General features: G+C 36.2%; 5 protein-coding genes and 1 pseudogene across 31 annotated transcripts in view; 1 reads left to right on the top strand and 5 right to left on the bottom strand.

Moving 5' to 3' along the window:
• The window catches only part of LOC126709854 (uncharacterized), a 5115-nt gene extending 3723 nt beyond the window's left edge, over positions 1–1392 (top strand). For 23 of the 24 annotated variants that reach the window (XR_007649510.1, XR_007649503.1, XR_007649499.1 and 20 more), the window contains 2 exons: positions 680–785; positions 1092–1392. Coding sequence is in view for 3 of the 24 variants with exons in the window: in XM_050410225.1 (XP_050266182.1) it covers positions 680–779 (100 nt within the window). In the remaining 21 variants the exon portion in view is untranslated. The remainder of the gene's footprint in view (positions 1–679; positions 786–1091) is intronic. The other variant, XR_007649498.1, reaches the window with a different exon arrangement.
• A 7772-nt stretch (positions 1393–9164) lies between these two features.
• LOC126709845 (putative receptor protein kinase ZmPK1) lies at positions 9165–11857 on the bottom strand. Of its 2 annotated transcripts, XM_050410207.1 has the most exons (2): positions 11422–11556; positions 9165–11002 (listed from the first exon to the last, which is right to left on the bottom strand). In XM_050410207.1, exons 1-2 carry the CDS (start codon positions 11429–11431, stop codon positions 9375–9377), a joined length of 1638 nt encoding a protein of 545 aa, XP_050266164.1. In that variant the 5' UTR covers positions 11432–11556; the 3' UTR covers positions 9165–9374. The 2 variants fall into 2 exon arrangements, with proteins under 2 accessions (XP_050266164.1, XP_050266154.1); XM_050410197.1 differs by having other exon boundaries at positions 9165–11857.
• Positions 11858–27202: 15345 nt separating this feature from the next.
• Positions 27203–31030, bottom strand: LOC126709826 (protein MRG2-like). The gene is made up of 5 exons (XM_050410174.1): positions 30926–31030; positions 30591–30695; positions 28797–28876; positions 27634–27812; positions 27203–27422 (listed from the first exon to the last, which is right to left on the bottom strand). Exons 2-4 carry the CDS (start codon positions 30684–30686, stop codon positions 27722–27724), a joined length of 267 nt encoding a protein of 88 aa, XP_050266131.1. The 5' UTR covers positions 30687–30695; positions 30926–31030; the 3' UTR covers positions 27203–27422; positions 27634–27721.
• A 7311-nt stretch (positions 31031–38341) lies between these two features.
• On the bottom strand, positions 38342–40821 carry LOC126709799 (putative receptor protein kinase ZmPK1; annotated as a pseudogene).
• Positions 40822–44748: 3927 nt separating this feature from the next.
• On the bottom strand, positions 44749–57149 carry LOC126709809 (protein MRG2-like). Of its 3 annotated transcripts, XR_007649489.1 has the most exons (11): positions 56840–57149; positions 56696–56749; positions 54132–54145; positions 53002–53147; positions 51727–51767; positions 51392–51496; positions 50438–50517; positions 49016–49185; positions 48643–48787; positions 45605–45689; positions 45128–45183 (listed from the first exon to the last, which is right to left on the bottom strand). XR_007649489.1 is itself a non-coding variant. In XM_050410161.1 (10 exons), the coding sequence occupies exons 1-10, from the start codon at positions 56996–56998 to the stop codon at positions 45102–45104; spliced, it is 933 nt and encodes a 310-aa protein (XP_050266118.1). In that variant the 5' UTR covers positions 56999–57148; the 3' UTR covers positions 44749–45101. The 3 variants fall into 3 exon arrangements, 2 of the variants coding, with proteins under 2 accessions (XP_050266118.1, XP_050266110.1); XM_050410161.1 differs by lacking the exon at positions 48643–48787 and having other exon boundaries at positions 44749–45183; positions 51727–51764; positions 56840–57148; XM_050410153.1 differs by lacking the exon at positions 48643–48787 and having other exon boundaries at positions 44749–45183; positions 56840–57146.
• Positions 57150–68741: 11592 nt separating this feature from the next.
• Positions 68742–70196, bottom strand: LOC126716188 (uncharacterized). Its single transcript, XM_050417217.1, has one exon. The coding sequence runs from the start codon at positions 70194–70196 to the stop codon at positions 68742–68744; it is 1455 nt and encodes a 484-aa protein (XP_050273174.1).
• Positions 70197–72089: the final 1893 nt, after the last annotated feature.

Raw genomic sequence — 72089 nt, 5'->3', positions numbered from 1 at the left:
ATGTTTGGTTATGATTAATTTGAATACTCATTTCCTCACCCAAAAAAAAAAAAAAAAAAAAAAAAACATGGAAGCAGTTCAACTGGGTTTTTAATAGATGAAAATGTTCTAGAAGTGTTTGGAATAATTCTTAGTTTATTAGATTAAAATATGTACTTGTAGTTGCTATTGATTGTCATTTGAAGGTGCATGATTCTTATGCATTATATATATATATATATATATTGGATATTGGGGGGGTGGGGGGGGGGGGGTTGTGGGGAGCATGTGATGTGGCTATATTAGAAAATCTAGACTTGATGGCTGGGTGACATTCTACTCTGAGTTATATCCCAATGATTCAAGGAAACGATTACTCATTTATAGTTCTTGTTAACCATATGTTAAAATGCTTTTTTTGTTTGTTTGTTTTTGGTGTTTGTTTCAAAAAGGAAATAGGTATGGTACTATGGTTGTAAGACATACTTAGGGTGCTTCTGCATCTATGTTTTGACCCTCAAAAACATATGTAACTTACCATTGTTATTTATCTAGTTTTCCTTTGAATTTTTTAAGTATTTATAAAAGTCTATATATATATATATATATAGATTTTTGGTGTTAAATTTTGGGTATAGGAGCTTTGGGATTTGTAAGGGTTTATATTGTGTTGTAACGTGTTTAATTTTGTTCAATATAGGCCGAAGGTTTCATCGGCACTTTTCTTCAATTACAACACCTTGATGGGACTGCCATATCGGGTTTTGGTAGATACTAACTTCATCAATTTCTCTATCTAGAATAAAGTGAGTGATTAGTAGTTTTATTCCATTTTATTTTAAATGGGTTTAGTTCAAAAAAATGCATAGTTTGAGAGAAATTTTTATTGTTCATGACTTATTGAATGTGTGTAATTACCAATTCAGAAGGAAAAAAAAAATTCTAAGAATGAGATAGAAATCCTTATTCAATTCTAGAGCTTGTTCTCTTCCCATTAATGCATTGAAGGATTTGTTCTGGAAGCATGGATAAAAATAATAACTTTATGTATTTTGACTTGGTAACTTTGCACTATAATCCTAACTTATGCAATTTCTTTCATTATTGTGTAGCTGGATTTGGAGAAGGGAATGATGGACTGCCTATATGCAAAATGTGAGTTTAGAATCACTGGTTTCTTCAATTTAATGTGAATATTAATTTGCTGCAAGAATTGTTGTGCCGTGTTGATGAGGTATCCTAAGTTCAACATAGTTGTTAATGTGGTTTTATAACAAGCATTGAGTGCCATGTATCATTGGCAAACACTTAAATATGTGTTGGTTGTTTAATGATATTTATCAAAATATTACTCTTGGTTGTGTGGATGTCCATGAGAATGCTTAAGGAATAAAATGAGAATCTTTTTTTAAATTATGATTTTATTGAATCTGCTATTGAATCCGCCTAGGATTGAAGGCACTCCTTGTATCATGCAATGTGTGATGGCACTCCTGTGTACAAATGACCACATCTTTTTTTTTTGTTAATTTTATGATGATGGTTATAGACAATGTTATGTATTTAATAATATATTTCTATGATAATATAATGTTAGTTTTGAGACAATTGTGGTGTTATCTGGTTAAATTTGTGGTATTGTCTTAGTGGGGCTAAAATCATTACAGGATTATTTGTAATAGGAATGTGGCTTTAAAACCCACAAGAAAGGAAAAAAAAAAAAAAAACCGCCGCTAAAGGCACACATTTTATGTTTAAATTATTCCTTATAGCGGCGCTTATCGCCCGCCGCTAAAGGATAAAACATATAGCGGCGTTTCTACCCGCCGCTACAAGTGCAATTAGTTTGTTTTGATTAATTGCCTATAGCGGCGCCGTATGCCCGCCGCTAAAGGTAGACACCAATAGCGGCGGGCATGACCCTGCCGCTAAAAGTCAATGCCATGAATTCTGAACAGGTATGGCGGCGGTTTTATGCCCGCCGCAATAAACCTTCACCCGCCGCTAAAAGGTACATCTATAGCGGCGCTTTTCGCGACCGCCGCAATAGACCTATAGCGGCACTGCAACACTGACGGGACGGCCCGCCGCAATAGCACCTGCCGCTATAGGTCAAATGTACCTTTAGCGGCGCTTTTTTGGGCTTTAGCGGCGGTTTTGGCCCGCCGCAGTAGCCCGTTTTTCTTGTAGTGAATCTCTCTCAGAATGAGTATAATAATGACAGAATGTCATTCTAGAAAATTTCAATAAAATGACATGTTTGAGGCAAGTTATCCAAACTTTTTTCCCCTAAACAAAGACCTAGAAGTATAAATAATGTACTTATCTAAAACTTGATAATTAATTAATGTTGCAGAAGCTTAAAGAAAGCACACACGACGCTCTACTTGATGGAACAGAAACTAAACTGTTAGTTTCTAGTAATAAACCTCGAATCCACGAGGGATTCAATAAGGTGATAGGTCTAGAATCCATCAGAGAAAAAAATAGACAAAGTCTGTATTTTATTACTGAAAACCAAATTGTCTTGGAGGCTACAATGCATTTTAATAGTAAAAAGAAACTTATGGTGGTTTTATTTTAAATAGTAAAAGGAAAACTTAGGGTGGATAAAAAACCTAAGATATAAAACCGTAATTTGACTAAACAACATTAAAAGCACCTAAAAACAAGAAAATAAATATCCTAAACTTAAAATAACGAAAATTACATAGAAAATACCATAATTAATAAATTACAAAAGTTAAATCGTAGATTCTATCCTACATCATTAATATTCTAATAATGATTATAAAAACATATGAGGCAATCAAAAAGGATTTGAGAATGCTAATGCCTACGTTACAAAGAGCAGAGGCAAACCAAATTTAATTATCATATTAGAACGTGACCATCAAAATTTTCTTGCATTCACAAATACAAGAATAAAACCAAACTTGACTTTTCGAATAAAAGGACAATAAATATGTCTATTCATTTTGTCAACAAAAGAAAACTAATAGAAATCTATATATCATAAATACTAGCTATAAAAAATAATAATTAAAAGGTTTTTGAAATTAAAAGCAAAATAAAAAATCTCACTTTTCCCATATTAAAAAAAAAAGACTCACTTTTTGTTCATGAAGTTATGCTTCATACTAATTTGGACATCTAAAAATTGCTAGAAATTAATAAATGGGTACTGAAAAGGCATCCTTCAATGCCAATTTTGGAAATTTTTAGCTTGGTATTAGACTCACTAGCATTGTTGTGTCTCTACTCTCTAGCTAGCTAGTTGCAGAAGAAGCTGACAAGGCTATGGGCTACGAGGTATTCTTCACTATCGTGAGATGAATAGTTTAAATAATTTGAACTATGTTTACTTCCTTGGGGTTCCGGGGGTTTAGGGAGAAAAATAAAGAAGGAAAAACATTTCCACACTATACATATTTTTCCTACAGTAATGCCACCAACACAACTTTTTTCATAATAAATTTGTAATTATTAAAGTGATTTATTGTGAATGGTGGACACAACTAACACTCATGAGATTTAACATGTTTTCTTGACCATTCACAATAGACTACTTCAGCCATTGTGAAATGTATTTTGAAAAATAGTTGAGTCCGTTGCATTATAACCATTGCTAAGGAATGCATGTGATTATAAGGAGGATGCGGTAGATGGCTGATGCAAGGCATCAATCAGTAATTTGGAATCCTTCAAATATCACAAAGTTTAGCTGCCTTTTGCTTCATAGCCATAGTCACTACTAGACGAGATGCATGGGCTTCTCAAAGTATAGGATCAAGTGAAAGATGGAATGAAAAATTATTTCACTTATATCATGTAACATCCCAGCCTAATTGCATGATTAATTTATGAAATTATATATTTGTTATTATTTTAATTACCTTAAGTGCATTAGACTTTGATATTGTGATATTATAAAAGATATATGCTCTTTTAATGTTATAAAAAGAAGTTTATAAAGGAAGGGGTATATGTGCAAAGTTATTTTATTATTTGGGCCTATCTAGAATATAAGATTATGGAGGGGTAGTAAGTAAATGTCAAAAGTTGTAAAGGTGAGTCATCAACTCACTTTTCTCTTAGCAATACACGTGCCCCACCCAAAACTTTCTCCCTAATCTTTTCTTTGTTGCTGCACCAAATTCATTCTTTTGTTTATCTGTTCTTCTTCCTTTGTTCCTACACGGTAGCACCAATTCCTTTCCACCAACAACCCTCCTTTTCCTTCACCGAAACTATATATCTCTCTTTAAAGAAGAAATTAAAAGCTTAACACTAAAATTTCAGCTTCAAAGTTTGTGGGTAAATAAATAAAACTATATCTTGTTTTCTTTAGTTTCCCTTCTATATTCTCTAATTTGATTGTTAAAAGCTAAAATTTGTAGTTTTGTGTTAGTAATTTAAAATATTGAAGATATTATGGTTAATTGGATGCCTATTAATGTATTCTAACATGTATAGTATATGTATAAAAATGCCCACACGAAATGAAGGCCAATTGCAATTAGCTGATGATTTTGTGAGAAAATATGTTAAAACTGTCACTGTGACAGATTCAGTGTTTACAACATGAAAAATCTGGATTAAATCATATTCTGTGAATTAGGATGCTAGGAGTAGTTCTTATGAATTCTAAGACACACATGTTTGTAATGGAAGTGGCCTCACAGCAATTAGATCAATATAAAAATAATGGTTTAATTTCTAAGTTGAATGAAATTCTATTAGGATAGATTTGAGTATGTTGTCTTGTATGATTTTTAGTAAATCATGGTTTTATGTTTTGACTTTGAACTTGATATGGTATCTACTAGACATCTAGAGGAGTGGCTCTGTAAAATTGCATGAAGATTGGATGTGAATAGATAGCCCATTTGTATTTTATAAATTGGGTATATGCTGCTGAAATAAGCATTGAACAATATATGGTATACCTGACTTTAAGGATTTAATTCTAAAGTTAGGGTGAATGTTTTGAGCTATAAATTAGTATGCTCATCTTTTGGTATGTTTGGATCATAGATAAATTTTTATGCCTTAGTTTCTCTATGGTTTGGTACATAATGTGTTTGATATATGTATCTTGTGCTATGGGAACCTTTGTGTGATGGGAATTAAGATTTTATTGAGTTTGAAAGTTAGGTTATGATTCATGTATTAGTTTAAATACTTAGGAAGAATTTGTCAATAATAAGTTTTGGTCTTTCATTTAGGTGATGAGAACGAGAACGTGAACACTTGAGCTTCTCTTGTACAAATCTCTCGTGTCTTTTGTTTTTAGGTAAGGAATATGTGGCATGTGCGTTTGATAAGTATAAGGATTGTTTAAAAAATTTATTATGCATCAAAACCTTTTAATTAGACCTATTACATATAAGTATGATTTAAGTTGTTAGGACATTTGTGGTTCACATGTTAAGAACATATGTCATACTTTTAAGTAATTGGCTAATCCTTTGACAAAACGCACTTTACTTGTATTTGGGTAGATTTACGATGTGTTTAAATACTTCAAAAAACCATGTTTCAAGATCAAGTGTTGAAGCCTTCAAGTTTGTCCAAGAAATCAAGCTGATAGTGCAAATTCATTAAAACTCGACAGCTAGCTCAACAGCTGTATCTATCGAGCTTAAGAAAGCTGTTCAAGCCCCGTGTGCTCGACACCTACTCGATAGCTGCTCGACACCTCCTATCTGTCGAGGTTTAAGAATTTCAGAATTCTGATATGATTTTCTTGGGATCCGTGAATATGTCTTTGGGTTTTCTTTTCTCCTAACCCTAGACATATAAAAGGATTGTTTTAAAGGCCTTCAAACAGTACACAAGTTGCACAAGCATTGAGCAAATTCTGTTCAAGCAAATTGTGACCAAAGACGAAGTTCTTGTCTTAGTTCATCTCTTTCTCTTGAAGAAGTTGTTGTGTATGTGCACCATAGGGTTTTGTGATCAAGCAACTTCTTGATCTTCATCGTGTGGATGAACTAAAGAACTTTGCAGCCAACAACCTTCTTAGTTGGTGATTGAAGTCGCATACTAGGATCTGCGCAATTGGTTAGTCACGTACTTGGGAGCCGTGCATTAAAAGGGAGAATTGTCACTATAGAACAAGTCCAATTGGGTATTGGGGTAAGGGTTCAATTGTAGGTTGGTAAGATACTTGGGATTCCTTTACTTGTAACCGCTTGTTGTAATGATAGTGGAGTTTCGGGAATGGTGACCTGAAAATCACCCGGTGGGGTTTTTGCCGTTAGGTTTCCCCATTCGTAAACAAATCACCATGTTATTTATTTTCCGCTGCATAATTAGTTTATCAGTGATTTGTTTGTGCTACCACGTGTTTGCATGATAAATTGATTAATTAATAATTTGGCTAATTAATTAATTAATTTCTATCACAATTAGTCATTCAGATTTTGGCTTATCATAAGTAAAGATATATGTTCGTGAATTGTTGAATCCTATATGTATGATAATTTTAGCATATTGATGCTATTACTTATATCACAAACGTAATATTTAAAGAATGAAGTGAATATACTACTGTTATGAAATATTTATGTAAAAGCATAATTATCAGAAAAATATAGTTTTCGAGTTATTTCATTGTTATGATTTGAATTTACCCAGTAGGAGTTATAATGCTGGCATTTCTATGAAAATTTTGATTGGCCATTATAAGTGGTGAGGACTCTACTGTAGCTGCCCTCGTTGGGAACGGCCAACTTGTGGAGGATGTCAACCGATCCCCATGGTTGATGATATGATCACACCGAAAGGGATGTAATACTTTCTGATATGATCCTGGGTTTTCTTAACATTGTGGGGAATGCTAAATGCCTAGCACTATGTGCTGAAAGCCTCACAAAGTTGTGACAGACTTATAATTGGACTGACTAATATGTGTCATGAATGAGCTATTAAACTATTTGGAATCTATAAGAAAAGTATGATGATGAGAAAAGTGTGTTGAATATTTTATAAGTCTGATGGAAAGTTTATGATAAAGTATTTTATAGTCTATTTAAAGATAAGGTTATTGAATTATGTTTAAGTTTCTTATTATGTCCTTTTATTATTATATGAAAGGAAAATGACGTATTTTCATCTGAAAGGTCATGAGTTATTTTAAGAATAGTATGAATAGTATGAAGACTAATTATCAAAGCTGGCATATTCATAAGGTATTTGATTTACATACATTCTTATTAAATGCTCATGGAACTTAAAACCTTACTGGGTTTCACAACTCATCCTATTATATTTCAATGCACTCTTTCCTAGAAGCAACAAGAGTATTAAAGATGACAAAGAATTTGTGATTCTAGTTTGTTAGAATGTATAGTTTTTTGTTGTATAGTAGTTTAGCTCTTTTGTTGTATAGGAGGAATCAAGATGTACTTGATCCTTTTGAACACAGATGTATTTTAGAACCTTAGTTTGTTTTGAACCCCAGTTTTATGTCTTTGGGGTTAGGCTTATAGATAAGATTTTTCCTAAATGTTTAGCTATGTAATATTTACATGAATACCTTAAGTTTCAGCTAAGTTGTAATCTTGCAAAGTTTGAATTAAAATGAAGTTTCAAAGTCTTTATCAATTTTGTAGATTATGTTTTTTATGCAAGGAAATAAAAAGGAATACAAGAAACGATATTTGATAAGCACCTTTAGCTTTAGTTGGTTTGTGTTAGTATTGAGGTAAACTTGATATTAACATGTCAGTCATGCTCTAAATTCTAAAGTACAGGTTTGGGTCATGACATATCATCTCTACAAACTGCAATTGCGCTAAGTTTTGTTTCGATCTTATGACAACATAAAAATTCACTTTGTACTAGCCAACTTGGGGTGGCACCCAATTTGGGGATTCTATAGAGTGTAAACTGTTGGGAAAATTCTATATTACTGTGAATAAATTTTAGCAAATACAGCGGAAGCACAATCACACAAAAATATAAAGATTTACGTGGAAACTCTTTCTTCTTGAAGGGAAAAAACCACAGGACAAATTCCAAATAATTTCACTATATAAAATAGAGATTACAATACTTAGAGATACAACTTGAATAAAAAAAACTCTCTTTTTCTTTTCACTCACTGCTCTCTTCCTCACTATGTATTTTCTCTTACTTTCTCTATTTTTCTCTTCTCTCTTGCTTGCTCTCACTCACGCAGCTCTCTCTTGCTTGCTCTCACTCACGCAGCTCTTCAAGACTGCACTAGTCCTCACACTTTGGGACTTTCACTTCTTTTCTTCACCTCTGCACTGGCCGAATGGCCTATCTATTTATTTCTTCATCTTTTCCTTCTTTTCTTCCTTTCACACTCTTCACATCAAGTCACAATAAGTGCAAGCCACTTACTTTGACTTTGCTTCAACCAAAATCTCTTTCTTTAGCTCTCATTGGCCGAATGGCCTTGCTTGTTTCTTTCCTTTTTCCTTTCAGATCTGCCATACCCGAATGCCCATGCCTTTTACTTCTTTCTTTTCTTTTCTTTCTTCCTTCCAACGTGTATGGCACAAGTTTAACATCACATAATCATTTATGTGGCTTGACTTTTATACATCCCTTCATAAATGTTGATGGACTTTTGTACATAATTATAGAGGAAAAGATGAACCCAATTTCTTCTCTTTCGGACAAGCTCCTCCAGCAAGTTCATTTTGCTTTGTTGACTTCTTGCCAATTTTTCTACAAGCTCATTTAATGAGCTAAGACAAAGTGTGGGCTGGAACATGGTGCAGTGCACCTAACATAAACTTCCCAAGAAGACATGATCTTGATAGTTTGTATGAATTTCAGTTGCAAATGGAGTGAATTTAGATCCATATTTTTCACTAAGATTGAAAGATTTTGTGGGAAAAAGCACTTGCTTTTTTGGTTACAAAGTGAACATTAAACGTTGCTACAAATTTGTGGCCACGTTTAGAATAATTTTTGTGCGAATAATATCCTAGGTTATTTTCTAGAGAAATTAATAATAAAATAATGAAAATTTTTAGTTTACACTATATTAGCAATGTAAATTTTATATTATAAACTAAACATTGTGATGTTGTACACAAAAAATGTACAATATTACAATGTAAATCTTGTATATCAAATACAATGTAAACCTATAATTACCCAATAAAATAAATAAATGCATTAATTATACATGTTGGTGGTAATGGCATTCAAACACAATTAAGGAAATATCTATTACAACATAGAAGAGTTGCATAAAACTTAGGGTTCCACAAAAGCTACATGGTGAAATAAAGAAGACAGCCCCACAAAACATACTATGTAGGCACCAAATAAGAGAACAAACTAACGAGAGAATCAGAAAAAGGCTGAACATGAGGAGACCCGCCATGCCATGTTAGAGAAGATCATTTTCAAGGTGAAGAAAGCTTCTCAACTACTTGTTTCATGGTGGGTCTTTCATCTTTGTCTTCCTCTAAGCACTGCAAAGCCATTTCAACTAAGATCTCCATCCTACCCTTGTCATATATGCCTTCCATTTTGGGGTCCATGATATCATCAATCCAAGAAGTGGTTGCAACTTCTCCATTCTTTTTCCCCTTAACCCAAGTGGCCAGCCTTTTGTTTTTAGTTTCAACTCCAACATTTGTAGTGTGGACACCCATTATTGTGTTCTTTCCAGTCACCATCTCCAGCACAACAATTCCATAGCTATAAACATCCACTTTGGAGGTGATAGGCAGATTGAAGACCCACTCTGGAGCCATGTAACCGCGAGTTCCTCTCATCCTTGAGAAGCTTGGATTGTTAAGAACACCTCTGTTTTGCAATTTAGATAGACCAAAATCTGCCACTTTTGGTTCATAATTCGAGTCTAGAAGTATATTCTGAGGCTTTATGTCACAATGTAAAACCCACTCCAAGCACTCTTCATGCAAATAAGCTAAACCTTTTGCAGTACCAAGAGCAATTTCAAACCTTTGCTTCCAATCAAGTGCATTAGAAGAGAGATTTTCTGCCAAAGACCCATGCATCATATACTCGTACACCAAAAGCCTGTGCTTCCCTTCAGCACAATAACCCCACATGTCTATCAAGTTCATGTGGTTAAGCCTCCCAATGATGCTTACTTCTGCTAGGAATTCGTCTTCTCCTTGGTTGGCTTCATTGAGACGCTTGATTGCTGCAACTCTACTGTCAGACAATACCCCTTTGTATACAACTCCCCATGCACCTATTCCGATCTCTTCAGTAAAACCATTTGTGGCCTTTTTTAGCTCAGCATAGGTAAATTTTCTGAATCTAGTGGCAGCAAGACCATACCCTTGGTTGTCTGCATCTGAGCTTTTCCTCGTTTTGATCAAAAGACACCACACCACAAAGATACAAGTGAGTTCAAGTCCTCCCACTCCACATGCAAACCAAAGCAGGAATTTCACAATCCCCTTTTCACGATTTTTAACGTATGTTCTGTCCAATTGTATTGTACCCTCCCTTGAGCAATCTAAACTAAATTCTTTTACAAGATTTTTGTTGGACTCAAAGCTTTTTGGGAGTCTCAAATAGGTATTTTTTCCTGAATCTGGGGAATGATATCCATTCAGCAATAGTGACTTACAGAAACAATCACCTGTTTCAAAGGCGTACTGGACTGCATTGCAATTGTGTAATTGCAAGCATGAATTTGTACAGTCATCAAAGCTGTAATTGGAGTAGTAACCAACATCATACCCGTAGAATTCAACATTGGATAGCAGGAGAAAGACAGACTCGTTTTTGTTGCGATGAGAGAGATCAAATTTGGGTTCACACCCATACGACCAGTCAACACTATCTTTCATCTTGTATCCTGGAGGGCAAGAGCATTTCCTCCCAGAACCAACAACATATTTGCACAGACTGTTGGCCCCACAAACCCCATTAATCCTGCAAGGTTTCTGATTGGCTTGCCATGAAACAACCCAAGTTTGCCTCTCCTTTTCCCAACTATACAATCGAATATTACCATCATAATCAAGTGTCAATCTTCTATGAAGCACTGCTCCATAGTCATTTGACAAAAAAGTAAAATCATCGGATGAACTAAAGTTTCCTAAGGAATTCAGCACTGCAATTCTACTATTGTTATACGTGGACCTTTTAGCCTCCCAGCTTACAAGCCACGGTTCAGGCCAGTAAATACTAGAAACCTCAGGACCATTAAAAAGAAGGCTGAGAACGTTATTATTGTAGAAGAAAAGCTCATAGAAACCAGAGGAATGGTTTGTCTGGCTTCTGGAGGAGACAAGTTTTGTGTTTCTACTGAGTAATTGTTGAGGAAGAAGTGTATTTGTAGGGAAGTCAAAGCTTTGCCACAAAATAACACTTTCTGTATTTTGTAGAACAAGATTACCGGCATTATAGAGAGATAATTGTACTACTAAGGAGAGTGAAAAAGTATTTGTGGCCCAAACAGTGAACTTACCCGCATCAGTTAAGATCAGATTGCCATTTTTGAGGAGTGAGAGCTTTGAGCGCTTTCCATTAACTGGCTGGTCACGGTTTGCCACCCAAACTATAGTGCTTGAGTTGCTAAACCATATGGCAAAGCAAAAAGCATTTTCACCAACGGAGTAAAAGCCTGCAGAGAAAACGTTATCTGGTGAAGTTAAAACATATGTTGGTTTCTCACTGACGAGAGATGAACCTTTGCTAAAAGTTGAAGATGAGAATGGAGCAAATAATGTCAAAGAGAGAAGCAACAAGATTATAGTAGTCATGAACAAGAGATGGTCATGGGAAACAAAGATGTGCTTCTCTTTATTTAAGGATCAAAGATACGTGTGAACGTATGTAAAAGCAAAGACTAGTTCCGTGCTAAAAGCAACACACTAGTTCCTGGCTTCTTTTACAATTTCTTAAGGTCGTAAATGAGTAGCCATGTCTCTTAAAGTTAGGGGCGGCTAAATGGATTCTGAGGCCCAAGGCGAAAAATAGACGGAGACCTTATATACTTAAATATAATTTTTTATATTAAATTTTTTTTAAAATCACATCAACTTTATTTTCTTGTTTTAAATGCAAAATTACTAATTAATATAAACCTTGTTGAATTTTTTTTTTTTTTTTTTTTTTTTGTTGAGAAAGTCTAAACACAAAAAATTTGACAAAACTTTTCACACTTGTTAATGTGACAGATTGATAATAATGATAAGTAAAAAAAAAAAAAAATGATGTTAGTGGTGAATCTAGATAATAACTTGTAAAAGTTTACCAACTCAACTGTTGAGAAAAATGTTGAGAAAATTTTTATATATTGCTTCTTTTTTTTAAGATTCTACATTTAAAATATTTTCACAACAAATTCTAGCTAGGTGTTAAGTTGTTATTTATTCTAATTTGAACCCACTACTTAAAGTATTTTTTTTGTCTACCAATAACAGTCAGTAACAACCTATTACTTAGAATTTATTGTGAAAAATGTTATGCACGTAGCATTTTTCAGTCTTTCTTTTTCATTTGATAAAATAATATTATTTTTTTATTGCTAATATTTAGGCTTAATTAATACTATTAACATTAAATAAATAAACCTATTAGTTAAAATTCTGAAGTCTTTTTCTACTTTGTGGCCTTAAGTCAGTTGCTTATACGGTAGAATCTTCAAACTTTTACTATGCATCAATTTATATATATATATATATATATATATATTGGAGGCTTCTTGTAAACTCTTATAAATCGATGATTCGATATAGAGATGGCCACATCATTCTTCACTGGAACGAAAGAATTTGTTCATAAGAAATGGAATGGTAGTTTTTTTTTTTTTTTTTTGTTGGGGGGGGGGGGGGGGGGGATTGAAATGAATTAGACGATATATAGAGGAATGATAGAATTTGACATGGAATTTTTTGGTTACATTATTTGCCAAATTAAAGCCAAGCAGAATCTAGATTTTTTGTGTCTAAGGACTGGTATTGACTGAGCCAACGAAAAAGAATAGGAAAAAGACAAGGAAAATCAACAACAAAAAAAGCATTCGTTTTTCAAGCAATAGGTTGTTATTTCTCTATGATCGTACTCATTTTCAACACATCCCATCCCAGCACACAGTAATACAATAAGTCAAAATGTACAACCAATTTTATAAGCTTATTACAATTGCTTAGGTGGTAAATTGTAATTGATATATATATTAAAAGTAATATATACTAACGATCAATCATCCTACATAAAAGTGATGTTGCGCACTAATCAAAATTTACCACCTCGAAAATTATGAAAAAAAAAATTGTGAAATTTGCTATTTATAGCATTAATTGTTGAAATGTCAATAAATAAAAGCCATTGGAGAGAGAGAGAGAGAGAGAGAGAGATGCAATTATATATAAAGTTGAAAAGTCCATGTGTGGTTATGAAATTTTGAGATTTTGTATAGGTTAAGAGTTTAATTTGTTACTTTTCAAAATCTCTGGGTTTACCTTGTTACTTTTGAGCTACAATTGTATTTTATATATATAAATATATATATATATATATATTTATATCTTTTATTTAAGGTTTATGGTTTAACTTGTTGCTTTTGAAATTATAAGGTTTAATTTTTTACTTTTGAAACTCCTTTGTCTAATTTGTTAGCCTATTCAAATTTTTTTTAATTATTATCATTCATAGCTTTGAGGACTTCATTGTTTCCTTTTTATTGGGTTAAAATAGATTGAGCTCGGTTAATTAATTCAATTACCCAAGTTGATTAATTATGTCAAATTACATACAAATCGTAGAGGTACCAACAAATTACCAAATAAACTAAATACAACAGAAAATAAATTAATATGGTGATTTGTTGACAAATGGGGAAAGCCTCTCGTAAGGCAAAAACACCACCAGGCGAATTTAAGGTCACCATTTCCAAGAATCCACTAATTAATAATCAAGTTGTTACAAGTATAAGGAATCTTACCACTCCCCTGGCCTATCCCAAAATACCAATCTATAATTGAACCTTTACTCCAATACTCAATTGAACTTGATCTTGTAGCAATCTTTTTGCTTTTGTTGCACAAATCTCTAATTTGTGACTAACTCCTTTGCACAGATTTCAGTATGTGACTAACTCCAACAACTTGATTGATTGTTGTTGGTTGCAAAGTTTCTCACTTCATAAATGATGAAGATCAAGAAGCACTTTGTTACAAAACCCTAAGGCTTCGCTTGGGAGTTTATAAAGGAATGGAATGGAATAGAATGGAATGATCATTAAAGGAATTGAATGGAATTGAATGGATTTAGTAGGGAAAGGAATGGAATGGAATGGAATGGAATGGAATGGAATGGAATGGAATTTAAAAATCTTGTTTGGATGTTATAAAATAAAGGAATGGAATGAAATGGAAAGTAAGTAATACCGTTTGGAAGTGACATTGGAAGGAATGGAATGGAATGGAATCATTTTATAATAATATTACTATTATACCCTTCATTTTAAAGAACATAAAAAATAATCAATGAGAATAAAAAGGGCTAAGATTCAAGGGGTAATTTAGGAATTTCAATAAAATTTTCATTAAACCTAAATCTATTCCCTCCTATTCCTCTCAATTTGGGAGAATAAAAATTTGAGATTTTGAGGGCTTAGGAGGGAATGAGTATTCCCTCTTAACCATTCCATTCCCTCCTACCTAAACTCGCAAACAAAGGAATGAACTTCCATTCCCTCCATTAAAACTCTCAAACAAGAGGGAGGGAAGAATATTCTAAAAATATTCTTTTTATTCCATTCCATTCTCTCCTCCCAAGCAAAGCCTAAGGCGCACAAACGCAATAGCTTCTCACAAAGTATATTAGTTCTAGGTCTCTGTTTTCGTACATTATGACTTTTAAAATAAGCCTTATATATGACTAAGATTGTAAGAAGAGAAACTCTAAATCATTCAAGTCATCATGGGCCGAATCTCAAATCTAAGATTTCTGAAATCGTAGTTTTCAATAGATTAAGCTTGTGTCGAGCTTCTCCATTAATCTCCAATGGCAACATCGGTTGAGCTTGTGTCGAGACCTAATGAAACAGTCTTTCTTCACTTATTTCTTGGATCGACGTTCATGTCTTTAATGATATTATTTGATATGTTTGAACAACATAAAAAATGCGTTTTATGATATTATTTGATACTCCTTGATACATTAAACCCAACTTAGATATATCCAATTACAAGTAAAGTGCGTTTTATCAAAGGATTAGTCAATTACATAAAAAATATGACCTTCATTCTTTTTTATCCAACAATAATGAATTGCAAATGCACATGAATATTGCTGGAAGATACAAACCGACCATTATAAGTAATACTATATTTTGTTTGTCATAGAGTTATATGAATACATCTAATTAGAGGGGGAGAAAAAGATGCAAAATTTTGTAATTATGATCAAAGAGGCAGATAATGTTATTAAAATCATGGAAATGTTAAGAAAAAAAAATCATGATTCATAAATCTATCATGATGTAAAATGATAAACAACTTATCTAAAACTCTATTCTTAATATCCTAATGATTTTCAAAATAAGGAAGCAATCATGTAGGATTTGAGTATGCCAAAGACTACATTAACAAAGAACAAAGACAAACCGAATTTATTTTTCATATTAGAATGTGACCATCAAATTTTCTTGCATTCACAAAAAACAAAGCGTAAAACCAAACTTGACTTTTCGAATAAAAGGAAAATAAAATATGCCTATTGACTTTGTCAACAAAAATATGAATCGATATAGCATAAATACTTGTTATAAAATGGTTTTTGAATTTCAAAAAGAGAGAGAGAGAGAAAAAAAAAAAAAAAAAAACTCTCACAAAAATATAAATCTTGATAGTTTTTAGACCCCTTAAAACCACAAACAGATTAACCTAGGTAATTAGCTAAGTGATTACTTAGTCAAATTAGTAAATCTAGATTAACACAAACAAACAATCATATCAATGTATAGCAACGGAAAATAAAAAACACAACGATATGATAACCTAGGAAAACCAAACCGGTAAAAAACCTGGGGAGTATTTAACCTAGCTATTCTCAAGGTAAAAAACAAATCCACTAGAAAGAATCGAAATTCATACAATAAGACTTATAAGCCCCCATGCTCAACTTTTTATTGCTACCCACCAGTAGAACTTACTGACACGACCACGTGCAAGCTCCGAATCCACGAACTCCTTCTTTCTGTAGCATTTGCAAAACACAAACACCCCCGTTTGTGACTTTGAGATCCCACTCAAAGGCTTAGCAACACAAACTCTCCTGTTTGTGAATCCAAGACCACCCTTAAAGGTTTAGATCATCAACAACTTTGATGGCAAGAGAAGGCAGCAACTTCTACAATACCGGATCTTGAGATTCTTCAAGGAATAATACCGGTAGAAGACATAAGAGAGCTTTTTAGGAACAAAACCCTAAATACAAAAGAGGCACACTCTTTTCTCTCTAAAAAGCCACATAAAAACGTGCTTAGGGTTTCCTTTATATACTGGGAGAAGTAGATTAGAAACTCTAATCCTTAATGGGCTTGAACTGCTGTTTGGGTTTAATTAAAATTCTGTAGATACGACTTTCGATCGATTGAGCCTGTCTTTCGATCAATCGAACCAGACAGACTATAAAATCTTCTTCCTGCAGCTTGTATGTTGTTAGGTTCTAAAGTTTAGGATTTTATGTATTTAGAACTCTAATGTGTATTGTTGGCAAACCATGATCAAAACAATATGTTTAGAAGTGTTTAAAGCTAGCTCAAAGTTGTATGTCAATGTAAAGTTGGAATCGAGTTTAAAGCAGGAAGCACTGTGGCTTTCGGCCTGGCTCGATCGATCGAAGCTTAGGCTCGACCGATCGAAGCTCGGGCAGATTGCTTTTCTGCAAATTCGTCCAACTCAGCCCTATTTGTTTTAAAACGTTTTTAGGGTTTCTTATTTGTCCTAAGTATAAAAGGCAAACCCTAGCCACGTTTTAGTGTTGCTCATTTTTGCGGTTTGTGTAAATCTCTTGTGAGATCTAGAGGAGCTTTCCTTTACACAAACTTAGGATTTTCAATGAGGAGATATTTTTTACACCTTGATGATCAATTCAGTTGCTGTCATTAAAGCTTAAAGACTACACAAGCGGGTGTGCTTGTAGCTGGTGGGAATCCAAGAAAGAAGGAGTCCGTGGATTCGGAGCTTGCACATGGTCGTGTCAGTAAGTTCTACTGATTGATAGCATTAGGAAGTCGAGCGGGGGTGCTTGTAAGTCCTTTTTTATGAACTTCAATTCTTTCAAGATAGTGGATTCAAGTTTACCTTGAGGATAGCTAGGTCAAATCCTCCCCAGGTTTTTACCGGTTTGGTTTCCTGGGTGATCATATCTTGTGTTATTTATTTTCCGCTGCTTTGCATGATTTGATCTTTTATTATTGTGATAACCTAGACTTGTTTAATTGGACTAAGTAACAACTTGGCTAATTACCTAGGTTTAATCAATTGTTTAAGGGGTCTAAAAACTGTCATGTGGTATCAGAGCGGGTAGCTCTTTTGTTGTTGATCATTTAATCACTGAGCTGATCCTTGACTCCTATTGTCATGGAACACAGACACTCTCTAGTTATTCCTCCTCACTTTGATGGGAATAATTATGCTTACTGGAAAGTAAGGATGAAAACTTTCCTGAAATCCATTGATGAGAGGGTGTGGAATTCCGTTGAATACGGATGGGAGAAGCCCACTACTCCTGTTAGTGAGTGGGAAACTTCTTAGAAAGAAGCAGCTTCGTTTAATAGCAAGGCTATGAATGCGATTTTTAACGCTGTTTCTATAGAGGAATTTAAGAGAATCTCGAATGTTAAGATCGCTCATACTGCTTGGAATATCCTCCAGACTGTGCATGAAGGTACAAAGGCTGTCAAAATAAATAAATTGCAGCAATTAACTTCTAAATTTGAAAGCAATTGACTTCAAAATAAATAAATTGTCTAATGATGAATCTTTTGATGAATTTTATGCTAAACTGAATGATATTGTTAATTCTGCTTTTAACTTGGGTGAAATCTATGATCAACCTAAGAAGATTCTTAGATCTTTGACTGAAGACTTTAGACCCAAGGTGACTGCCATTACTGAAAGTAAGGATGTGGACTCCATCCCTGTTGATGAGCTTGTAGGATCTCTTCAATCCTATGAGTTGGATCTACCCAAAACTACCAAATCCAAATCAATGGCTCTTAAGTCAGTTGATGATGTTGATAGTAGTGGATTTAATGATGAGCTCTCTGCTACAGAGATTGCCTATCTTACCAAGAACTTTAGAAATTTTCTCAGGAATAGCAATAGAAAGGCAAGAGGCACAAACACTGCTGAACCTAGAAATTTTAGGAAGCATGATCCCACTAAGGTTAACAACAATGATAAGCCTAGAGAAAGAGTAGGTCAAGCTTCTAATAATTCCTTGGGCTCTTAGTGTTTTGGGTGTCAAGGGTATGGACACATGAAATCTGAATGTCCAACCTATTTGAAGTCTAAGGGTAAGGCTATGGCTGTAACCCTTAGTGATGGTGAAGTTTCTGATCATGAGTCTGATTGTAATGAGGATGGAAACTTCATTGCTTTCACTGCTACTGCTGTAGTTGATGAGGGCATATCTGTTGAAGAGAACCCTTCTGATGGGGAACTCTCTGAAGATGCAGATCTTCAAGAGGCCTATAATAAACTTTGCAAAGTTACTGCAAAGGATGCTATGAATGTTGAACTTGGCCTAAAGAAAATTGAATCTCTTGAGCTTGAAAAGAAAATTTTGCTTGTTAAATTGTTTGATGCTAATGATCTTTTGAACAATGTGAAAACTGAAAACATGCTTTTGCTTGATAAAGTTAAATCTTTGGAACTTGATTTATCTGTTGCTAGATCTGCTAGTTCTAAACTTGATCAAATACTGAGTGTTCAAAAGTCGTCTTCTGACAAAACTGGTTTAGGTTATGTTGATAGCATCTGTGTGTCCGCTCCCCATTCCACTAAGTTTGTTCCTTCATCTTCTTCTTCTGAACCTTCAGTGAGTGAGATAGTGAGTGAAACTGTCAAACCCTCTGTGAGTGAGGTTGCTAAACCTTTAAAAGGTTCATCATCTAGGAAGAATAGGGTTTATCTGAAAGAATCTAAACCTAAGAAGCCTACCCTATCTAAGGACAAGACACATGATAAACCTGCATGGGTTTGTCACTTTTGTGGAAAGACTGGACACATACGTCCAAATTGCTACAAGCTGCAAGCTGCAAAGAAAGCAAACAAACCAAAAGTACCTGTGCCTCAAGCACTTGATCCTATGGTACTTATTGGTGATTTGGTAAAGGCTTTAAACCTTTATTCTACTCCTGGAGTTGGTAATCATTCTCAAGTGAATAAAAACTCCAATGCTCGTGGTGCATCTAAAAAGTTGTGGATGCAAAAGACTCGACCTAACTTAGTCTTTCTGACATGGTCCTTGTGCTTCATTGCTCTACCCTTTGTAACCATTGTTCTTTGGTTTTGTTTTTTTTTTGTGTCTCTAGGATTTGCATAGCATAACATTCATGCATTTCATTCTAGGTGTTTTTTTTATTTTTATTAAAATAAAATAAAAATAAAAATAAAAAAAAGGGAAAAGGAAGCGCATTTTGTTTTGCACTATTCTTCTTGGTTTTTGAGAACAAGGTTGGTCAATTTATTTTCACATAACATGTCTTTTGTACCTTTTTTAGCTTTGATGAGCTTATTTATTGCACTCTACTAGTTGAAGATTTGTAGTGCATGTTGTGTGAAAAAGATGTGTATGGTTTTTGATTACTATGTCTTAATCTTGAAGTCACATATTTTTAAATGTTGGACTTGAACTTTTAGAGAAAGGCATAAATAATCATCTCACCACTGTTCACTAGCCAATCATAAACACCTTAATGCATATCATAAGATTTTGTACTCGAGAAAGTGTAGCACATGCACAAAAAGAACATAAGGTGAAGCCTCGGTTAAAATGCTTAATTCTTAAAATCAAAATTGGTGTGTACTATTAGGCTTGATGCCAAACTCACATAACTTAAAATTGGAATGTATACTATGAGGCAAAAATACAAGAAACTTACATGATTGCAAGCTTATGATCTAGGAGATGTGGGAGTTATATGATGTAACTCTTTAGGTAATAGTCTCTTTTAAATTCTTTGTGATGAATTTTGTAAACTTTATGACTGATTGCTATTCACATATCACCTCACATGTATCTCAAGTTTTTGCTAGTCGCACACACTACACGAGTTACTCTTTGCTAAACATTGTACATGTTATTGTGTGTGTTGACCAACCAAGTTTTTGCAATTACCTTCAATTATGTGCAAACTAAATTTGTTGCTTGAAAATTTGTGGAGAATGCAAGAAATTTTGTTTTTGGGAATTTTGGGCTTAATATTCTTGTTGGAAAATCATATCATCTCATACTCATGCATTTTTGGTCTTAAATTTCAATGATTTGAGTTAAATCAACTTGTTTTTTCAAAAATTGTGTTTTTCCTCAAAAAATATGGTGAGCCTTTGCTTGATTCGATCAATCCATCCTATTTTTTGACCGATCGAAATTTTTAAAATTTTTAAAATTTGAGAGAGGGAGTCTCTGTCTGTTTCGACCGGTCGAGGCTGATTTTCGACCGATCGAAACTCGTGAATCAGGTTTTTCAAAAGGCAGAATTGTACTTTTTCAAACTTACTTTTCAAATAGTTCTTTTCTTTTCTCTCTCTCTGCGTTGGCTCTTGGCTCCACCATTCAATTTTTGTCGTTTTCCTTCAAGATTTTTGCAAGGTTTTTGTCCTTAGAAGCCGGTAAGTCCCTTTTGCCCTTCTTTTTCAAGTTTATTTCTTGATTTCATGCATTTTTCATGCATTATCATAGGTATTTTCGGCACTTTCATACATATTGGGGTTTTTGATGATTCGAACCTATTCTTGTGAAATTGATCAATGGATTTTTGTGCTATGATGTTATAATAATGTTCCCTATAGTTTACTTTGATCAATTTGTGGTTTTTGAAAAATTGAAAATTCTAGGGTTTTGAATTTGATCCGAATTGGGGATTTTATCAAATTGGCTTAAATTGATGAAATTGGCTTATCCAATTGATGTATTTGGTCATTATTTTTGTTATTATATCATGTGTAATGATCAATTCGTCAATATTTTTCAAATTAATCAAGTGATTTTCCAAATTTTGGGGTTTTTGTGTTAAAAACCTTAATGTTCAAGCCAATTTTGTAATTTGAACCTTTTGGACTTAATTCACTGCATTAGAACATGCATCATGACATTTAAACTTGTTCATGCATCATATAGATTTTGATTCTATATTTTTGTTTTTGTGCTAACTTGCAGTCTGCCCTTGGTTTTTGGTTTTGTGGTTTTTGTTCTTTCGCTCTGTGTTTTAATCCTTATTTTAGCACCATGCCTAGGAAAACTAGAGCTCATAGGACCACTTCCACTTCCTCTGAGTCTCCCACTAGAGTTGAGCTGTTTAAGAATGATAAGTGTAGAGAAGCCTATGACACTTTTAACTGTAAGCGTAAGATCTGGTCTGAGCAAGCTGTTGTGTTAGATGCGCTTGATCCGGCCATTAGGGCCAATTTTGAGTCTAGGGGTTGGTTGCCTCTCGTAGAGATAGATCATCCACCACCGACCGCCCTGATTAGAGAATTCTATTAGAACCTCTCTTGCCACATCTATGATTCCAACACCCTTGTTAGGAGTTGGATACGAGGTGTAGAGTTCACCATTACCCCTCGGGTAGTGGCTGAGGCTCTTGGGATGCCGGTTGTTCGGGATGCTGACTATCCCTATAATGAGTCACCCTCTTTAGACGTTGTCATGTCTTACATCACTGGGTCATCTATCCAGTGGGGTTCTGATCCTCGGATCACGTCCGCTGAGCTTACCGAGACAGTCTATCTCTTCTTTAGGATTGCGTGTCATTCCTTGTGGCCTATCTCTCACTTCCACACCATCCCTTTAGAGCGATGTGTGTTTTTGTACGCCTTTGCTTCTGGAGCGTCCATCAGTTTTCCTCACTTGTTCCTTCGTTTTTTGAAAGAGGTTCATAGGAGTTCTGTCGTAGGGCATGCGCTGATTCATCCTATTTTCATTCATAGGATTCTGCTCTACTTAGGTCTAGATGGTTTTCCGTCTGGTGAGCATGTTCATGTGATAGCTCCCATAGGTGTCACCTTTCTTCGTCAGAGGGCTGCTCAGTTGGGAGTTGCTCCTCCTCATACTAGAGGTGCGTCATCTAGTAGTATTCCCCCTCCTCCCTTTTCTACAGGTACAACTGCTGCTGAGACTTCAGGTACTGCTGCTGATGCTAATGCTGCTGTTCCTCCACTGACTGCTTCGGATGATTCAGACATTCATCGCACGTTGGATCATGTCTTGACCGTTCAGGTGGCTCAAGGACAGATTTTGGTGGACATACTTGATGAGATCTGTGCCTTGCGTGCGGAGTTGGCGCAGTTTAGACCACCTCCCTTTTGATGATGGATATCTTGTTTGCCCTTTGGCATTCCATCACAAAAAGGGGGAGTACTTGTAGGATTTTTGTTTTCAGGGGGAGATTATTTGTTTTTGGTTGGAGCTTGTGGAGTTTTAGATTATATCTAGGTGCTTCACTATGTACTTAACTTTTTTAGCTCTTACCTTGTTTTTTATGGGATATTCATGTTAGGGGGAGTTTTATGTTTTTGTTGGTACTTTATTTGTTTCTTGTTTCAAACTGCTTATTGATTTATATTTATGAGTTATTCATTGATATATGTCTTTATTGTGTGTTGTTTGAAATCAAGAAGTTATTTTGTTTACTTGTATTATTTCCACACATGCGGTTATGCATTTTGTTTAGTGTTTCAGGAAATATACAGGTTGATTCAATTGAGCTGCTGTCTACACTTGCAACTGATGGCTAGTAGTTAGGATTGAATTTGGTTTATGAGCATTATTTTGTAAAGGGCTTTTCATTTTGTAAACTTTGAGCTTCTAAGTTGTGTTTTGTCACGGATTGCCAAAGGGGGAGTTTGTTAGGTTCTAAAGTTTAGGATTTTATGTATTTAGAACTCTAATGTGTATTGTTAGCAAACCATGATCAAAACAATGTGTTTAGAACTGTTTAAAGCTAACTCAAAGTTGTATGTCAATGTAAAGTTGGAATTGAGTTTAAAGCAGGAAGCACTGTGGCTTTCGACCTGGCTCGATCGATCAAACTTAGGCTCGACCGATCGAAACTCGGGCAGATTGCTTTTCTGCAGATTCGTCCAACTCAGCCCTATTTGTTTTAAAACGTTTTTAGGGTTTCTTATTTGTCCTAAGTATAAAAGGCAAACCCTAGCCACGTTTTAGTGTTGCTCATTTTTGTGGTTTGTGTAAATCTCTTGTGAGATCTAGAGGAGCTTTCCTTTACACAAACTTAGAATTTTCAAGGAGGAGATATTTTCTACACCTTGATGATCAATTCAGTTGCTGCCATTAAAGCTTAAAGACTACACAAGCGGGTGTGCTTGTAGCTGGTGGGAATCCAAGAAAGAAGGAGTCCGTGGATTCGGAGCTTGCACGTGGTCGTGTCAGTAAGTTCTACTGGTTGGTAGCATTAGGAAGTCGAGCGGGGGTGCTTGTAAGTCCTTTTGTATGAACTTCGATTCTTTCAAGATAGTGGATTCAAGTTTACCTTGAGGATAGCCAGGTCAAATCCTTCCCAGGTTTTTACCGGTTTGGTTTCCTGGGTGATCATATCTCGTATTATTTATTTTCTGCTGCTTTGCATGATTTGATCTTTATTATTGTGATAACCTAAACTTGTTTAATTGGACTAAGTAACAACTTGGCTAATTACCCAGGTTTAATCAATTGTTTAAGGGTCTAAAAACTGTCATATGTTCTTAAATCTTGACTTGAATCACCTTGATTATTATCTAATAATACCTATAGACTCTAAGATCTATATCTAGACAAGTTTGTGTTCACAATTTGCCAATTGTTCTTAACATTTAGAACCTAACAAATCTATTTAGCATAAAGTTCTGCTTCATGATAATTTGGCAAATTTTGACAGTTAAATATATAGAAATCAACAAATGACTAAAAATATATGCTTCAAAATCAATTTTAGATATTTTCAGCTTTGTATTAAGACTCACTATTATTGTTGTGTCTAGTTGCAGAGGATGCTTAAGATATGCTTCACCATTGTGAGATGGGTGAAGTTTAAAGCCAAAAAAATAAAAATAAAAGAAGAAAAGGAGACGAGTTTAATGAAGCTGGACAAGTGCACGTCAAGCTAAAGTAGTAGCTTAATTATAAGCACACACCACCACCACACGTTACATATTTTTGCTGAGTGAAATGTGACTGAGATGAGAATGTGGGCTAATTGTCTAAAGGCTCTAAGATACCTTAGGGGTTAAAGTAGTCCTATCTAGGTAGATATGATCGGAAAGAGTCTTTTTTTTTTTTCTTTTTTTCTTTTTTTGGCTGAGAAAGAAAGAGTCTAGTTAGATTAGAGGATAGAAAATTTAAAATTATTTTAATTTTTCACCGTGAATATTTAGTATAAATGACGGAAAAGTAAAATGATGGATATTTATTTTTCCTAGTTGAGAATGAAAATATAAGAGAATAGAAAAGTTATTTTTTCTTAATTTACAATTATCTCTCTATAATACTGGTAATCTTGGTTTTCTTTTTCATTTTTCTTTTATTTTTTATGTTGGTACCATACAAAAATTTCCCACCATGCTTATAATTTATAGTTTCTAGAAGGAGTTTGTAGTCATCTTCCGCTTTTAAGATTAGTCCAAGAAAGTCTATTCAATTTTGGCAAAGAAAAAAGGCAGATTGTTCCAGTCAATAACACGAGAGATGCACATTGAAAACAAGAAATGGGCCTGTTACTAGGGTTGTTCAAGAATCCGCTCCACCCAATCAATAAAAATTGTCTATCCCACGCCGACTTTTCAGTTTTCTACTTTAGTCAAAGGATCGTGTTAATGAGCAAATAGTTAATAAATCATTTTTTAAAAATTTTAATATTATTTTTTATGAAAAATATAAAAATTTATATAAAAAAATTAATTATTTTGTTACCTTTCTCATAAAAAAGGTTTCTAAAAATATATCTCAAATCAATACTCTTAGAATATCTATTAATTTTACCATTAGTCAAAACATAAAATTATTTAAAAGTAAATAATAAAAATTTTATTAAATTTCTTGACTTCAATAACAGATTGAATTAATCTTTCAAATTTTTTGAAAATATTATTAATTAACCTATTAAAAAAGTGTACAAGAATGTAAGGTTACTTAATTCCATTTTATTCCATTCTTTTTTATTCATTTCTCATGTTTAAATACATTCTATTTTATTCCATTTCATTCTATTCTTTTCTGATGATTCCATTTCATTATCTTAAAAACTCCCCAACAAAGCCTAAAGTCTCCTCTACCAAGTCGCATGCCATCATTATATAGATGACCCCGGGACTGCCAAATTTGCTGTCTTTGACCCTCTTTCTTGTGGTAGTTACAAGCACAGCAAACTAAAATGAGATCCAATCAGCAATAGACAAGTTTTTGTACTTAGTAATAGAGAAGTCCAAAACTACATATCAAGTATTACAGTTACTCAAAAAAAATAAATAAATAAACAGGGATGTTTATCTTACATTGGTTGTGTACGTCTAGTGTCTGTTATTTATAACCTTAGTCTACAACTACAAAAGTTAGGCCCTTTTATAGTTATACTCTGATTATGTAATGTATTATAAACCTGATTTAAAACACTATTATTATTTTCATGTGTGCTCTAATAAGTATTACTGTTTACTCAAAAAAAATGAACAGGGATGTTTATCCCACATTGGTTCTGTGTGTCTAATGTCCGCTGTTTATAATCCCAGTCTACAACTACAAATGTTAGGCCCTTTTGTAGTTGTACTATGGTTATATAATATATTATAAACCTGGTTTAAAATATTATTATTATTTTCGTGTGTGTTCTAATAAGTACTACTGTTTACTCAAAAAAAAAATAGATTAGTTGTCACCATATCTTCTTCTTTTTTATAAGTAAGAAAAAATTTATTAAACAAGGCTACTTCCTCAAATTACAAAATTAAACTAGTTATAAATATTAATTTAAAAATATGTAGTTAAGAATAATTTTTATTGTAACATGTAAGAATATTTAAAAACTTGCATAGAAACATTGATCAGCTAGGACTTCGGTCATATAAGATCTTGTAACATTGAAAATGATGCAATTCACTACACAAACACATAATAAGCTAATAAGGGTAAATCTTCCAAACATTTCACACGTCTTCTTTGTTTTAGCATTAGATACAAAAAATAGTTTTAAACTTAGAACAGAAACAAATCTACACATAAACCACTTAAAACTAAATGCATTAGAAAATTTTGATAAAAATCAGTCACAAAAGGGCAAGAGGAAGGATTTTTAGGACTGTTTCAAGATCAGCTCAATGCAATTGATGAATATTGGACAAGTGCTACCATAAACTACCAGAAAATGTACTAGCATAGATTAACATATGTAAACAGTCATTTCTATTTTCCATAACTCATGGTCTCCTAGCACATTTTATGATGCAGGGAGCACAAAAACAATTTTATTTTAATGTAGTTTTATTTATTTTTAGAAGTCAATTTTCTTTTTACTATTGGTCCATTGGATTTTATTTTAGGTCATAGTAGTTTATAAAGTTATTGGCATTTTACTTAATTTCCTAGAATAAAGGTTATTTATGAATTCAATAATTGGGTTTTGGCCCAAGTCAGTTAAGAATTACGGTTGAATCCCACTAGCCGATATAATTAGCTATTACACTCCAATGGAAACAAGCTTGATTTAAAATTTCTATTGCAATTTTCCAATGGCATAGTGCTGATTCCTAAGTTCATTTTCCAATGGGTATTGTTGGCACTGGTAATATATCATCAAATTTCATTAAATTAGCAAAAATGCCTCATAAAGCAATCCACAAGGAAAGTAAGTGTTAAAAAATAAACCATAGAATAGTTTCATGTTTTTTTTTTTTTTTTTGATAGGTAAAAATAATATAGTTTCATGTTTTAAGGGTATACCACAGGGGTGGTGTGTTTATTTTATCCTTATTTTATTTTTCTATTCATTTGTTTATTCTCAGTTCCCTTTAAGAATTTTGTGCTGCATCATTTTATTTATACAGAGCCCCTGATATATATAAAGTTTAGCTTTAGTAGAAGATATACAGACCCAACAGTTGTCTAAAAAACTTATCCAGGTAGAAGTAGAACTCTGCCAGCCAGCCAATTTTGATAGGGGCATAGCAGGAAGAATTACTCATTTAGCCAGCCCTATTGGCCTCAACATGTTTGATAAATGTCGAAACTTCCACATTCTACATAATCATGAACAATAAGCATTAATATATTTAAGGTAAAAAAAACTAGAATCATCCTACAAATCAAACTTCACAAAAGAGACGCAACATCTGTTGATTAATTTATTTAAAATATAATAAATCAAGATTATTGCTATTTAAAACACAGAAAACGTAACAAATTTTCCCAAGAAAATAATTGACTTTTAGCATAAAAGGATAAACATACCCAAGAGGCGCATAGATGTTCAGCACCATATACAGTTGAAGGAGAGACATCAACTGAAATTGCTTCTTTATATTGCCGACGCTCACTTTTATATAGAAGTATTGCCGCCATTTGCTGGCAATGCTTTGTCGAAGTAACAACGTAATCCTTTCAGAATTTCTCTCACTGAATCAGCTATCCTATATCCGTTTAATTACGTTACAGAGAAAGAACAATGACAACACACAAAAACGTGAACACCAGAACACGAACAATAGGTAGTTACCAAGACACGAATGCATCAATTCCAAAAACATGATTTAAAAGAATTTCACACACAACAAAAATTGCATAGGAAAGTAATGTCTAAATACAGAAGTTGCAAGATGCATCAATAGTAAGTTTAACACTTGAGGGCATTTACAGTATATCGGGAATACTGTATCAGCTGAAGGGCTATAAGATTGCTATAAAACTCACTATAGTCTATGCTACAAATTGTTGGACAGTTAAAAAGCAACATAGTCATACGTGAGTGTAGTTGAAATTAAAATGCTAAGATGGATAAGGAGAAATACTAGGAAATATAAGATAAAGAATGATGCCATCCTTTCAAATGTAAAGATGATTAATATGCAAAATAGTTGATAACAATGGTTTGGCCATGTGCATGAGACTGATTAATGCACATGTTAAAGAGAATGTTTTATTCATTTTGATGGAGTGAAAATTACGTAGAGGAAGGAGAAAATGGCACGGGTATAAATAGTGAAGAAACACTATTAAACTGGGAGGTGGCAAAGAATTTACAGTATGGCAGAAAACAATAAATGTGGTCAACACCCCGATTAGTTGAAGAGGTTCATAGCCAACCCCAATTTGATTTAAATTAAGGCTTAGTTGGGTTGAGTCTTCAGAAGCTAGTTCTATAAAAAGAAGCCATACAAAAATCAAAAACCACTTATTTTAAAGAATAAGTCAGTTGATGATGCATTTTGTGAAAATCCAGCCAAAAAAAAAAAAACAAGTGTAGTATATTACAGGTAAAGAAATAGGTGCCAGGTAAACATTACAACAAAATAAATTCTGTAAATTATGGTCCACTATACAAGAAAGACTTGAAATTTAGCGAGCCAAAAAGTAAAAGACTGAGAAGTGGCCAAAAAAACCGGGAATGAACTTACGAGTTATCCTTCTTTAACCTGTAACCCAGATACTTCTTCAATATTTCATCAACATTTGGGGCACGTGGAAGTTTAACAAGCTGCAAGAGAGAACATAAACCAAAATCTTTTACAAGTGATAAATACATTAAAAAATTAAAAAACCAAAATATACAAACATAAACTACAAATTAAAATAATGATTAACTGGTAATGCTTAGTTAGTCATTTGCAACATATTTAGTTGCTTAATTAATGATTGATATTAGAAACTCATTGCAAACATATGGTATTTCATATTATAAAATGTTATTCCATACTTATCAAAAATAGAATGTTCATCCATAAATCCTTAGTCATGAAACCACACAACAAACATGTAACACAATTAAGAATGAAATGCGCTTGATAATGCAAAGTATGCTCAAACCATGTAACAAAGTTTTCTTCCATAAATCCCCTATAGCAGTGATGTAACCATGTAAGAACCAAGAAAGATTATTAAGAAAAAAACTTTGGTTAATAAAGCAGAGTATGGCTAGAACAATGACAATGAAAATCAGTCCTGTGACTCATTTATATCCTAGTTAGAATTCCAATAGCTGTGTCATTCTAACAGGTAGTTACATTAGGTACCAGGTAGTTGGTTATCAATGATAAAAAAGGGAACAACTATGTACATGAGTTTCTTTAATATGGTGTGTTTGGATATAACTTATTTTGCTGAAATTGAAAAATTATTACTGAAAGTACAAATTTTTTTTCCAAATAACATTAAATATCAAAAAATTTAGTTAGTTGTCATATTTCAAAACAGTGTTGTAAACTAGTATCTCAAGTGTCTAAAACTCGAGTTCCAAGATAAAACTCGAGTTTTTAAGTCTCGATTTCAGTCCGTACCACTTTTAAGACTCAAGTTTTAAATACTCGAGTTTCACTTCTTCTTCCTCGCATTCGAAGCTCCAGTGTTCTTGGTTCTTCCTCTGTTCTTCGTCAGATCGTTCATCTGTTCTTTGTCGTCAGATCGTTCCTCTGTTCTTCGTCATTAGATCGGTTCTTCGTCGTCAAATCGTTCCTCTATTCTTCGTTGTCGGATCGTTCTTCCTATTCTTCAGATCTTTTGTTCTTCAAAGTACCAAAATCGAGTCTTAGAGACTCGGTTTTGCTTTTTAGAAATAGAGTCTATGAGACTCGAGATCTATCTGGCATCATATTTCCAACTTATCAAGTGGGAATCGAGTCTTTAATTCTCGAGTTTTAGATTGAGATTGCGTTTATGAAACTCAAGATGCTAGTTTGCAATTTTCTTCCAACCGCATGTTAATTTATGATATTCTTTCTTCTCACTCCGCAAGTCTGCAAAATCCCTCCTGAAAGTATTGTAGATAAAAGTAAAAGTTAGTTGAAATAATACCGTAGGGCTCATAAATAGTGTCAAAAAGTGCAGTGAGACCCATGACTTATAGCAAAAATAAGTTGAATAGTGAAATAATTTTCATTTTTCATCCTAACCCAAACACACACTCAAAGTAAGAATTAACAAATGCACTAAATGCATGCTGACGCATGTTCCTAGCTGTAAATAAAAATCCTACAAAATTAGGTTAGTGGCTAAGATATAGAGGTTGATTACACCATGAAAAAAAAAAAAAAAAAAAAAAAAAAAAAAAAAAAAAAAAAAGAAGAGAGAATCAATTCACTAACTCTAGCAAGTCTACTGAAGCATTCTACAGCAACCACGTTCCAACACCAAATTAGGCATCAACAGAGGACTAGAAATCTCAAATGTACAGTAAAACATAGAGGATATGGTACCTTGCCTAAATGAGTAATAAAGTCACAATCATCAACTAATTGCTTCTTTAGTGGTGGTGGAATTTGGATATTCGCAAGCTTGTCCAGTGGTATCATGCCTTTCTCCTAACAGTTCATAAACAATTGGCTCAATAAAAAGATAACAAACTAACAATTAATTATCAAGGGAAAAAGAAACCAAACTAACAATGGAAAAGCTAACAAGATCTTGAATGAAGTAAAGAAAATCATCTGGCTGATAATGAACTATCGAACTGATGCATCTTAATTAATCAGGATTTATGCAAAAAGCACATAATCATGCATGGGCAAAATGGAAGTGTTTTAGGCAATACCTTACTAGCAGAGTCATTCTTTCGCTTCTTAACTCTAGCTGCTGCATACAATTTCCCAGAGTAGCTCAGAAAAAGAGCAAAGAACAATATCTCTTTTTTTTTTTTTTTTTTTTTTTAATATATACCAGATATTTGGAAATTGCAGTCAAAAAGGGGTTTTATTTTCTTTTTTTTTTCCTTTCTTTCAAAGATAAGACCAGATGTACCTGTTGACTGATATGCGTTCAGTGTAATTCACAAATTAAAAAGAAAATGATATTCTTTCTCCAATTTTCAAACAAACATAACCTTAACACTTTTTTCTTTTTCTTTTTCTTTTTGTGGCTGAAATATAACCATAACACTTAATTATAATTTATAAGTCTCATCTGTATAAGCAATTGAAGTCAAAAGAGTAGATAAAAAGATTTGGGTTCTCAGCAAAAAAAAAAAAAAAAAAAAAGATAATAAATATAAGTGATTGAAGTCAAAAGAGTACATGATAAGGTTTGTGTTAGGTTACACGTGTGAGTGAAATCTCACATTGAGTAATGATGAGAAGAATGAGTAGTTAATATTATATAATTGAACACATACCCATTGAGGCTTGGGAATTTTGGGTTAAAGTGTGTTGACATATGTTATATTAATTATTCAAAGAAACTCCTCAACCAACAAGTGGTAAGCTTGGTTGATTTAGTGGATGGCTTTCCGTGTGAATTAAGATAGAAGAGAAGGGATTATTTTGATTGAGGTGGAGCTATTCCAAAAGGAAAAGAAGACTACTTGATTAAGGTGGAGCTATCCCAAGAGGAAAGAAGATATTTGAAGATAGTTGATAGAATTTGAGTCAAGGTGAAGATTGTTAGGAAATTGCCTCAAATTCCAATTGTGACTTGAAAACTCAATTAGGTTTCTTAGTTGAAGAAGGAAAAATTAATTTGGGCTTCCCTTGTATGGAAGAAAATATGATTCCTTGGTGTGGAAGGAAAGTCTATTCTTTGATATGGAAGAAAAGACTATTCTTTGGTGTGAAATGAAAGTCTATTCCTTTTTAAAGAAGTAATGTATTTCTAATCCAAGAGGGAATAGGAAAAGAGTCTTATAAATAGATATTACTACAAAGAATTTGATGGCTTTGGCCCAAAAGTCCTCCCTATGGGGAAAGGGAAAATAGAGTGTGAAACCAGGAGAGAAAAAATGAATTTTCGCTTTGGAGAAAATTGCCAAGGAGAAGAGAGCAAATGGTTGCCGCTTTCAAGAAGATAGCTAAGGAGGAGAGAGCAAAGTATTACTGTGAGACATACACAAAAGATATTATAATTGATTTGAGAATAGTGAAATTGATTCAGAGATTATCTCTTAGTTTTTCCCTTCAAAGAGAAAAAGATTTTCCTATAAATATTTGTGTTCTTGTCCTATTGTTATCTGGGATTGATAATATTGGTAGTAATATTATTTTGGGTTCTCGGCAAAAAAAGTTTGGGTAAGTGTTACGTTCGAATTTTAACAATTAGGCATTGGGCCGGGCTTGCCCTAAACAGGGTAGCCCAATACGTATGGGATTTGCATGTTGAGGACACACTGCATATAGCCTAGCTAACAGATTATTTCTAAGGATTAGGTGTATTTCTATCCGAGTGGTCCTATCAATGTAAACACCATACGTAAGCTTTCACTGTTTGGAGTGGAGAGAAAACTACTCTACACACTATTTGCTGATTATGGAGATACGATATTGGCGACATAAAACAACAATTTTACCAGGTCCAGCAATTAGCAACAGTATAACCTTAAGGTTTTTAACCCTTTATTCATTTGTCCTAGCATGCATATATCTCTCCATATTTATGATTTATTATTACTTCAACCACATAGAAAAATGTAATTGATATCCAATTTCCTTGCTTTGTTTGACGTATAATCGAGGGAGAACTGCTAGCCTTGATTGAATGGCACCGACTTCAGTCAATGCACAGGTACTTCTTTTACAATTTCTTAAGGTCAGGAATGAATAGTGTGGGGCCTGATAATTTGTGGCCCAAGCCCACTCTACGTTTGGGCCCAAGGCCTAAGCCGAGGAGAGCTGTTTCCGAGGACGCCTAATGAAAGCCCAAGAAGGGCACGAGGACATGGCCGAGGACGACCTTATGCTCAGCACCTCCCAAAACACCTGGAGAAAAAAGGCAAACTCGGTACAGGGGCAGGGCAAGGGAAAAAGCCACCAACACAGTAATACAGAATTCTGCATCTGACAAGCCCATACCCAAAACCATGCCCTTATGCTTTTCCAGCAACCCCCAACCACTCTGGGTATAGGTTGACTGGACAGGCCTACACCCCAAAAAGTAAAACTAACACGTAGACACAAAAAGGGGAAAGGAACACTAGTATAAAAGGAGAAGAAAACAAAGCAAAGGGGGCGGAACCAAAAAAGCTTAAGTCTTACATCCTATACTAATGGAGGGCTTAGCTAGTCAAGCCAAATCCGTCCATACATAAATTCCCGTAGGAACTACGACTAAACCGCTCACCTGTGCCCAAGGTCATGCCTTTCAGGCCCACTCTCTACAAATCATATTGTTGGGGCCCTTTACATGCGAACCCAACGTCGTTCATGGGTCGTTAAAAATCGTGCCCCTACAATTGGCGCCGTCTGTGGGGAAGGGCTTGTATCTTGGCATAGGCGATAGTTCGAGACAGTTCCCTTGTCATTTCTAACAGCCGGTTATGGTGTTCTAGCGTAAAGCTCCATTAGGGGCTATGATTCTTGACTACGGTCTACGCTTTATAGCGTCAGCCATGCAGATGGTTCTAGGGGCTCGGCCGAGGAGCTAATTACCCTAAAGCCAAGGCTCCATAGATGAGAAAACTGAGTTTTGGACAGAACCAAGGTCTTGTATGGTCCTCGGACTCAAGCCTCTGGGGAAACCAACTACTTCAAAGAAAAATTACAAGTTTTGGACAGAACCAAGGCCTTGTATGGTCCTCGGACTCAAGCCTCTGGGGAAACCAACTACTTAGACGAAAAACTACAAGTTTTGGACAGAACCAAGGCCTTGTATGGTCCTCGGACTCAAGCCTCTGGGGAAACCAACTACTTCAAAGAAAAACTACAAGTTTTGGACAGAACCAAGGCCTTGTATGGTCCTCGGACTCAAGCCTCTAGGGAAACCAACTACTTCAAAGAAAAGCTACAAGTTTTGGACAGAACCAAGGCCTTGTATGGTCCTCGGACTCAAGCCTCTGGGGAAACCAACTACTTAGACGGAAAACTACAAGTTTTGGATAGAACCAAGGCCTTGTATGGTCCTCGGACTCAAGCCTCTGGGGAAACCAACTACTTCAAAGAAAAACTACAAGTTTTGGACAGAACCAAGGCCTTGTATGGTCCTCGGACTCAAGCCTCTAGGGAAACCAACTACTTCAAAGAAAAACTACAAGTTTTGGACAGAACCAAGGTCTTGTATGGTCCTCGGACTCAAGCCTCTGGGGAAACCAACTACTTAAGAGGAAAAGTGCAGGGTTTGGACACAGCATGGACGTTATATGGCCCTAAGAGTCTACCCCAGATGAGAGTTACCCATTGATAGTTGGGTTAATTCCTAGACCGACTGAAATCCCCAACCTACCCTCGGATCCTCGATACCAAGGGAATTGGTGCAACTGTTATAGGGTCAGGTGTTATCAAAACACGGCCAAAGCCCCTCACTGCTCGGCAGCTCCCTCGAAGAGTATATTTAGTATTTATCGTTCTCGGACGGTCGCCTCGCATGCATTACGGAGCATTAAGCCGTTATCTCGGTTAGTTTCATGAATTTAATTTACTGGGAATTATCGTTATTATACTTGATAATGTTGATAAATTCAGATTGGTAAGGTTCCGTTTCAAGGTTTCCTGCTCTAAGCATCACTAAAGGAAAATACATATATAACACACCCGTTCACAAAGTAATTGCTGCCGAAAGGAAAAGTATTTAGAAAGAAATAAATTCATCTTTTATTAAGACAAAGAAATAGTATAGCGTACAATGAAAAGCTTGAATGAGCTTATACTAAAACTAACTACCTAAGCGAAAAGAAAAGATACAAGGGAATGAAGAGAAAGCCGAAGAAGAAGTGCAGAGGAGAGGTAGGCTGCTGTTCCAAGATGTTGTTTAAGGAAACCATTCCTCAACACTTTTACGTACCTATAACTCAGGCAGCCAAAGAGCCCAACTTCGGGCCTGCACCATTGAAGAAAAGGTGCAGGGAACCTGACTTCAAGCTAGCACCGTTGAAGAAAAGGAGCAGGGAGCCGGAAGTTGAGGAGCCTCCGTATAACCACGCCTGCGATAGAGCAGACGGCGCTGATGGCGGAAAACCTTACTTCTGACGCATCAGGAATCTAACGCGACCAGTACCTGCTTCGGATTTTGGCTAAAAGAGGTAGAGATACCATCCCCACCTTACCAAGATGGAATATCATCTTGAGTCTGTGTCTACCCTGTCCAGACCACATCACTTTGAGTCTCGGAGGGACCCGGTGCCTCTGTGGCGGGTGTAGTCCCTTCACCCTTACACGTGCCTTAAGCATATTGCACTAAGGGTGGAAAGCACTAGATATAGATACTGTGATTTTGGCTGAAGGATTACGGTTGTGAAGAAAATCGAAGGGTTTGTATGTAAGGGGAATAACCTCATATCCTACTTATTTAAAGGGCAAGGAGGTGATATTTAATTTACGCAGAGTTCCAAGGAACGCTACGGACAAGAAGGACTTGGCTCGGTCTCCAACGCCGTCTGCAACCATAAAATTAAAAGATCCTCTTGAAAGCGCGTCTCGAGCACTGTAGCATCAAAGAACGCCGCGTGACTAAAAGTTAAAGGGACGCCTCTTATAATTCGGTGCATCTTCTATGCAAATGGAAAGGCACAGACATCGATGAAGTACAGAATCTGAGCGAGTCATGATGTGGGCCAAACATAATCAAAACCCTCCTCCCCAACTAAAGTCGGGCAGCAGGATTTTGAGGGGTTATTGTGGGGCTTGATAATTTGTGGCCCAAGCCCACTCTACGTTTGGGCCTAAGGCCTAAGCCGAGGAGAGCTGTTTCCGAGGACGCCTAATGAAAGCCCAAGAAGGGCACGAGGACATGGCCGAGGACGACCTTATGCTCAGCACCTCCCAAAACACCTGGAGAAAAGAGGCAAACTCGGTACAGGGGCAGGGCAAGGAAAAAAGCCGCCAACACAGTAATACAGAATTCTGCATTTGACAAGCCCATACCCAAAACCATGCCCTTATGCTTTTCCAGCAACCCCGAACCACTCTGGGTATGGGTTGACTGGACAGGCCTGCACCCCAAAAAGTAAAACTAACACGTGGACACAAAAAGGGGAAAGGAACACTAGTATAAAAGGAGAAGAAAACAAAGCAAAGGGGGCGGAACCAAAAAAGCTTAAGTCTTACATCCTATACTAATGGAGGGCTTAGCTAGTCAAGCCAAATCCGTCCATACATAAATTCCCGTAGAAACTACGACTAAACCGCTCACATGTGCCCAAGGTCATGCCTTTCAGGCCCACTCTCTACAAATCATATTGTTGGGGCCCTTTACATGCGAGCCCAACGTCATTCATGGGTCGTTAAAAATCGTGCCCCTACAAATAGCATTATTTCTCTAGATCAACATCACATTTTCTTTTATTAATACATCGTACAGATTAAGATTAATGTGTCTTCAATTACAATAAATAATTTAAACACGTATATATTATCTTATTAAATAATACCAATTATATATATTGTCATACCAATTTATAATCTTTTGATAACAAAATTTGTAGTTGTTTTTACTTTCTCTTCTTCTTTTTCTTTTCTTCTTCTTCTTCTTCTTCTTTTTTTTTTTTTTTTTTTTTTTTTTTTTTTTTTTTTTTTATGGTTATTGGCTTCTTACAACTTTGATAAATTAATATAGAGATGGTCAAGTCATGGTTGAGTAGAATGATCGAAATTGGTATTGGAATTTTGTTTGTAATAATATTTTCCAAAGTAAAGCCTTTTTTTTTTTACCAAGGATGGATCACAAATTCATTGACAGCTCAAAACAAATAGAAATCTAGTCTCTAACCATTAATTCTGAACCACGTAATCATTCTCTAAGTATAATTCTGAACCTTGTACAATTGTTCATACTGTTGCTATCCAGGGCTGTTAGATGATGACATATATCTGGGGTACACTACAGACCTTTATAGGGCTATGTGTCTGTCTGGCATTTTTCTCCAATATACATTGCCGCGCAATGTACCCTCGTTTACAAAGACGTTTTAAAACTAATGACATGAAACACAGACATCTGGTTTCTCAAATTCTCCCATATACATTGCAGGAAATGTACCCTCATTTACAAAGACATTTCAAAACTAATAACGTGAAACAAAGACATCTGGTTTCTCAAATTTTGGAATCCGGGAAAATATCAAATCTAATAGATGATTATACATCAACCTAAATCTCTAGTTCTGTAGTATTCTGTACACAATTTGTTGCCAACACATCTTACTTTTTGGTGCTGTTTTCAATATCTTCTGGTACTTGGTAAGTTGAGAGGAAAAATGCACTCCGATGCTTTTGTAAGAACCTGAATCACAAAGTTTAGCTACCTTGTGTTTCATAGCCATAGTCAATACTAGACGAGATGCATGGGCTTCTCCAAGTATAGGATCAAGTGAAAGACGGAATGAAAAATTATTTCACTTGTATCATCTCTACAAACTGCAACTGCGCTAAGTTTTGATTCGATCTTATGGCAACATAAAAATTCACTTTGTACTAGCCAACTTGCAGTGGCACCCAATTTGGGGATTCTATAGAGCGTAAGCTTCCCAAGAAGACATGATCTCGACAGTTTTTATGAATTTCAGTTGCAAATGAAGTGAATTTAGATCCATATTTTTCACTAAGATTGAAAGATTTTGTGGGAAAAACCACTTGCTTTATTTGGTTACCAGAGTGAACATTAAATGTGGCTACAAATTTGTAACCACGTTTAGAATAATTTTTGTGCGAATAATATCCCAAGTTATTTTCTAGAGAAATTAATAATAAAATAATGAAAACTTTTAGTTTACACTATATTAGCAATGTAAATTTTATATTATAGACTAACTCATTGTGATATTGTACACTTGCAAAAAATGTACAATATTACAATGTAAATCTTGTATTGTTAATACAACATAAACCTATAATTAATTACCCAATAAAATAAATAAATGCATTATACATGTTGGTGGTAATGGCATTCAAACAAAATGAAGGAAATATCTATTATAACATAGAAGAGTTGCATAAAACTTAGGGTTCCACAAAAGCTACATGGTGAAATAAAGAAGACAGCCCCACGAAACATACTATGTAGGCACTAAATAAGAGAACAAACTAACGAGAGAATCAAAAAAATGCTGAACATGAGGTGACCCATCATGCCATGTTAGAGAAGATCATTTTCAAGGTGAAGAAGCTTCTCAACTACTTGTTTCATGGTGGGTCTTTCATCTTTGTCTTCCTCTGAACACTGCAAAGCCATCTCAACTAAGATCTCCATCTTACCCTTGTCATATATGCCTTCCATTTTGGGGTCCATGATATCATCAATCCAAGAAGTGGTTGCAACTTCTCCGTTCTTTTTCCCCTTAACCCAAGTGGGCAGCTTTTCGTTTTTAGCTTCAACTCCAACATCTGTAGTGTGGACACCCGTTATTGTACTCTTTCCAGTCACCATCTCCAACACAACAATTCCATAGCTATAAACATCCACTTTGGAGGTGATAGGCAGATTGAAGATCCACTCTGGAGCCATGTAACCACGGGTTCCTCTCATCCTTGAAAAGTTTGGATTGTTAAGAGCACCTCTGTTTTGCAATTTAGATAGACCAAAATCTGCCACTTTTGGTTCATAATTCAAGTCTAGAAGTATATTATGAGGCTTTATGTCACAATGTAAAACCCACTCCAAGCACTCTTCATGCAAATAAGCTAAACCTTTTGCAATACCAAGAGCAATTTTAAACCTTTGCTTCCAATCAAGTGCATTAGAAGAGAGATTTTTTGCCAAAGAACCATGCTCCATATACTCATACACCAAAAGCCTACGCTTTCCTTCGGCACAATAACCCCACATGTCTATCAAGTTCATGTGGTTAAGCCTCCCAATGATGCTTACTTCTGCTAGGAATACGTCCTCTCCTTGGTTGGCTTCATTGAGACGTTTAATTGCTGCAATTCTATTGTCAGACAATACCCCTTTGTATACAGCTCCCCAGGCACCTCTTCCGATCTCTTTAGTAAAACCCTTTGTGGCCTTTTTTAGCTCAGAATAGGTAAATTTTTTGAATCTTGTGGCAGCAAGAGCATACCCTTGCTCGTCTGAGCTTTTCCTGGTTTTGATCAGGAGACAACACACCACAAAGATACATGTGAGTTCAAGTCCTCCCACTCCACATGCAAACCAAAGCATGAATTTCACCGACCCCTTTTCATGGTTTTTGACATATTTTCTGTCCAATTGTGTTGTACCCTCCCTTGAGCAATCTAAACTGGATTCTTCTACGGGATTGTTGTAGGAGAAGTTATACCTTTTTGGTAGTCTCAAATAGGCCACTCCTTTGAAATCTGGGGAACGATGTCCATTTAGCAATAGTGTCTTTGGGAAACAACTTGTAAAACCTTTACCAATATCAAAACCGTAATATTGGAACCCTTCGCAATTGCGTAATCGCAAGCATAAATCCGTACATTGATCAAGGGTATAACCGGGGAATGACCCAAAATCATATCCATAGAATTCAACATGGGATAGCAGTAGAAAGGCAGACTCATTTTTGTTGCGAGGGAGGAGATCGAATTCAGGTTCACACCCATAAGACCAATCGGTTTGATTTTTCATCTTGTACCCTGGAAGACAAGTGCATTTCCTGTGAGAACTAGCAACATACTTGCAAAGGCTATTGGCCCCACAAACACCATGAATCGTGCAAGGGTTTTGAATGGCTTGCCATGAAACAACCCAAGTTTGAGTCTGCTCCTCCTCTGACCAGCCCCAACTATATAATCGAATATTACCATCGTAACCAAGTGTTAATTTTCTACGAAGCTCAATTCCATAGTCGGCTGACATAAAAGTAAAATTGTCAGATGAACTGAAGTTCCCTAAGGAATTAAGCACTGCATTTCTACTACTGTTAAACGCGGACCTTCCAGCCTCCCAGCTTAAAAGCCACGGGTAAGGCCAATAAACAGTGGACACATCATGACCATTGAAAATAAGGCGAAGAATGTTATCGTTGTCGAAGAAAAACTGATAGAAGCCAGAGGAATAGTTGGTCTGGCTTCTTGAGGAGACAAGCTTTGTGTTTTTAGTGAGTTGTTGTTCAGGAAGAAGTGTATCTGTGGGAAAATCAAAGCTTTGCCACAAAATAACACCTTCCATATTACGTAGGACAAGATTACCTGTGTTGTAGAGAGATAATTGTACTAAGGAGAGTGAGAAAGTGTTTGTGGTCCAAATGGTGAACCTCCCAAGCATCAGTTAAGATTAAATTGCCATTTTTGAGGAGAGAGAGCTTTGAGCGCTTTCCACTAACTGGCTGGTCACGGTTTGCCATCCAAACTATGGTGCGTGAGTTGCTGAACCATATGGCAAAGCAGAAAGCATTTTCACCAACTGAGTAAAAGCCAGCAGAGAAAACGTCATTTGGTGAAGTTAAAACGTCTTCTGGTTTCTCACTGGAGAGAGATGAACCTTTACTCAAAGTATGAAATGTTGAGCATGAGAGTGGAGCAAATAATGCAAAAGAGAGGAAGAACAAGATTATATTAGCCATGAACTTTATGAAAGCTCAAACAAGGGATGGGCTTGGGAAACAAAGATTTACGAGCTTCTCTTTATATAAGGATCAAATATATATATATATATATATATATATATATATATATATCTTTTGTACCCGGCGTATATGCCAGGAATCTCACACAGAGGCAGGCTCCACATGCTGTGGAACCCGCCGGTGTGTGAGAGACCTGGCGTATACGAAATACTACATTTGACGTACAGGAAAAGGAGAACAGAAACTAGTTGCTAGCATTATTCAAATAGTTGCTAGAATTATTTGAATAGTTGCTATAAATAAGGACTGTTGCTTGCCCCTTTTATTTATATATATATATATATATAAAAGAATATTACAAATTTTATCATATAAAATTTATAAATTAATGGGTTACCAATTAAAAAGAGTAACTTTATTTATATTATCTTATTGAAGTAGTAACAATCATATTTATTATCATATTAGATTATAAGTTTTTATAATAAAGTTTATAGTAGTTTTAGATTTTTTTTTTTTTTTTTTATTAGAGATATTTCAATGATGTACACTTCTAATAATTACTTTTTGTCTTAAAACTAGAACACCAATTGTTTTTAATTATGCTTCAATTATATTTTTTGCACTTTTGTTTTGTTAAACTTTGTTAAATTGATCTATGGTTCACTGGAGTTCTAGAAATTTTTTTTTTTTTTTTTTTTTTTTTGAGAAAGTGGAATTATAGAAATTAGTATTGGAATTTTCTTGGTTATATTCTTTTTCAAATTATGGCCAAGCAGATTCTAGATACTTTGATTCTCCAAAAAAAAAAAAAAAAAAAAAAAAAGAAGGATTCTAGATACTTTTTTGGGTCAAGGATGGATCACCTTTACATTGACTGAGCCAGCGAAAATGAATAGGAAATTTTTTTTTTTTTTTTTTTTTTTTGAGAAACTGGAATTATAGAAATTGGTATTGGAATTTTCTTGGTTATATTATTTTTCAAATTATGGCCAAGCAGATTCTAGATACTTTGATTCTCCCAAAAAAAAAAAAGATTCTAGAGACTTTTTTGGGTCAAGGATGGATCACCTTTTCATTGACTGAGACAGCGAAAATGAATAGGAAAAAAAAAATTTCTTTTTTTAAATCACTCGTTTTGCTGAGTCTTTTGACTAAAAATTACAAAAAAATGGAGTTTATTATTGTTATAGGTACTGTTCAAAGTTATTTGGCAAAATAAGGAAAGAGAATGAATTTCGACAACGATGTTACCAAAATTGCAAGAAAAAGTACAATGTGTTAGGGGAAAGAGAAAATTGCATTGCCAAAAATGGAAGGAAAAAAAAATTGTGGCAACTAAGTTGTCGAAAATGGAGGGGGGAAAAAAAATGTTAAGTGCACAACATTTTTCACAACAAATTACAAGTAGTTAGTTATTATTGGTTCAAATTTGAACCTAACACTAAGATTACTTTTTTGCCCTAATAATAACAATTAGTAACAACTTGTCACTTAAAATTTGTTGTAAAAATGTTGTGAAAATGTTATGGATGTATCATTTCTAAAAAAAATGTGGTGCTAAAAGAGAAGGAAAAAAAAATGGCAAATTGTTTTGTGGCAATGGCATTGCCGAAATAGAGGGAAAAAAAAACAATTTGCCACTTTTTTTCCTCTATTTTAGCAACACAATTTTTTTTTAGAAATGATACGTTCACAACATTTTCACAACATTTTTACAACAAATCCTAAGGATACATTTGGTACACTGAATGAGGATTATGACAGGAATTATAATCTTTATTACTAGTAATAAATTGTATTGTAATATAATAACTAAACTTATTCATTAGTTTGGTTGTGAGTTATAACATTAGAATGTGTTTCTTAAAATTTAAAAAAAAATAAAAAATAAAAAAAAAAAAAAAAAAAAAACATTAGAATGAAACTTAACATTTATTTTAGGAAATATCTTACTCATACAATTATATCTCCTTAAAAATTGTTATTTTTAAATTTAAGAAAGATATATGTTATTTTTTATGATTTTTTATTTTTATAATTGTCAGATTTATATGGAAAGTTTGTTTATTTGGAAATATATTAAGTTTTGAAATTATTACACTTACTAAAGAATAGCTAATACAACATTTTAAAGAGGAATAGTTATTCCCCATTTTGAAGAATAACTATTCATAAGGAATGACTATTCCTTGTAATAAAAACATAACCAAACTAAAGAATAACTAAATCATTGGAATAATTATTACATTACAGTACCTATTACAGTCTACCAAACATGCCCTAAGTGGCAAATTGTTACTGATTATTATTATTGGGGCAAAAAAGTAATCTTAGTGTCAAATTCAAATTTGAACCAATAATAACTAACCATCTGTAATTTGTTGTGAAAAATGGGACGTAGCATCTCTTTTTTTTTTTTTTTTTTTTTCCCCTTCATTTTCGGCAACTTAGTTGCCACAATTTTTTTTTTTTTTTTTCTCCCATTTTCGGCAATGCCATTGCCACAATTGGTTTCCATTTTGAGCAATGCAGGCAAGACAAGAATTTCGGTAATCTCATTACCGAAATTCAATTTTCTCTCTTCCCTAACACATTGTACTTTTTCTTGCAATTTCGGCAACACCATTGCTGAAATTCAATCTCTCTCCTCATTTTGCCAAATAACTTTGAACAGTACCTATAACAACAATAAACTCCATTTTTTGCAATTTTTAGCCAAAAGACTCAGTTTTTCTAGCCTAACCATTATTCTCTTTTACATAATCATTTTCCACAGTATCACGTGAGGGTTTAGGAACACAATTTTTGTGCTATAGTTTAATCACAATTTTGAGATAATTAACTATGAATTATATGGGAAAAAAAATATAGTGAGTTCATATGAAAAGTTTTGTGCAATCAAGTCAAATTGTTAAAAAAGTTGTGGCAAATTAAACGGTCCTCAATGAACTAGTTGGGTATTTTCTAGGGGAGAAGTTTGAGTCTGTAGTGTATTTTGAACTTCCAAAGATATTTCCATTTCATTTGGCTAGGTCTTGAAATCTCTTAGATATAGAAGGTCTGCAGATTTAATGTTAAGATTTTCATGCTTTTCTGGTGTCCAAAGAAGTTTATCTGGAGAGTGATTGGTTGGTAATGATGGTTGTGATATCATATGCATTTAATAGTATGATCATCAAATAAATAGGAGCAAATTTAAATCCCAATTTGAATTCAGTTGGGAATTTAGGTCAACAACTCAGCTAGTTTCATTTGGCATGCCCCCGAGAGGAATAAAAGTATAATTTGGTAAAGAGGGACCCAAGTGTCCGCCTATAAGTCCTAAATGTTGATATCCATACCTGAATTAATTTGGAAACAAGCATTTTTAGGACCAAAACCTAAATACCTTTCCACAACCAGGATGAATGCTTACATCTTATGGCTTTTGGAAAGTTCTTTCTTTCTAGGTATTTTGCATCTAATTAGCATGTGAACCCAAGCTTGGTCTTGATTTGTTGCTAGTGACCAGCAAATCTGATTTGCTTAAAAATTATAAATTGTGATTTGTTGCTAGTAACATTTTAAAAACTAATTGTGTAAGAATTATTTCCCAAAAAATATTATAAATTTCCCTACATAGATCTTACAAATTAATATGTCACCAACCACAAAAAGTAATTTAAATATAAACACATTTATTATCTTGTCAAAGTAGTACTATTAATCAAATTTATTGTCATATCAATTTATGAATTTTTAGTTTAGAAATTTGTAGTAATTCTATACCTTTTTTAAAAAAATATTATGCCTCAATCAAAATTTTGGTTTGATTTGATTTAATATTTTCAGTGGCTTGTTACAAACTTTGATAAATTAATATAGAGATGGTTGACTTTTGTAAACATTAAAAGTGCTAAACATAGTTCCAACAATAAAAAGCATTTTGTAAGCAAAATTTAAATCACATGCAACTTCCTAATACACACTTCTGTCAGGTAGTCTCATTTCCATTCACCAAATTTCCACCATTTACAATTGTTCATACTGTTCCTATCCAGGGCTATTAGATAATGACATATATCTGGGGTACACTACAGGCCTTTACAGGGCAATATGTCTGTCCGGCATGTTTCTCCCATATACATTGCCCGCAATGTACCCTCGTTTACAAAGACATTTCAAAACTAATAACATGAAACACAGACATCTGGTTTCTCAAATTTTGGAATCCAGGAAAATATCAAATCTAAAAGGTGATTATACATCAACCTAAAGCTTTAGCTAGTTCTATGGTATTCTATACTCAATTTGTTGCAAATACATCTTTGACCTAGACATCTTACTTGTTGGTGCTGGTTTCAATATCTTCTGGCACATGGTAAGTTGAGAGGAAAAATGCACTCCGATGCTTCTGTAAGAACCTGAATCACAAGATGTATAATCTCTCAGAATGACTATAATGATGATGGAATGTCATTCTTGAAAATTTCAATAAAATGACATGTTTGAGGCAAGTTATCTAAACCTTTTTCCCCTAAACAAAAACCTAGAAGTATAAATAAAGTAACGCACTTCACTCTAAAGACACTTTATATTCATTTAAATTAACATTTTTTGGTGCTCCAGACAGCCAAATCATCACAAACTTCCAAGAAAAAATGCAAGCAAAGTTAAGTGTGCAAGTTGTTCCATAAATGTCACCATTCATCACAGTTTTTTATATTTTTTGGTTTTTTTATAAGTAGCATAAATCATCTTATGCAATTATAAAGATTGTATTCTTATACTCTCAATTGTGTTTTTCTCACAGACACATGTTAGAATGGTGGTAAGAAGTTATACTTGAGAAACTCGACTAATTCTTGCTGCAGCTCCATCAATGTCTCCTCTTCGATGTTAGCATAGTACAATAACTCAGGCAACTTAACTGCAAATACCAAAAGAATAACATTATAAAAATGAAGTAAAGATGACTAGCACTTTTTATAACACCAAAAGGAAACACAAGCCAAAAGATGCCACATCAAGCAATTCTAGTCTAGGAATATTCACAATTAAAAACAACAGCACATGTCCAGCAACAGTAGCAATCCACATTTACAGTCATCAATTACTCTGCAAATCCAACAAGCACCACAATATTTGTTAGGCAATATAATAAATATTCAAAATGTCTTAGTTGTCCAAAATCAATATAAAACATACACATATATCTTGGAGATCAATCATCAGCCAATATATCCTTTTCCATTTTTAACTAATTTTTGAGAAAGAAAAAATCAGTTTGATATCATATGAGTTGACATCTTTTATATCTCAAGCTACGCATTTAAAATCAGCAATAGACAAGTTTTTGTAAGTAGTAATAGACAAGTCCAAAACTGCATATCCTAGATTTAGCTGGCACCATATCTTCTTCTTTTTGGTAAGTAAGAAAAAATTTATTAAACAAGGCTACTTCCTCAAATTACCAAATTAAACTAGTTATAAATATTAATTAAAAAAAATGTAGTTAAAAATAATTTCCATTGTAATTACATTTAAATGTTATAACATTTAAGAATATTTAATAACTTGCATAGAAACATTGATTAGCTAGGACTTCGGTAATATGAGATCTTGTAAGATAACAAATGATGCAATTCACTACACAAACTCATAATTAAGCTAATAAGGGTAAATCTACCAAACATTTCCCACATCTTCCTTGTTTTAGCATTAGATACAAAAATAGTTTTAAACTGAGAACAGAAACAAATCTACACATAAACCACTCAAAACTAAATGAATTAAAATTTTGATAAAAGTCAGGAAGGATTTTTGGGACTGTTTCAAGATCAGCTCAATGCAATTGATGACTATTGGACAAGCGCTACCATAGACTACCAGAAAATGTACTAGCATAGATTAACAAATGTATACAGTAATTTCCATTTTCCATAACTCGTGGTCTCCTAGCATATTTTATGATGCAGGGAGCACAAAAACAATTTTATTTAATGTAGTTCTATTCATTTTTAGAAGTCAATTTTATTTTTACTATTGGTCCATTGGATTTTATTTTAGGTCATATTTGTTTATTAAGTTATTGGCATTTTACTTCATTTCCTAGAGTAAAGGTTATTTATGAATTCAATAATTGGACCTTGGCCCAAGTCAGTTAAGAATTAAGGTTGAATCCCAGTAGCCTATATAATTAGCTATTATACTCCAATGGAAACAAGCTTGATTTAAAATTTCTATTGCAATTTTCCAATGGCATAGTGCTGATTCCTAAGTTCATTTTCCAATGGGTGTTGTTGGCACTGGTAATATCATCAAATTTCATTAAATTAGCAAAAATGCCTCATAAAGCAAACCACAAGGAAGGTAACTTCAACGAAATTTTCTTTGGGGTGGTCTGGGAGATGTTTCTAAACGTCACTTGGTGAATTGATCCAAGGTATGCTCTCCTATCCAGTCTGGGGGTCTAGCAATTCGAAACTTGAGATACTTTAATGTAGCATTATTGGGAAAATGGTTGTAAAGATTTGGGTATGAGAGAGAAGTGCTATGGAGAAGGGTTATAAGGGCTAAATATGGAGCTGAGGCGGGATATTGGTGCTCTAATTCTGTTCCAAGCTCCTATGGGGTGAGTTTATGGAAAACTATCAGTAGTGGTTGGTCTACTTTTTCTCGCTACATTCAATTTCAGATTGGAGATGGGACTAGAGTGAAATTTTGGCATGATGTCTAGTGTGGGGATAATCATTTGAGTATGTGTTTTCCAGATTTATTCAAAATTAGTAATGATAAGGAGGCTTATGTGGCTGATCTCATGCAGTTTCCCAACGGGATTATTTTTTGGGACTTAGAATTCCTACAAGAAATTCATGATAGGGAATCAGATTCTTTGTCTATTTTTTGGAATGTTATATATGGAGTCTCATTGAGAGGTATTGGTGAGGATAAGATGTGTTGGACAACTGCTAAGAGCAAGGGTTTTGAGGTAAGCAGTTACTATCAGGCTTTATTGGATGTATGTACTCAATCCTTCCCTTGGAGAAGTATTTGGAAGCAAAAGATTCCTTCCAGAGTTGCATTTTTTGTCTGGACTACAGATTTAGGAACGATCTTGACTATTGATAATTTACGTAAGAAGAAGGTGTTGATTCTTGATTGGTGTTATATGTGCAAAAATAATGGAGAATCTGTAGACCATCTTTTACTACATTGTCCTATTGTTTATGAGTTGTGGTCTATGGTGTTCACCTTGTTTGGTATCTACTAGGCAATGCCAAAGACTGTAGTTGAGCTCCTTGCTTGTTGGCAAGGAAATTTTGGTCATCATCGTAATGGTGTTATTTGGATAGCTATCCCTCATTGTTTGATGTGGTGCATTTGGCAGGAGAAAAACAACCGGTGTTTTGAAGATTCTGGAAGGACTATAGCTGATTTAAAACTTTTCTTCTTTAAAACTTTATCGGACTGAATGTCTACCGTAGGAAGTCATTCTATTTCTTCGGTCTATGATTTGATAGATGCTTGTAATTTATGTATTTGATTATGTTGGTCCCCGACTGTATACTTCCTATATACTCGGGTGACTCATTATTAAGTTCTTGAATAAAATTTCCTGTACTTATCAAAAAAAAAAAGTGTTACAAAATAAACCATAGAATAGTTTCATTTTTTTTTTTTTTTTGGATAGGTAAAAATAATATAGTTTTTCATGTTTTAAGGGTATACCACAGGGGTGGTGTGTGTATTTTATCCTTATTTTTATTTTTCTATTCATTTGTTTATTCTCAGTTCCCTTTAAGAATTTTGTGCTGCATCATTTTATTTATAGAGGACCCCTGATATATATAAAGTTTAGCTTTAGTAGAAGATATACAGACCCGACAGTTGTCTAAAAAATTTATCCTGGTAGAAGTAGAACTCTGCCAGCCAGTCAATTTTGATAGGGGCATGGCAGGAAGAATTACTCATCTAGCCAGCCCTATTGCCCTCAACATGTTTGATAAATGTCGAAACTTCCACATCCTACATAATTATGATATGGCTGGTTATTAAAACAATAAGCATAAATATATTTAAGGTAAAAAAAACTAGAATCATCCTACAAATCAAACTTCACAAAAGAGACACAACATCTGTTGATTAATTTATTTAAATTATAATAAATCAAGATTATTGCTATTTAAAACACAGAAAACGTAACAAATTTTCCCAAGAAAATAATTGACTTCTAGCATAAAAGGATAAACATACCAAAGAGGCGCAATAGATGTTCAGCACCATATACAGTTGAAGGAGAGACATCAACTGAAATTGCTTCTTTATATTGCCGACGCTCACTTTTATATAGAAGTATTGCTGGCAATGCTTTGTCAAAGTAACAACGTAAACCTTTCAGAATTTCTCCCACTGAATCAGCTATCCTATATCCATTTAATTACGTTACAGAGAAAGAACAATGACAACACACAAAAACATGAACACCAGAACACTAACAATAGGTAATTACCAAGACACGAATGCATCAATTCCGAAAACATGATACTAAAAGAACTTCACACACAACAAAAATTACATAGGAAAGTAATGTCTAAATACAGAAGTTGAAGATGCATCAATAGTAAGTTTAACACTTGAGGGCATTTACACCAAGGTGCTCTTTTTCATATTTCTCTGGCCTTCAGAACTAGATACAGTAATGCAGACTATATCAATGTACATCCCCTCTTTAAACACTCTAATCTAAATGATTACTAAATGAACAATTATTGAATTTTATTTTAAAATTTTCTTATAAGATTAAATTGGTTAGAAGACTGACCATTTCAATATCTTGGTTCAATAATTTGTAAGGATGGGATGACTGAGGAGGATTTGGGTCATTGAATAAGAACGGGGTGAAGGAGAGAGAAGTATATCGGGAATACTGTATCAGCTGAAGGGCTATAAGATTGCTATAAAACTCACTATGGTCTATGCTACAAATTGTTGGACAGTTAAAAAGCAACCTATTCATACATGAGTGTAGTTGAAATTAGAATGCTGAGATGGATAAGCAGAAATACTAGGAAATATAAGATAAAGAATGATGCCATCCATTCAAATGTAAAGATGACTAATATGCAAAATAGTAGATAACAATGGTTTGGCCATGTGCGTAAGACTGATTAATGCACATGTTAAAAGGAATGTTTAATTCATTTTGATGGAGTGAAAATTAAGTAGAGGGAGGATAAAATAGCACAGGTATAAATAGTGAAGAAATACTATTAAACTGGGAGGTGACAAAGAATCTACAGTATGGCAGAAAACAATACATGTGATCAACACCCTGATTAGTTGAAGAGGTTCATAGCCAACCCCAATTTGATTTAAATTAAGGCTTAGTTGGGTTGAGTCTTCAAAAGCTAGTTCTATAAAAAGAAGCCATACAAAAATCAAAAACCACTTATTTTAAAGAATAAGTCACTTGATGATGCATTTTGTTAAAAACCAGCCAAAAAAAAAAAAAAAAACTAGTGTAGTATATTACAGGTAAAGAAATAGGTGCCAAGTAAACATTACGACAAAATAAATTCTGTAAATTATGGTCCACTATATAAGAAAGGCTTGAAATTTAGCAAGCCAAAAAGTAAAAGACTGAGAAGTGGCCAAAAAAACAAGGAATGAACTTACGAGTTATCCTTCTTCATCCTGTAACCAAGATACTTCTTCAATATTTCATCAACATTTGGGGCACGTGGAAGTTTAACAAGCTGCAAGAGAGAACATGAACATAAACCAAAATCTTTTACAAGTGATAAATACATTAAAAAAAATAAAAAACCAAAATATACAAAAATAAACTAGAAATTAAAATAATGATTAACTGGTAATGCTTAGTTAGTCATTTGCAATATATTTAGTTGCTTAATTAATGATTGATATTAGAAACTCATTGCATACATATGGTATTTCATATTATAAAATGTTCATCCATACTTATCAAAAAAATAGAATGTTCATCCATAAATCCTTGGTCATGAAACCACACAACAAACATGTAACACAATTAAGAATGAAATGCACTTGATAATGCAAAATATGCTCAAACCATGTAAAAAAGTTTTCTTCCATAAATCCCCAATAGCAGTGATGTAACCATGTAAGAACCAAGAAAGATTATTAAGAAAAACCTTTAGTTGATAAAGCAGATATGGCTAGAACAATGACAATGAAAATCAGTCCTGTGACTCCTTTATATCCTAGTTAGAATTCCAATAGTTGTGTCATTCTAACAGGTAGTTACATTAGTTACCAGGTAGTTGGTTATCAATGATAAAAAAGGGATCAACTATGTACATGAGTTTCTTTAATATTCAAAGTAGGAATTAACAAATGCACTGAATGCATGCCGAGGCATGTTCCTAGCTGTAAATAAAAATCCTACAAAATTAGGTCAGTGGCTAAGATATAGAGGTTGATTACACCATGGGAAAAGGGAAGAAAAAAGAAAAAAAAAAGAATCAATTCACTAACTCTAGCAAGTCTACTGAAGCATTTTACAGCAACCACGTTCCAACACCAAATTAGGCATCATCTGAAGACTAGAAATCTCAAATGTACAGTAAAACATAGAGGATATGGTACCTTGCCTAAATGAGTAATAAAGTCACAATCATCAACTAATTGCTTCTTTAGTGGTGGTGGAATTTGGATATTCGCAAGCTTGTCCAGTGGTATCATGCCTTTCTCCTAACAGTTCATAAACAATTGACTCAATAAAAAGATAGCAAACTAACAATTAATTATCAAGGGAAAAAGAAGCCAAACTAACAATGGAAAAGCTAACAAGATCTTGAATGAAGTAAAGAAAATCATCTGGCTGATAATGAACTATCAAACTGATGCATCTTAATTAATCAGGATTTATGCAAAAAGCACATAATCATGCATGGGCAAAATGGAAGTGTTTTAGGCAATACCTTACTAGCGGCGTCATTCTTTCGCTTCTTGGCTCTAGCTGCTGCATACAATTTCCCAGAGTAGCTCAGAAAAAGAGCAAAGAACAATATCTCTTTCTTTCTTTTTTAAATAATAAATACCAGATATTTGGAAATTGCAGTCAAAAAGGGGGTTTTTTTTTTTTTTCCTTTCTTTCAAAGATAAGACCAGATGTACCTGTTGACTGATATGCGTTAAGTGTCATCCACAAATTAAAAATTGCAAAATAATAATAATTTGTGTACAGACGGGCTTCTATATATATTCCAAATATCAATGAAGTCTCTTAAGAAAAATCAATAGTCAATGCCATATATCAGATGATCAGAATGACAGTATCCTATGTTAAACACCAGCAGCTGAGCCTGGCAAGCTGCAAATTATTGTCAAAAGGCAGTGGATTCTGTTTATGTTCTTTTCTTCAGAAAATGATTATATTACGAGGTTGTTATTTTGAAATACTCATTCTTCCCCCAATCATCATGTTTCTTCTAACAAAAAAGGTTCCTAGGCACATGTATATTCATGGCTACATGCATGCTTGAGATAATAAACTTGCTTATGCGAACTATCAGATATACAAAAAACTGGAGGGTGACAAATGGAGAGTGCATTATCCAAGATTAAAGGAGAGAAGATGGAAGCCAACCCCTGCCTGATCCATTGATTTGTATGAATTTTTTTTACAAGTTTACACACAGACTATGAGTGTAATAGAGCATCCGTCGCCAAAAGGATCACCCTAAGAAATCTCCTTGCTTTTCTCATGTTACAATCCCCTTCCCGTGGAACCCCCCTTCTCAGTCCAAGCACCCAATGGGTTTCAAACCCACAACCTTACCCTCCACCCTTTCTTATGGAGCGAGAAGGTGCCATTTGAAGTAGAGCTCATTGCTTTTAATTAATATCAGCTAATCCCCTTAAAGCCACAGTATATTAATTCATCATGTTTCACTTGGGGGAAAATCATCACATCCAACAAAAAACATTTAATATTTAGCAATTCTAACAACTCTTTGCCTTTCCCGCTGCACTAAAGTTGTCTTAATATGAAAGAGTCACAGAAATTCTTATAGCACTTCCATAATTATAGGTTTCCAATCCCAACATAATCCAATATATAAAAAATTTTCTTTCCATTACCACCTGAGCTCCATGCCAGGGGCCACAATCAATGTGGAGACCTAAAGGGAAGAACAAAAAATATCGATATTCGAGTTAAAATAGTAAGCAATGAGCAAGAGAGTAAATCTAACTGTTGGGGCTTTTTGGTATAATCTGTGACGCTCGCACTTGCTTTGTATTCTTGTCTATGCTCTGCTTCTGGACAAGGGCCTGCTGCTTCTGCACATTTTCCTCAGTGAACTTCAACAAGCGATCCAAGCCTACCCATTCATCCCAGCTGTTGAAAAACAAAGCCTAAAAAATTTAAGACTTCCCAGGAGATCATAAGCACAAGGTAAGCCACAAAAATTTGGAGAAGCTTAAGTACATTTTCCATCTCTCATAAAACCTCTGTCCTCTCTCCCTCTAAATAGAGTATATTTCTAAAGTAAACATATTCAAAAGCTCTAGTAATAATATATTCCATGGTCTAATACATATGCCAAACAATAAAAGAAATCAAGATCACCATAAAAATTCAAGAACAGGGCCATAATGTGATTCAAATGAAAGTCACAAAAACATCTTGAGGTCTCGCCAATCTTAGAAGTAAACTTTGAATGACCGGTGTGCTGCAACAAAGGGTACAAATGCAAAACTTTCAGATTATACAAAAACTTTTCATCATTTGAATGCACAAATATACACATCCCCATTAAAATGCTTGGTTTCCTGGTAAGGCTTTCAAGATAGTCTTATTTAACTTAAAAAAAATTGCAGATGGAAAATTTGCAACTCTCTGTCTGGCTACTTGAACATTGAACAGATTTTTTTTTTTTAAATGAAAATTTCTAAAAGAATCAACAAAAACATATGGATGGTTGCATATTGTGATTGGAGATAAAGACCATTGCACCCAAAATGAAAAATGCAGAAGTGCTAGATCTGTTATCTGTGAGGTAAAATACTTATTATAAAATTATTTGGAGGTAAAAAATGAGCAATGTTATTTTAGAAAAATTTTTTTTTTTTTTAATTTAAAAAAAAAAAGGTATCTAAAAGATCGGAATGAGAAAGAAGTGTTGAACCATTATCTGTGATGTAAAACATAAAATCTATATTTGTAAAAAAATAAAAACAACACCTACACCTCCAGTTTCAACTACCAACTGCCAGCACATTAGAACATTAAATCAGAATTCAGAAATTTTAGGATGTCAGGTACATTTTTTTTCTACTTAATAAATTAGACATCAGGTACTTTAAGGAGCATTGTACTCACTTTTTGCTCCAGCCCTGCACAAGAGAAAGCGAGCATGCTGTTAGGAATATAATTAATTAATAATTCTAAAACAAGTTCACCATAGAAGGACAAGTGACATTGCAGGGAAATGACACGCATAAAGGGCCTGAAACCTAGCATGGCACATTTAAAACATGGAGATGAAGTGGAAACATCAGGATTCGAAAACAGAACTAGAGCATGATTCATGAAGATTGCTACTGTTAGAAAGATTTAAATAACAAGATAACGCCTGGAGATTTATTGATAAGAGTCATAGACAATTGAGGATGTAGCTCCATGTGGCAACAATAAGTCAATAACCGAGTATAATTGTCAAGAACGCAAGTATAAATAGACGATTCTTATCTCAAAGTAAGACACACATGCAAGACACATTTCAATATTGTAGTTGTTACTAATTTGCATTGATTCATAAAACGTATTATTTCCTTAGCTGTTACGTGGTTAAGTATTTTTCATCGATTTAATTGTTACTTAGCATTTCCTTTGATATTCCATTTAGTCCAATCTAATTACCATCAATATCCTTGCCTATCAAAAAAAAAAATTACCATCAATATCCTTTTTCGAAACAAAGTCAGAGTATGAAATAAAAGCCACATTACAACTACATAGATACTAAAGCTGTGTTTGGTTGGACGGAAAATATTTTTTGAAAAATAAATTATTTTCTAAGTCTTTGGTTGCGTTCCTAAAAATGCTTATGGAAAAAATATTTTATATTACTATCTCACATTCTCTCATCTCTGAAGCACATATATAATAAAAATAAATAAAAGAAAATTTTAGATAAAAAAGTTATGATCGGAACCGGTGGTGGTGGCAGTGGTTGGCCACCGAAGACCAGGAACGTTAGTGGGGGCAGAGGTTCCGCTGATAAGTTTTAGGTGAAGCGGAAAATGATTTACAAAAAATGAAAGCATAAATCAATTTTTTTCGTAAATGTCTTTACTTTATGGCACTGGTGGCTCTACATGTCACTCAGGGTGGTTTCATGACCACCCTGAATTTTTTTTTTTTTTTTTTTATAATACCTTAAAATTTTTTAATTTTAAATTGATATGGGTTGTTGACCGCCCTAGAAAAAAATCTTGACCACCCTGAAAAAAACTTGAACACCCTAAATAAAAATTTGAGTCCATTAAAAATAAAATTTGATCACTCCAAATTTTGGTCAGTTAAAGATTGAATTAAAGAATTTCAAAAAATGCAATTTTTACAACATTTTCACAACAATTTCACAAATAAATCTTAAGTAGTAATTAAGTTATTACTGGCTGTTATTGGTGGATATAAAAGTGAAATTTGTGGTAGGTTCAAATTAGAATTAGTAAAAACTGCTCATCTACGATTTGTTGTAAAAGTATCATAAAATTGTTGTGAATGTAATACTTCTCAAAAATTGCCCAAACAAATACAATTTAGCCCAAATCAAATGTTTAATTGTGATTTTTAGATTGTGTTCTCAAAAGACACCTTTTCAAACGGCTAGTCTATTAGTGATTATTTTAGTCTTTAGCTGAATTTGTTGGATTAATGTGATATATTTTGTACATACGCATATGCACTAAATTAAGTAATGCCTAAATACTTTATTGAATATGATTAATATAACAATTGAATGCCTAAATTGAATATATTGAATGAACTTATATTTTACCATTTATTATTTTGCACCATGAACAAATTTCTTATAAGGAAATTACTTGTATTGCTAGATTAATATTCTAAGAAAATACATATTGACTTTAATAATTTTCTTGTAGATCATAGGCTATGAGAAAATGTCTCATCTTTTCATCCTAATGATCAGGTTGAAATAAGAAGAGCATATTTACAAAGAGGTTTTTGTCAACTTCTTGGCCATGATTTCCCTAAAAATGAAATTAGTGGAGCATCGTGTTTATTTAATACTAATTAGTTTAAAGAATACAAAAATTGGTTGGAATAGATCATAAATAAAAATAAAAATAAAAAAATAAAAAGATGATGTATTTTGTTTATATTGTTACTTATTATTAGGCAAGATGTTTGTAATTGGATGGGATATCAGTAGTTTAATGATTATTTGGTTGTATACATTGAAAATGATACAATTAATAGAATTGATAACGAAACTATTATACATTAATTTCAAAATATGAAAACTCGTAAAATAAAATTTTAAAAATTTATGTATTTGCACTTTTTTGTGATATCGATATATTCAAATTTTATTTTATCAAATTTTGTTTAATTTAAGTTTTTTTAATGACCACCCTCAAAATTTTCCTTACCCACCACTGCTTTATGGTCAACCGAAAAACTTTGACCAATATTTTCCGTCGCCCCCAACCCCGTATATGCTGAAATTATTTTCCGGAAATCAATTTCCGTCTAACCAAACACCGCCTAAGTACATACATACAAACGCAATCAACATACAATAAGTTTCTATCAATATATATATAGACACACACAATGAGTCCATAACAGAATTATAATCATCGATAAATTATATTTAAAAATATGAAATAATAGCAAAGAAATCAAGAACTTACAAGGTAATGCACGAAAAACCTCCACTCCCTGTTCCGGTACTCAATTTTTCTCACCTTGCAAAATCAAAAACAGCATTAACAACGCAAAGTCAATAAAAAAAATCCGAAAACAAAGAAAAATCATTCTTTTTATTGTATCTTTACCTTGGCTTCGTAAATGAGAGAGCTGTGAAAAGCGAGGACTTTCTCTCCTTCGGAGAAAGGAGCGGAATCGATGTTAGGAGCGGAATCGGGGTCGTCGTCTACGTCCATATCGGACTCGGTCGCCGACGAGTCACTGATCAAAGCTTCAGTGCTCGCCATTTTGATCGCTGTGATGAAAATTTGGGGGTTTTGTGCGTGAGAGTAAAAGAATCAAGAATCTTTGGGTTGCGTTCTTTGTTTCTTGCCTATTTATTTTTTTTCAGTTTCGCTCTTTAAATAAGCCTCAGTGTACTTACTCCACTTCTGTTATTTCTCTGAGTAAGAAAAAAATAAATAAATAAAACTTTCATTCTAGCGCCTAAATTGAAACGGCAATGTTAAGCACGGCCGCTGGCCGTTTATTGAAGTCTTACTTGTCGTTTATTCAAGTTCACAAACAACACTTTTTCTTTTCTTTTCTTTTTTATTGGGAGTGGGGATAAGTGGAGAAATAAAAAATTATTTTGTTTTTTTAAAGAAAAAAGTGAAATGATGAAAAATATAATTTATATAAATTTACTCACATTCTCTTATTACATAATATATTTAAAAAATAATAATTTCAATTAAGATTTTATTTTATAAATCTAATAATATAGATATTACTAAGCCATTTGAAATTTTACATAACATGACAATTTGTACACTTTTAAATTTATAACATTTAATTTTCTTCTTTTTTTCATGTGTGCTCACCAAGACACTAGTGACTATTGGATTATCACTTCACTAAATTTATGGCTAAGACTGAGTTTGGTTCAGCTTTTTGAAACAGGGTTTTTTGAAAAAGTGGAGTTTTAAAAAGTGCGGTATGAAACTAGACTTTTTGTAAAAACTAAGTGTTTGATAAAAACTGTTAAAAAATGTTTTTTGAAAAAACTGAGTATTTGGCTGGGACTTATAAAAATTGTGGTTTGAGTGGTAAATTACTAAAAAGGACAATGTATATATAAATGAGTTTATTTCATACTTAAATCAACTACTTCATAATACTTAAATCAAATTTTTTCTTTCTAAAAAAATTATTTTTTTTCTTATCAATATTAGCTAATAATAACCTACCATTTAAGATTTATTGTGAAAATATTGTGATAATTGATACTGATTTTAATTTGAACGTACTATTACAATTTTTTTTTTTCTCTTTTTAAAAAAAAAAAATTTTTCTCACCAATATTAGCTAATAATAACCTACCATTTAAGATTTATTGTGAAAGTATTGTGAAAATATTGTAGTAATAGTACACTCATGGTCGCTCCAAGGGCTTATAAACCATGAGTGGGGCGCATCTCTTGTCGATGTGGGACTAGGGTGTCACAGGGTCAAAGCACCCCAAAAATTCCAAACCCCACACTTGGAACTGAGAACAAAACCGTGCGGGTTTGGCTCCCCAAAGTGGACAAACTGCTAATGGCAAGAAATAACCCCACATTAAAAGGCTCTTTTGAGGGACAGTGCCCATCAAGAGTATTGTCCGCTTTGGGGCAAGGGTGGGATTAGCCCTGCTATGTCTCGACCGCATGATACCCGCACGGCTTTGTTACCCTCCAGGGGCACGCCTCTACCACTACTCAGCATAATTGTAGAGTCACAATTCAGGGCCCAGACCCAACAGGTATGGGGTTCTGGCCCAAGGAGCCCTAAACAATGAATTTATAGAGAGTGGGTTACAGAACTAGGCCTTAACGAAGTGTATACTAGTTAACATTGGGCCATGCGACAATCGAGAGTAAGAAAATCCCCTTCATGTCCATTAGATGTTCAATCCGAGGAGACGTGGAGGATGTATATCAATCCCTGCTCTAAGGCTATGGTCCTCACACTGTTTGTTGTGAAATTTTAAAGTACTCGCAAGTGTACGAACCATACCGAAGTATAGTTGGACAAGAACGAGGTCGAACCCACAGGGACTTGAATAAACGTAGGAAAATTGATTAAACCTTAACCAAACTAATCCTAATCTAGTTTAATAAAAACTGGTTTTTTTTTGCAATTAAATATACTAAACAAATAATAAAATTAAGCAAATAGATAAACTAAGTAAAAGATATAAAGCAATAAAAAGATGTAAACAATCAAGAGAAAGGAATTAAGGTTTTGGAATCCGCCTTGTAAATCATATCAGCATATATTTATGATCATTAATCTTTCCCAACCACTGCATGATAATCTAGAAATCAATCTTGCTATCATGGAAAATATCATCATTAAAATCCTTATTTTAAAAATCAAAAGCATGTTCTTCTTCGCTTCTTAAATATAAAATCAAATCATCAATTGTATCCATAGCCAAACAAATCACAAGATATATCCAATTCTAAAAATCAAATCATAAATTGTATCCATTGACAGACAAATCACAAGTGATATCCAATTTTATAATCAAGAATTAATAAACCAAGCATTCAATTAATTAAGACAAATCCTAAATCATGAGAAAAACATGATTGAACTCATATCTAGAATCTCATCTTAGTCAATTGATATGAAGCAAGAACAATTTAAATCATTAAAGAACAACTGTTGTGGGAAAAATCAAATCACATAAATATTATTGATAATCCTTAACAAGGTTTCATCCTCAACCCTAATTATAAATTTAGCTACACATGGTAATTGAAAGAAAACACAAAAATAAAATACTAAACATTAAACTAGAAAAATAAAATAAAACTAACTGTCATGGAAGAAAACCAAAGAAGTAGTCGCACTCTCTATACATTCAGCCCTCAGCCCTAGCATTAGCCTCCGCCTCAACCTCTATATGTTCAGTCCCCTTATTTTTCTGTTTTGCTCTCTATTTATATACTTGCTTACACCGCCTGATACTATGCCTCATCCTAATACAAGTGGAACTAGGATTTCATATTTCAAGCCACGCACTAAGACTTCAGGTACATGCTTTGGTGAAGTAATACGGAGGCCCACAACAACAATTCAATTAGTGATTGATTTCTAAAGCCCACCACGTTGACTTATTTTCTATTGTGACACCTGTGCTTGATTGTATTTTCTTTCCTAGCAAACTTCATCCATGTTGAATTGCACCTTGGGCTTCTTTTTGAATTCACGCCTAGACTAGATGCTCTACTTCTTCGGGCTGAATCTTTACTTCATGGCAAGCTCTTTCTCTAGAGTTGGCTTTTATAATTGGCCTAGCCCCACTTTGCATTCAACTTGTGACTTGTTCAGCTTCTCAATTGTGAATAGCCTTTATTTTCCACAAAACAAATATAATATATAATTAGTCACAAAATAATATAAAAATAAGGCTAACTATGCAAATCTGATGGTACTTTATTGTATATATTTCATGCACATCACTGTTCTTCTGTTCTAAGTTCCTTCTTTTTTCGTCCCCCTCTTCATAGGGACTCCCCTCTCTTATATAGCCCCCTTGAAGTCATCAGGGTCTTACATTTGTTGATCATCTGGACCTTCACTTGAGTGTCCGACCCATCAGACATCTCCCCCATCTTTCTGTGAGTTATGGTAGTCAAGGCAACACTGTTCGCAAGTCCTTTCCACATTAATGCGGCCAGAAAAGAAGCTTTCATGCACTTAATGTGGCAGTTGTAGCCTCTCTCTTGGCATCCTACACTTTCTTCCCTCTTACGGGCTTGTGGGACTCATCCTTGTTACTAATGCTCGTAGGAGTGGATCCTTCTAACAGGCGAAGTGCATGTTTGAGCCATATTTGGTACGTCCGAGGAGACATTTCTCCTCGGACTGCCTTTTAAATATCTTTGGGCCCATAAGAATTGGACCGGGAGCCCTTTTGGCACCCACACCTTCCCCTCGGACGTGGTCCAACTTTCATATGGGACCCAAGGCCCATTGTATGATCCTGGGCCTTTGCCTCTACAATAGCCCCTCAAAATTCCGAGTTTTCCTTATTATCCGAGGAGAAAATGTGCGATTTTGATACTCATGGGATTACTTATTATAATTCCTTGACTCGCATGTGTGGAGGTACAGTCTCACGTGCCTCATTACTACTTCCTACGTTTCGTAACCCACGAGGCACTATTAATTGCGCCAGGCGGCCTTATGTCCCCTACATCCAACGGTAGGGCGCCTAATCGACGGTTGACATTTCCCCAACCCTTTGGGCAGGAGTAAGCCCGTTCAGTTCCTCCTTACTATATAAGACTTCTGAGGGGAATTATTCCCCTTTTTAGAAAAAGCACTCAAACGTCCCAGAACACTCCAGTATTTCCTCTTGTAAAACATTCGAAACTCCATAGCCACTCCCGTGAGGATTTCCAGCGAGTTCTTCGCAAGCTCAAGAGATTTAGGATCTTCGCTCCCGTAAGTATTCACTTCCCGCACTCCTTAGCCTTTCCCCTCCGTTGCCTTTCCCGGCTTCCTTCCCTAAGTAAACCTTCTTTGTGTCGCCTAGGGTTAGTGGGATGGGTAAGTTTGAGAAATTGGTAGATTCTCCGGCCGGTATGGAGGGTTTCAGGGCCAAATACCATATCCTGCCGGGAGTAGGTCTAGAGTATTGCTCCTCGGACCAGATCTTAGTCAAGAGAAGGACGGGGCAGATTGTCATTCCAATGATAGCTTTCATAGAAGGAGGAATGGTGATCTCCATGGGGAGGATAACTAGGGATTATCTGCACGGTCATAGGCTGGCCCCCCACCAATGTGCCGCGAACATGTTCCAAATCCTGGGGTGTGTAGACGCTCTGAACGAACAGATGAACCTCGGCCTCTCATGGCACGATGTAGTTCACTTGTACGAATGCCATTGCCTCAATGAGTCGTATTACCTGAAATCTAGGTCCGACGAGGTGAGGCTGATATCCTGCCTTCCCAAGTCCAACAAAGGCTTGAAGGACGACCATTTGATCGTCTCCGGAGCATGGCACGACGGTCTTCACTACCCAGTTAGGGCAGGAACACCAGGTAGGGCACTGTAGGGTCAGATCCCTCGGCAGGGATCTTAGTCTTAAGCTTTTCTCTCACTTATTTCAATTTTGGTTTTGGTTATTCGCCTTCTCGGACTGACATAACCCTCCTTTCAGGTATTTTGTAGACAAAGAACAAACAACTCCGAGGATAAGTCTGGTCAACGTCCAAACCCTCAACTTCCTCCTAAGGTCCGAGATCTTTGTGAGCGAGGACGGGCAACTGCATGTCGCTCACCTTATCTTAGACTACGAGCCCTCTTCTCGCGCTTTCATGTATGCGGGTCAAGCCATAAGGGCTGGAAGTCCTCGATTAGCCCGCATCGAAGTTTCTAAACTAGGTTTTCTTGCTCAGAGAGACCTGCCACCAGCCCAACTGCCCGTTCAGCGCGTCGCCGAAGAGATAGCTGTCCAAGGAGAAGGAGTTGACTCCTCGCACTCATCTCTTGAGGCTGAAATTGACCAATTCCGCTTCGCCGAGGAGGGAGAGGTATCAACCAAACCTGTAGAGCTCTCAGACTCTGGCTCGAACGCAGATCGTTTCTCAGCAGCTCCCACTCCTGGCTTGATAATTGCTTAGATTGACACTAGCCAAGAGATTGAAAAGGAGAACATGGACTTGAAACCAAGGTCCAGGCTGAAGGGGCTTATGTCCAATAGGAACAAGGGGCAGTCCTCCAAGGATGCCCCTAAGGAGCAAGTTCCAGCTAAAATACCTCCTCCTCCTCCCCTTTCCACTAACCCCGCGCTACAACCAATTTCCAATTTGAGGCGAAAGAGGCCGGTGGAAGAATTGGAGGAAGGTGAGGTCAGCCCTCAGAAGGCCAAGCAACAGAAGAAGGGAAAAGAGCCAAAGGACAAAAGGACGAAGTCCATTGACAGTCGAAAGGAAGCGGCCATTAGGAGGGAGCAACGCACTTGGTCCCCTCGCTTGGAGTTGGATGGCGCCCCTATTCCATGGGACGCCACTCTTTGGGAGTCCCAGCGGGGGCAGGCATCCTACCTCGCTGAAGTCCAACAGCAGCCCCTCCTCCTGCCTCGTGATATGGAAGGGCTCCGAGCCATCAGGAAGCCCGACCTCTTCATGTCGTTGAAGAGAGACCTCGCCATGGTAAAATGACGATCCTTGTCTACTCGGACTCCTTATTCCCTGCTCATCTATCTGTCGTTTTTGTCTTAATGATTTCTCCGTTACTTCTGTGCAGATGACTCAACAGATCTTCGTCACTGAGGAGTGGGCGAAGCACTCTCGGGAGGAGCTGAACACTGAGGTTCAGGCCCGCCTCGCCACGGAGAAGGCTGCAGGTGCTCTCATACTGGACAAAGACCACTTGAACAAGGAGGTCAAAGAGGCATTCAAAGCCCAAGCCAGTGCTGAGGCGGGGCTGAAGACCACAACGAAGCAGGCCGAGGATATGCACCAGCAACTTCATACAGCAGAGATAAACCTTGCGATCGAGAGGCAAATGGTCTCAGACTTGAAGGCTCAGCTGCTGCAGGCAAAGGAGGCAGCTCATTTGGTTAAGGAGGCGGCTGAGGCTGCGATGGCGGCCTCCTACGAGCGCAATGTGAGGGATACTGAAGCCAGGCTGACTGATGAGGTGGCCGTGGTTTGCAGGGACTATGTCACCGAGTCCTGGGGAGTAGCCTTAGACCGGGTAGCGGTTCCTGCGGACTCCGACCTTAGGAGGATCGAGAATATCTTCTTCCCTGAGGATATTCACGAGATTCCTACTTCTGATCCCCCTTAGGAGCCCCCTTCCGCTCTGAACACTGTCTTCGACCCCACCACACTTGAAGGGAAAGGTGGGGACGAGGAGGTGCAGCCGCCACTTAAGGACATGTCGTCCGAGGACTCCCTCACTATAAAGGACGTGGTCGCGCAGGCCAAAGAAGCCGAACCCAAACCTACAGCAGGAGATGACCGCCCCGCAACTGAAGACCCTACAAAAGCTTAGGGAAATAGTGTAGGATTTCTTTTGTAATTGTTTTGCTTTGTTTTCATTTCCTTAATCTTTATTAGTGTTTGTAAGATGGCGTCTCTCAAAGCTTAATGAATAATATAATTTCCCTTTTTGGACTTCATTTTTCTGCTTCTATTTCTGTCTCCATTATGAACGAATTTAACCGTGCTACTAGACTTCCGGGGATAACCCGTTACTTGTAGCTTAAGAAGTTCGGCTAAGTATGAATATGAGGAGAGTGACCAATTTCTCCAAGGCCTGTGGTCCGAGGTGTTAAGCAGAATTTGGGCTCCATTGTAGTAGTTAATTTCCCCCTGGCCTGTGGTTCGTGGAGCCACGCAGGACCTGGGTTCTGTTTAACACTTAGATAAAAACCACTTAGTTGTTAATTTCTCCCTAACCTGTGGTCCGAGGAGCCATGCAGGACATGAGTTCTGTTTAACACTTAGATAAAAATGTAGTGGTTAATTTCCCCCTAGCCTGTGGTTTGAGGAGCCACGCAGGACATGGGTTCTATTTAACACTTAGATAAAAACTGCATAGTTGTTAATTTCCCCCTAACCTGTGGTCCAAGAAGCCAGGCAGGACTTGGGTTCTATTTAACATTTGGATAAAAATACAGTGGTTAATTTCCCCCTGGCCTGTGGTCCGAGGAGCCACGCAGGACATGGGTTCTATTTAATACTTAGATAAAAACTGCGTAGTTATTAATTTCCCCCTAGCCTGTGGTCCAAGAAGTCAGGCAGGACTTGGGTTCTGTTTAACACTTAGATAAAATTGTAGTAGTTAATTTCCCCCTGACCTGTGGTCCGAGGAGCCACGCAGAACATGGGTTCTATTTAACACTTAGATAAAAACTGCGTAGTTGTTAATTTCCCCCTAGCCTATGGTCCAAGAAGTTAGGCAGGACTTGGGTTCTGTTTAACACTTAGATAAGACCGCGTAGTAGTTAATTTCTCCCAAGCCTGTGATCCCAGGAGCCATGCAGGACATGGGTTCTGTTTAACACTTAGATAAAAACCGCATAGTGATTAATTTCCCCCTAACCTATGGTCCAAGAAGCCAGGCAAGACTTGGGTTCTGTTTACCACTTAGATAGAATTGCATCGAGGTTAATTTCCCCCAAGCTTGTGGTCCGAGGAGCCACGCAGGACTTGAGTTCTGTTTAACACTTAGATAAAAATGCACAGTGGTATGGCACCAAGAATTACAAACTTTCATTAATAATAATACCTTTTGAGGTTATTTATATTCTAAGGACGTGGTACTACATGTTCATCCAAATCTTCTAAAAAGTAGGCCCCTATGCCGACCACCGAGGTGATACGATATGGGCCTTCCCAATTTGGTCCGAGCTTTCCCCACGTGGGATTTCTTGCAGTGCCCAGGATTTTCCTCAATACCAGATCCCCAGGTGCTAAGGGTCTTAGCTTCACCTTGGCATCATAACCTTGCTTGAGCTTATGCTGGTAGTAGGCGAGTTGGATCATTGCTCTCTCCCTTCTTTCCTCGATGAGGTCTAAACTTTTTTCCAGCAGCCCATTGTTAGCATTGGGGCAGAATGGGCAGTTCTTCTACCCACCTCCCTTTCACATCATCTAATCTCTTTTTCAACCCATTTACTATGACTTTGTTGACGGCTTCGGCCTACCCATTCCCCTGTGGGTAAGCTGGTATGGAGTACCTATTCACAATTTCCAACTCGCTACAATACCTTCTGAAAGCTTTACTATCAAACTGGAGACCGCTGTCCGAGATTAGGGTGTGAGGAACTCCGAACCTGGTGACGATGTTCTTCCAAATAAATTTCTTAGCATCAACGTCTCTAATGTTTACCAGTGACTCAGTTTCGACCCATTTTGTGAAATAATCTGTACCGACGAAAAGAAACCTTTTGTTCCCCACTGTTTTAGGAAATGGTCCTAGGATGTCCAGACCCCACTGCGCAAATGGCCAAGGGTTGGACAGCGGATTAAGGGTCCCGCCTAGTTGATGTATATTCGGGGTGAACCTTTGGCATTAATCGCACTTCTTCACATATTCCTGTGCCTCTTTCTGCATGCTCGGCCACCAATAACCTTGCATTATGGCCCTATGGGACAAGGACCTACCCCCCGTATGGCTCCCATAAATTCCTTCGTGCAATTCCTCCAGGATAACCTCAGTGGCATCTGGGTGTACACATAGCAAGTACGGTCCTGAAAATGAGTGCTTATACAGTTTGGACTCCTCGGACAGCCAGAATCGAGAAGCCTTTCTTCTAATCTTGTCGGCCTCGTTCTTATCTTCGGGTAAGATGTCATTCTTTAAAAACAGTACTAGAGGATCTATCCAACTAGGCCCTGCCCTGACGCTGTGAACATGCACCAACTCGGTTCTCACCATCGATGGCCTGTATAGATCTTCTACGAGTATGACCCGAGGGAGGGGTTACGCCGAGGAGGTGGTGAGCGTTGCAAGGGAGTCAGCGTGGGTGTTCCCGCTCCTAGATACGTGCATTAGGCTGAAATAGTTGAAACGCGCCTGCAAGCGCTTAACTTGGACTAGGTACTCTTGCATTTTTTCATCCCTCACCTCCAATTCCCCATTTGTTTGTCCCACGACAAGTCTTGAGTCTGAGAACATGTTTATGGATTTCCCGCCCAGCTTCTGGATCATAGACATTCCTTCCAACAAGGCCTCATACTCTGCCTCTTTATTCGTGGCGGAGAAGCTCAGCTTTAACGATTTTTCGATGGTAATCCCCTCGGGGGAAATCAGGACGAGCCCCACCCCTGACCCCCTTTGGTTGGCCGCGCTGTCAACGTATGCTTTCCAACAAGTGGGCTCTTGCTGAGAGACAGTGCCGATCAGTTTTTCGTCTGAGTTTAGTGGCCCTCCTCCTCCTTCTAATGAGGGTTCGGTAAACTCAGCTACCAGATCCATGAGGACTTGGCCCTTCACAGTGGTGCGAGGCATGTACCTAATGTCGAAGGTGCCCCGAATCATCCCCCACTTTGCTATTCTGCCTGTATAGTCGACACTTCGGAGTATTGATCTAAGTGGGAGTTGGGTTAGTACAACAATGGTATGTGCCTGGAAGTAGTGGGGGAGCTTTCGCGTGGCTTGTACGATTGCCAGGACGGCCTTTTCGAGAGGGAGGTAACAGATCTCTGCCTCATGCAACGATTTGCTCACGTAGTAGACAGGCCATTGTATGTCGTTGTCCTCTCGGATTAGCACTAGGCTCACTGCGTAAGGGGCCACAACAATATAGGCGAATAGAACCTCCTCGGCTTCAGGACTGGACATGATTGGTGGCCGAGACAGATATTCCTTAAGCTACTGGAAGGCTAAGGCGCATTCTTTAATCCACTCGAACCCTTTCTACTTGTTTAATAAGAGGAAGAAAAGCCTGCACTGTCCGCCGAGCGGGAGATAAAACGGTTTAAGGCGACAATCATGCCGGTGAGTTGTTGGACCTCTTTGGAGCTCCGAGGAGGCTGCAGGCTATGGATAGCTCTAATTTGGTCAAGGCTGACTTCAATACCTCTATAGGTCACCATGTAACCTAAGAATTTCCCTGACCCCACTCCGAATGAACACTTGGACGCGTTCAGGTGCAACCTGTACTTTCTCAGAATTTCAAAGACGTCGCCGAGGTCTCTAATGTGGTTGGACACTAACTTGCTCTTCACCACCCTGTCGTCTATATAGACTTCAATGCTCTTACCCATCTGTAATTCAAACATCCTGGTCATCATCCTTTAGTAGGTTGACCCGGCATTCTTCAAGCCAAAGGGCATTACCTTATCGTGATAGTTTCCAACGGGGGTGACAAAAGCCGTTTTTTCTTAGTCGTCAGCAGCTAGGGGTATTTGATGGTAGCCTTGGAAGGCGTCCAAAAAGCTCATTCGAGGTTGTCCCACGGTCGAATCCACCAATCAGTCTATCCGACGCATAGGGAAAGGATCCTTCGGGCAGGCCTTGTTCAGGTCTGTAAAGTCCACGTAGACCCGCCATTTCCCACTCTTCTTCTTCACCACGACTGTGTTGGCCAGCCACTTAGGGTAAAATACCTCTTTTGTAGCCCCCGCTTTCTTCAATTTCATCACCTCCTCTCTCACCGCATCTGCATGCTCTTTCGACGGTCGCCGAGGAGGTTGCTTCTTAGGTGTCACGGCCGGACTAACATTAAGGTGGTGACAAATGAAATTTCGATCGACCCCCGGAGCCTCGTAAGCGATCCATGCAAACACGTCCACATTCTATTTGAGAAAGTCAATCAGCGTTTCCTTCTCTTGGGGCGGCAGTTCTAAGCCGACCTGAAAAAATCTTTCCAGGTCGGAGCCCACAAGAAGTTTTTCCAAATCCTCACAACTCGCCCCCTTGGCGGGTCCCCCACTACTCAAGGCCAAGGCGGGGGTTGTTAATTGCTATAAGCCATTCTCAGCTGAGGTGGAGGGCTCAGCACTCGGTCGTCGCGAGATGGCGGACACCATGCATTACCGAGCCATGGCTTGGTCCCCTATTACTTCTTTCACCCAACCCTCCGACGTATACTTCACCTTTTGGTGTAAGGTTGACAACACAGCCCCTAGGGCATGAAGCCACGGTCTGGCTACAATGGCGGTGTAGCGGGAGTAAGCGTCTACCACTATAAAGTCCACCTCCACTATGTCTGAGCCTGTCTGTATAGGCAGCCTAATCAGGCCTTTCGGAGTAACGGTTTTCCATTTGAAACTCACTAAAGGGGAGTCGTATGCTGTCAGGTCCTCTGGTTTCAGTTTCAGCCCCCAGTACAAGTTGGGGTACATTACTTCCACGGCGCTGCCCTGATCGACTAGCACCCTCTTCACATCATATCCCCCAATCCTGAGCGTGACGACTAGAGCATCGTCGTGGGGCTAGAGGGTTCCCAATTTATCCTCATCTGAGAATCCGATTAGGGGTGTGGCCATCCCTTTAGCCCTCTTGGACTCCCGGTCGTCAGCTTCAACGGGGAGTCAGGCCACCGACATCACTCTAAAAGGATGGGAGTCGGTTCTTCCTGGTATGGCAAGAATGACATTTATCATGTCAATGGGTGGCCTCAATGTACTTTGCCTTGTTTCGACGTTCGACTGCTCCTGCCGTCCAATAGGATGATGCAAGAGGTGTCTCAGCTTTCCCTCTCGGACCAGCCGGCCCAAGTGGTTTTTCAGATTCTTGCAGTCATTGGTGGTGTGGCCCGACTCTTGGTGATATTCGCAATACAGATTCTGGTTACGTTTCGCGGGCTCGCCTACCATCCAACTTGGCCATTGAAAGAACGGTCCGTTCTTCACTTTCTCTAGGATCTTATGTAATGGTTCTCGGAACACAGCATGGACTGCCTGTGCCCCTGTGGTTCCAAATTGTTCCGAGTAATCCCTTCTCGGCCGGTTACTGTTGTTAAAGTGGTCCGACCTGAAGTCCCTCCTCTCCTGAGGGACAACCTTCACTTTGCCCTTTCCCGTCTGTTGGTCCTCTTCGACTCTCTTATACTTGTCGATTATGTCCATGAGTTGGCGCACGCTGGTGACAGGTTTCCCAGTCAGGGACTTTATTAAACCATGCTTTGTCGGCAGGCCCCTCTTGAATGTGCTAATGGCGACGTCATCATAATTTCCCTCTATCACGTTATACATTTCCCAATATATGTCTGAGTAGGCCTTCAGGGTCTCTCCTTCTCGCATGGACAAGGACAGGAGGGAGTCTAGGGGCCGAGGAACCCTGCTGCTAGTTATGAAGCGAGAACCGAAAACCTTTGTTAGCTGCTTAAAAGAGCTTATGGAGTTTGGCTTGAGGCCGTCAAACCATCTCATTGCCATGGGTCCCAAACTGGACGGAAACACTTTGCACATTAACGCCTCGTCCCTGAAATAGACGGCCATCCTCTGGTTAAACTGGCTTACGTGCTCTACTGGGTCCATCCGACCATTATATATGACAAAAGTGGGTTGGTGGAACCACCGAGGAAGTTCAGCCCCCTCTATCCTGCGCGTGAAGGGTGACTGGGAGATGCAGTCCAGGGCCTTACTCATGGCGTTGTTTGCTAGGCCCTTGTAAGATAGGCTTTTGTGGCCGCGTTTGTAAGGTTGCTCTTTCTCATATGAGAAGGTTTCACTTGGCTGGGTTCTCGATCTCCGCCTGTACTCATTTTCCTCCTCATCGCTGATGTCCGAACTGGGGGAAGGACACCTTCGTTGCGCTCGGCGTAACCTCTTCTTCAAGTCGTCGATTTCTTGCTGTAGAGCCCTATGATCGTCCCGCTTTTGGGATGTGTGACCTTTCCCTTTCGAGCGATTTCTGCTCGTGTGGGAGGTATTTACACTACCCTCTCGTCGCTTGTCTTGATCTCTGTCCCATTCGAAGTTCAAGAAGTTGTCCTGCCGTTGGGAGTCTACGTGTCCCGTTTGGCGCAGACCTGATTCTTCCATCTCTAACAGTCTCACTTGTTGAGGCACAAGTTCTTCCCACAAACGGCACCAATTGTAGGGTCGGAATTCAGGGCCCAGGCCCAACAGGTATGGGGTTCTGGCCCAAGGAGTCCTAAATAATGAATTTATAGAGAGTGAGTTATAGAACTAGACCTTAACGAAGTGTATACTAGTTAACATTGGGCCATGCGATAATCGAGAGTAAGAAAATCCCCTTCATGTCCATTAGATGTTCAATTCGAAGAGACATGGAGGACGTATATCAATCCCTGCTCCAAGGCTATGGTCCTCACACTGTTCTTCTGTTCTAAGTTCCTTCTTTTTTCGTCCCCCCTTTTCATGGGGATTCTCCTCTCTTATATAGCCCCCTTGAAGTCATCAGAGCCTTACATTTGTTGATCATCTGGACCTTCACTTGAGTACTTATCCCATCGGACATCTCCCCCATCTTTCTGTGAATTGTGGTAGCCAAGGCAACACTATTTGCAAGTCCTCTCCACATTAATGCGGCCAAAAAAGTAGCTGTCATGCATTTATTGTAGCAGTTGTAGCCTATCCCTTGGCATCCTACACTTTCTTCCCTCTTACGGGCTTGTGGGACTCATCCTTGTTACTAATGCTCGTAGGAGTGGATGCTTCTAGCAGGCGGAGTGCATGTTTGAGTCATATTTGGTACGTCCGAGGAGACATTTCTCCTCGGACCGCCTTTTAAATATCTTTGGGCCCATAAGAATTGGGTCGAGAGCCCTTTTGGCACCCACACCTTCCCCTCGGACGTGGTCGAACTTTCATATGGGACCCAAGGCCCATTGTATGATCCTGGGCCTTTGCCCCTACAATTGTGATAATTGATATTGATTTTAATTTGAATGTACTATTACAATTATTATTTTCTCTTTCTAAAAAAATTATTTTTTTCTCTCCAATATTAGCTAATAATAACCTACCACTTAAAATTTATTGTGAAAATATTGTGATAATTGATACTTATTTTAATTTGAACATACAATTAAAATTATTTTTTTCTCTTTCTAAAAAAATTATTTTTTTCTCATCAATATTAACTAACAATAACCTACCACTTAAGATTTATTGTAAAAGTATTATAAAAATATTGTGATAACATTTCTCAATATTAGTTTCTTATTTTTTATTTTATTTTTTCCTTTTTTTCTTTTTTTTTTTCTTTTCATCCGTATTTCCTTCTTTTTTTTCCTCCTCTTTTTTTCTCCTCCACACACGTACCCTTACTTCTTCTTTTTTCTTTTTTTCCTTCTTTCCTCTTTTTTCCCTACCACTTCCTCCACTCCAGAACATTCCACATAGAGCCTCTTTCTTTCTCTTTCTTTTTTTATTTTCTTTCTTCCTTTCTTCCTCTTTTCGCAGTGAGGCTTCACCTCATGGCTCATCAAGAATCAAGACCCACTTCAGCACCACCATTTGAGGTAGCTTTTTCATCATTGTGTTGATCGGTGATTCCATGATTCTCATCAAGAATCAAGAGGCAATTCATTTTGGCAGTATCCACTGTAGCTAAGAGATGAGATCTAGTTCTAGAACTGAGGACTGTAGATAGCGTGATCTGCCTTTCGAAACACAGTAAGCAATTTGGGAAGAAGATGAAGAAGAAAGAAGAAGAAGATGAAGAAGATCAGTCCGGATCGGTTAAGAGAAACATTTACCTGCAGCAGCACGATTCAGATTGTGTAGCAGCACGGAGGAGAGGCTTGTTCTTGAAGATGAGATGAGAGGAAGCCGTGACTTTCTAGCCACAAACCTTGATTTATCAAAGGGCAAAATTGGGTTTTCAATCAAAATGGTTGGGCAATTTGGTAATTGAAGAGAGCTTCTCAACGGTAACATTTATTAACGTGAGTTGGCTTTTGCAAAAGC

This window comes from Quercus robur, chromosome 2, assembly GCF_932294415.1.
Source record: "Quercus robur chromosome 2, dhQueRobu3.1, whole genome shotgun sequence".
Classification (NCBI taxonomy): Eukaryota; Viridiplantae; Streptophyta; class Magnoliopsida; order Fagales; family Fagaceae; genus Quercus; species Quercus robur.
The sequence above is the reverse complement of the archived record's forward strand: the minus strand, read 5'-3'. Positions and strand labels throughout refer to the sequence as shown.

Coding starts and splice junctions, on each gene's coding strand:
- LOC126709845 (XM_050410197.1), bottom strand. CDS start 11,720: ATGACTACTATAATCTTGTTGCTTCTCTCTTTGACATTATTTGCTCCA.
- LOC126709826 (XM_050410174.1), bottom strand. CDS start 30,686: ATGATACCACTGGACAAGCTTGCGAATATCCAAATTCCACCACCACTA. Junction 28,877..30,590: donor TTATTACTCATTTAGGCAAG/GTACCATATCCT, acceptor TCTCTCTTGCAG/CTTGTTAAACTTCCACGTGC. Junction 27,813..28,796: donor AGGTTAAAGAAGGATAACTC/GTAAGTTCATTC, acceptor AAACGGATATAG/GATAGCTGATTCAGTGAGAG.
- LOC126709809 (XM_050410153.1), bottom strand. CDS start 56,998: ATGGCGAGCACTGAAGCTTTGATCAGTGACTCGTCGGCGACCGAGTCC. Junction 50,518..51,391: donor TTATTACTCATTTAGGCAAG/GTACCATATCCT, acceptor TCTCTCTTGCAG/CTTGTTAAACTTCCACGTGC. Junction 49,186..50,437: donor AGGATGAAGAAGGATAACTC/GTAAGTTCATTC, acceptor AAATGGATATAG/GATAGCTGATTCAGTGGGAG.
- LOC126716188 (XM_050417217.1), bottom strand. CDS start 70,196: ATGGAAGAATCAGGTCTGCGCCAAACGGGACACGTAGACTCCCAACGG.